The sequence below is a fragment of the Chelonia mydas genome, chromosome 3 (assembly GCF_015237465.2).
Source record: "Chelonia mydas isolate rCheMyd1 chromosome 3, rCheMyd1.pri.v2, whole genome shotgun sequence".
Lineage (NCBI taxonomy): Eukaryota > Metazoa > Chordata > Testudines > Cheloniidae > Chelonia > Chelonia mydas.
Genome location: NC_057851.1, coordinates 75,415,006 through 75,487,094, shown reverse-complemented (window position 1 = coordinate 75,487,094; position 72,089 = coordinate 75,415,006).

Sequence of the window (72,089 nt, the reverse complement as noted above, 5' to 3'; positions counted from 1 at the left end):
TAAACTGGGGGAAAGGGATCAGTGCATTGTAAAGGTCCCTATTGGAAGGCTGCAGTCAGTAAAATTCAAATATGCTGTACAGTGTAATTTACTAGTTCTGAATTTTAAATCTTTAATTAGTATAAGTTATAATTACAGATAAACACAAGTATTGATGTTTTCAGTCTATTTTAAACTGTTAGAGACTTGATAATGGCGTTGCTTTGTTAAAATTTAAAAAGAAAGCTCAATACCTTAATTTTACAAGGAAAATAGCTTTAGATCCCAAATACAACAGACACCCTTAAAATATACTAGTTTGGCTTTGACTAGATAATGTTGCCATGGACTTGTGGAAGTCTCTCAGCACAGGGAATACTTTGGTAACAATTTCGTTAAAATTGTTAGGAATGGACCACAGTTTCAGATTTTCAGATGCTGGCAATTTTCCAGCAACCAATCCAGCATCTCTGCTCGCTTACTGAAAACTTAACTGTAATTATGAACAGTATTTAGAGGTGATCTTGATCCTAATCTGTGGCTCTGACTCAAACTTCAAGCTAGATCATCAACTGATGTAAACTGGCATAGCTTCATTGACTTCAGGGCGATTTGGGAGTACTTAGCACTGCAGAAACAAGCCTTAATTGTAGAACCAAAACTTGAAGGCACAGATGTTAGGTATCACTACAAACTCTACCAAGTTTGGGGGTATCCAGATTGTCTACAAACTTATGTATGAACCCTGGCTTTGGAGTCAGTGTTGTGGTTCAAGCCCACTTCTAGTCTTATTCTATTAACTTTATTATATTACTTTCTGGTTTGATCTAAAATATTTACAGAAATTGTATAGTTTCTTGATTGAAGCATATAGTCTTACAGCCAAGTCTGTAGTCACAGGGGAAGAGGGGGCAGGAAGCATACAAATATAATGGATCAGCTGTGGGTCTGCTGTAGAAAGGCCAAGTGATGAAGAGGCCTCACAAAGCAGCTCTGTACCCCTGTCCACTATGGAGCTAAATGCTGACAGCTCTCCCCACAGCAAGATGAACAAGAGGTTTGGTGGAAGAGTATAGGAAGGGGCTGGCTTCTGAGTCTAGCACTGTGTTGTTCCCCTTCTCAGTGGTTCAGGGGTGGCTGCTGCTGTAGCTAATAGGCTGTAGTAGCTGCTGTGAAACACTTGTGCAGGCACTCTACTGTGTGAAGAGGCCATTCCCCATTCATTCGTGCTTTGCAAAGGGGACCAAGATGTAGTGCGTAAGAACAAACAATATTTATAGAACAACTGGACTAGACTTTTGCTTTCTCTTCTGACTTACCTTTTTGTGCAAAAACTCATAGTAATTCATATTGATTACAGTAAACCGCCCAGGTCCACAGAAAACCTTGTGGAAAATAAAAAACAATTACTGATACACAACATCTAGTTACATAACTGCAACTGCTCATTGGGTCTTACTGAAGTACACTTGGCATGTGTCTGTCAGTTCGAGTTAATATTTAGCTTCAGCATGTTCTTCCTGAATAGATTAAATGAACAAAAGTTACCATAAGTCATAGCACTCTGACAAGTTGGGCCCATTCTTACATGGGGCAACTGGCTATAAGTGAGAATTTAAAAGAATGAATTACCGGCGCATCCACAGAATCCCTGAGGCGATTCCTGGTAATAAGAGTCAACATTTTGTCATTCTAATCTCTTCTTTCCCTCCTTCCATAGTAATATCTTTTGTAAACCAGTAATTCTTGGGCTGATGATATAATATGGAAATGTCAGGTGTCAGCCTCAAATTTCCTGCGTTGGAGTGGGGCACAGAAGTCACATTACATCATTCTAATGGTGGTGGCAGACTTCTTTTCCATTTTCCCTTCATGTGTCTTCTGTGTGCTCTTTATGTTATACTCCGTGCAGCATGGAAAACTCTGTGCTGTGGCTTTTAAAGAATGGTGGCTGTGGGTTCAAAGGACTCAGAAGGTGTGGGTAGAAAGCCTTAACCATGTTCATTTTGACTATACAGTTTCAGCAGGTTAAGACTCTAACTGGAAATTGAAGCTAGACAAATCAAAACTGAAAGTAAAGTGCATGTTTTTAACAGTGAAGATAACTAACCATTGAGCTTACCAAGCGGTGTGGTCGATTCTCCATCACATGAGATCTGTCGATCAAGACTGGATGTCTTTCTAACGGTATGCTCTAGTTCAACCACAAGCTCATTTATTCTCAGATATGTATGGCTACAAGGGACCATTAGCTCACCTAGTTTGATTTCCTCTATAACACAGGGCATGGGTTTTCTAGTTATTGGCCTTGATGCAGAAATTACTGACTGAGGAATTCTATGTCTTCTGTTATGTGATAGGTGAGACTAGGTGATAATAATAGTCCCTTCTGTATTTAATCTATTAAACAATAACAAAACACTATCCAAAGACATTGGAACTTTGTGTCTTATGTGCTGGTCCCTCCTAGTTATCCTGTTCCCAGTGCAAAGAACTGAAATTCTCTGCAACAGGGAGGGAAACTGTCAGAACTGTAGCAACATCAGCATTAAGAAAATCTACCACAGACAGACCTGAACTACTAGTATGTCTTATTATACAGACGCTCCCTGGGTTACGCAAGATCCGATTTACGCAAATTCGCACTTATGGAAAAACTTCTGTAAGCTAGAAATAGGAGGATTTTTTTGTTTGTTTGTTTTTGCAAAATGTTCGGGTATACATTTCCAACTTATGCAAAATTTGAGTTACCAAGGCTTTCCAGAATGGAATGATTGCGTAAGTCGGGGAGTATCTGTATATATACTGTGTGTCAGAAGTAGTGAACAACTAGCTGTTTAATAGTGTTGCTTCTGGGACTAAAGAAAGGTTAACAGGTTATTTGAGCACTAGGAACCTATCATGTGTGACCTCAACTCCATTGGAAGCTGCACTTACCGAACTTGGTCCTAATTTTAGGCCATACCTCCTTGTTTGTTAGTTCCTTGCTTACACTTTTCTTTAGCTGCTATTTCCTCTCTTTTTCAAGTATATAATAAAAAAATACAAAAACTCTGCTGCTGAAAACTTGTTTCAGTGCACACACAGCCAGAAAAGGGCTGACAATAAATGTATTTTAATAAAAATTGTGGTCTGTCACAGTTATATTGCTAAATATTTAGAGAACAATTGATTTTTAACTCATGTATTTTAATATTCCTGAGAAAATATCTTCTAGCCCCCAGCAAATAGTGGTCTATCTCCCTTTATTAGATAAGAAAATTAGATTTAACTCTAGTGGCAGATGTATTTTCAGTCATTTATTAATAGAAAGATAAGCCAGTTATACTCTCTGCAAAGCTCTTTGCCTACCTCATGCTTCTCAGTGTAAATTCAAACTGCATCAGTGGTGCGAAAAATGTTGGGTCATAATTTAGAAACATTGATTAACCTATGTCCTTGACAATATTCAGTATATATGATCAATGTAGCTTTTACATTGTTAAAATTCAGATCCAACTTTAAAAAAAAACAAAACATGCTCCTCCACCCCTGCCCCCCACATGTACTATTTAAATAAAGTCAACATCCATGGAAAACTATTCCCCCCTCTCTCACACTTGTTTTTCATATCCCAAATATGTGAGTATGGTCACATCTATTGACACTGACTCGCAATGGTAGCCACCCAGTAATGTTATCAAACTGATGCAACTTAATTTTGAGAATTTTTTGGAACATACAAGTAATTTGTTTAGTCAGGTGTCCTGCCTCCATGGTAACTTAGAAAAGTTGGCAGAGCAGTGGGGGGACTTGTGGTCTACCTCCTCTGTGTGTAAATAGAAGACTTCAATCTTTAGTGTTTGTTTCAGCAATTTTACAAGTGTTAAAGGCTAGCTTCTATGACTTGGACTGCTTGCCCAAGTAAGGGAAATTAGAGCCCTCCAATTTATGCCCCCTTATCCAGCTACCAATTTATGCCTCCTTTTCCAGCTACCCAGATATAAGTCTGAGCCCAGAGAGGGATCAATCCAACACCCATTACAATCAATGGAAAGAATCTCAGTGAGTTGAGTGGGCATTGGATCTGACCCAGTGTAAGCAGACACTGTGCCTGCAGAGCCTACCCCTCCTCCTGGAGCCAGTAGATTAAAAGCAGGGAAGGTCTTAGCCTTTTCTCTAGTTCTCCACACTTGCTGACCAGTGCAGCTGAGCCTTCACTGGTGGTTCCTGAAACTTTCTGGTGGTATTGACCGCCCACTGACAACAACAACCCCCCTCCTTCCTCAGGGGAGGAATGTGACTCAGAAGTATGTATCTGATGGATGATGCCTCCTGGGGATATTCCTAGGGTGGAGCAATTTTATCATCTGTTGCTTAGTTCTGGCTAATGTCACCGTGTAACCCTACATCCATTTTGGAGAAAATATTGCTATCAAGATTGTACTTTTTAAATAAACTGGCATGAAATATGATATGTATTCTTCTTTCATTCTCAAAAGCACCAAAGGTTTGTGTTAACACTTGCTCTCTCAAAAATACTCTAGAGAACTAGAGAGCAATGACCTGTCAGAGACCAGCACATACCTGCAGGTATTTCAGATCCTGCAGACCTTTGTTGTAAAATGTATGCTTATTTTAATGATGGTGGAGTACGTAGAAACTCAGGTGGATGTGGGGAGAGAATATTACCATAAAATTACAGACTGGAGAAATAGCTTTATGTTAATCATATAGCCACTATTTCAGAGTAAGGTTCCTAAAATTCCTTCTCATTTCACATTCTTCCTTCCTATCCCCATTGTTAAGCAATCTACATATCTTATATCATGTTTCCAATCATTACGAGCATGTGGTAAACTTCCGACTGCGGCATAGTTCAGGGTAGATGGGTTGACACATCTGGTTGCTAGGAAAATAATAACAGCATTAAACAGGCATAATTATACAAGTAATTCAGAAAGCATAATTGGTATAAACCCCCTTAGAGGTTCTTACTTTAAAGACTTTCGCAAACAAAGTTGCTTATATTATCCATAATAAAAGGTTATTGCAAAGATGGGCATTGGTGTAAGTCCCAGACTGACTGTATTTTCATGAAGTTCTATGTGGCTATCACCTTTGTCCACTCAAATTCATCACATGTCTGTGCTCTTTAAGCTCTTCCCATTGCTTTGGACCAACCACAGCCAGAATGTTGATGTAACTTTATGGAATGGCACTCTCTGGTTCACGCATTTGTCTGAAAAACAAAGCTGGGGGTGTTGGAGTGCACTGTCTTCATGCTATTTCTAAGAACTCCCTTCCCGTCCCTCCCAGTGATTGGGGGAGGGAGGAATCTTCAATACTGTTGTCCTGACCTTTTCTCCCTGGCCAAAAATTTTCATAAAGAGCTGTAAATCACAAGGTCTGTCTTTTATAATCTGTATAGACCCCTTAAGATTCCTTGAGGCTAAACATCGGTGGGCCAGGTCAGAACCAGCACCCCCTTCTGGAAAGCATCAAGTGTGCATGTTGTGGCTTTCCTTTTTCCCATGGACTTTAAAGCAGGATGAATAAGGTGTTATGTTTGTGCTTTAAACCCTTAAGGGATAAATGATCTTAGGTTTAACTGATTAGACAGCTTAGTGTAAAGGAATATTTTACTATTTGCACTACTGGGGAATTTCTTTTTACCTGTCTTTGTAGAATGACAATGAAATGAATGTTTCCTGTTCATATTTTGCTTTTTTCATCTGTAAATGACAAGTGTTTTTCCCCAGAACATTGTATTTTCCCTCCAAAACTCTGCTGCTCTGACAATCTATGTATAAATCCTTTTTCCTTATAGTATATCATTGAATCATGGGAGTGTACAGCTGCTGGGTTACAAGTAAGGGGATGGGGGCGTGGAGTTATGGTCCAGTGACTGGAAAACAGCTGTAGGAACAAGGAAGTCGTGACTGCTAATCTTGGCCTTGATACTAACAAGAGGGCCCCAATAGAATTTACGGGTACAATTTTCAAAGGGCTGAAGGCTATGGCTCCCTCTCTGCAGGTGCAGTTTTGCAAGCTCAGAAGTCCAGAGGAAGAAACCTTTGGAGCAGTCAAATTGGGAGAGAAGATTTGAGTTGAACTTCTTATACCTTGTTGTTAATTTGAGTTAATAAAACCAAATCTCAGAAATGGAGTGAGTTTTGACTCTACATTGTGCACAGAGAGTGTTTGAGAGCAGGTTTAGAAAGGCAACTGTTCACTCGGTGTGTCAATTAATTTGTGTGTGTGCAGGGGGAAGTTCTGACCAGTTATAGTTTCTCATAGGTGGTGATATCTACAGCAGCAGAGCTGCCATTTTGATTCCCCTAATAACAGGAAGAAATCCAAGTGGCATTTGTAGAGTTTTCAATGGATCATTCATTGTAAAGAACACTGGTTTCTTTGACAGCAGGGAATTATCCAGATGGTGGTTTTAGAAGAGTAAAAAAAGAAAAAGTAATCTTTTAAATTTGGCATCATAGAGAACATTAATTGAACATGAGTTTTTGTTCTAAATCATAAGTATAAAGATTTTTTTTAGATCAAAAGTAATAGAATGGCCTGCAGGCTCAATGCCCTCTCTATTATTAAAACCAAAAGACTAACTCTGTTCAGCAGAGCCGGTCATGTGTGAAAGGATAGTTTGGAACACAGAGGGCTGTTATAAACCAAATTGCTTTTGACACTGACAATATTATTAAAGATCCCTCTAGTATTGCCAGTTAATGTTATAATCATTCCAGTTCCACACATTTAATTTTTTTAAAAGGATATTCTCTGCTTTGCTTTATTTGTTTTACTACCCAGCCTTCAAAATAATGGTCTGCATAGATCTGCAATAATGACCAAATAAGGTTTATATTTAAGTCCGTGTTTGCTGAAATGTGATGAGTTCTCTAATGCCCCTGAACTGAAAACCAGACTCATTTGAATAAAAGCACTTGGGGTGCTAACTCATAATTTTTTACAAAATTTCTGCCCTGATTATTGTGAAACCATTGCAGGCATGTTTAATATATCTATTTTTACTGGTTAATTACCACTCCATTTGGAAGTGGACTCAGTCTATCTTATAAAAAGATTCTGTAAGTCTAGTTGAATAATTTAAGGAGTATTCCTGTTTGTTCAGTTTCACTCAAAGTACTGGATGTGTGCACTCTTATGCATTGTACTTTGTCTGGGTATAAATTATTGATCCCATTACAACTGAGTTGCAGACTTAATCATTCTGCTATGGTGGCTCTTAGGAAGGTAACAATATTTTTACATGCATGAATAACATACAAGATCTATATTTACTGATTTATTTTTTATCTGGTATATTGCTAATTGTCATCAAAGATATTCTATAGTGTAAATGCTCTGAAATGATGCTATAGAGGTGTAAAATAAGTATTTTGACTTAATGATGTTGCATCCGAATGGACTTTGCCTTCTGGACTTAATTTAGTGGTATTGGATGGCTCAAGGGATTAGTAGGTTATATGACAACCATTAAGTCACTAGCTCAAAGGTAGCCCAAGTCAGATTGTTACCAAATTATCAACCATCAGTTTTTTGGCTGTCTACAAAAAAAAAATGTTCTCTCTATTTGTTATTTATATGGTCCCTATTCCTGCAGTACCTGAGCAACTTGAAATCTTTAATGTACTGTAGTTATCCTCGCAACACTCACTTTGTGTGAGGGAAGTACTGTTATCCATATTTTGCAGATGAGGAAGTGAGGCACAGAGAGGTTAAGTGACTCACCCAAAGTCCTACAGGAAATGTGTGGCAGACCAAGAATCTGAATTCAGTTCTTCCGTGTCCTAGGTGTAGTGCCCTAACCACTGCACAATCCATCCTCCTTGTCTCTGTCTCTGAATGGAGAGAAATGTCTGCATGACGTTACTACCATTTGAAGTGGCACTAATAAACCCTCCTTTTGGGAAGGCAAGAACATAATCAAAAAGTTATACTTTGTGCTCCATTGGGCCCAAAAGAAAACCTGTTACACCTCACTGGAAAGCTAGGAATCAGCTATTTCACTGCAAGCTGTGGATGCCCAGTATTTCTAAAAATCAAGTCTGCTAGGTTCTGTATACACTGCAGATGGGGGTTTGACTCGCAACTCATACAGATATAGCTAGATTACAGCTAATACAGGTAACTCACTCAAAATAGCAATAAGGACCTGGTGCTGTGGACTAGCAATACAAGCATGTACCCACTGGGACAGGCAGACTTGTACAGACTGCACTGAAGCCCACACCAATGTCCTTACAGCTGTTCTTAACCAGCTAGCTAGCCTACAGCTCGTGTGGGTATGTCTATCCAAATTACCCCTCAGGCTGCAATGTAGATGTAGGCCTATTTAGATGCCTATATATGGTTTTAAGAACCTAACTTTGGACACATTTTTTTTGAAAATTTTGGCCTTAACTCATAAAAGATACCAATCTATTCTCTTAAAAAGAAATAAGCCTTTAACACTGGGAAAAATATCAAGTACAGAAGCTTTTCGAAGTACAATATGACCTGTCTCAATTTAAATATTATTAATGTGTCAGTGGTGAAATTATTCACTGCTGAAAATGTCAGTGCATCATTTCACTAAGCAGAAGTAAATACTCTTTGTAAGACTTGCCTGTTATATTGGGTATTATTCATTCCCAGTAACAAGGGAAGAAGGTGTAACTGTAGCATCCTTGTGGCCAAGATGTAGTCTGCTGTGCAGGGGTTGGACTCTAGCAAAGAAATGCCACACACAGCAACATAGCAGGGAAACTCCCTTCCATCCCAGAGGCATCTGTTCCAACCCCCCCCCCACCTCTGCTGAGTAAACTCACAAACACTCACACCCCAGAATAGTTCAACACATATACAAAAGGGAAATATTTATTTACAGAGGAATGAATAGAAAAAAAACAGGGAAAGAAGATAGGGGGAGAGATAAAACAGGGTTATATCCAACACGAGGCCCAGTACTACTACAGAACGAAAGGATAGATGCTGAGCACTGAGTCTAGATTCAGGGTTCGGGCCTGCTGGGCAATTCCAATCTGGTAGCAAGTCTTGGGTACGCCTTGTCATCTTTGGTAAACTTTCCCCAACAAACCCCTCTGGCGCTCTCTTTTTCCACTCTCCATAAATGCACTAAGATCAACAACGTCCCACCTTAACTAACTACAACCCCTTTCTTTATTCCCAAAAGCACACGCCCCAGTACTCTTGGCCCCATCTGGATCTAGGCGAGGTGATACTGGGTCTGACTCTGGTTTGTTCTTCTCAGGTGATTGCTTCCTGGCCTGGTGCTCCTCCTGGCCCCCATCCTAGGCTTTCCCCAGTCAGGTGTTCAGTCTCCCTCTGGCTTCAGGCTGGTTTTTGGCTGCTGCACTACATGAGGGCCTGCTCATGGTAGGCCCTTGTCTGGAGTTACAGCCATCCACATGCTTCTGTCGTTCTCCCTCTTTCTCAACCCCCTTGAACAACCAGTGTTATTTCTGGGGTTACATCAGAATTGCATTGTATTATCCAGTTCAAAGTGACTGTTAGTGTGGCAATTAAAAAAAAAAAAAAAACGAACAAAAACAGGGACAGAGGAATTCCATAATGGATCAAACCATTTGTCTCCCTAGCCCAGTATCCTGTCTCTGATGGTGGCCAGGATGAAATGCTTCAGAAAAAAGATGTAAGGCACCCCTTAGTGGTGGAATGACATACCTAGAGGGAAAATCCTGAAGAATGAGAGTTTATATCCCATAGTTGTATCCTGTGTAACATAACTGGAAGTTGTAAAGATCTATATAAATGTCTAATCTTCATTATAATTCAATATGTATGGAATTCTAATACCCAGAGACCCCAATCTGGATCATGAACACACACAAAAACCCAGATCCTGTCCTTAAATATGTAATCTAATATTTGTTGGCATTCTACTAAATTCTTGCCATTGATTTATATCTTGAAGCTGTGCGTTCCACGTCTATTCATGCTGTATAGGGTTTTTTAAATCTGTTACTCAGTTTTAAAATTTTCACTTTAATTGAATGTCTTTTTGTATTTTTGTTATGAGAGAGGGTAAATGGGAGTGACTGAATTTCCCCAGTACTACTGAGAATTTTGTATACCATATAGCAACAGCACTAGGTGACTCAAGTGAATATGGTAGGAAATATTCCAAGTGATTGGGTATATAGGATAAAGGGTGTTGAAATGTTTCCCCTGGGAGGCTTTAACTCATATTCCCTTTTCTGATGATGCATTTTTGGTTCTGCTTATATGTTTATGAATGGCTGAGTACAAATATATGTAACCAGTCTTGGAAAGAATATGTAATCAGTCTTGGAAAGAAAGAGTTCCCTGTCTTTCCTGCAGAAAGTAAGGAAACCAATATTAACACCACTCTTTCTTTGCACATTCTCAACTAATGATTATTACATCAATGAGGCCAGGATTTCACCCAGTGAGAGTGAAGTTAATGGCAAAACTCCTATCGACTTCAATGGGGCCAAGGTATCATCGACCCGTTTGAGGGTAGAGTAAGCAAGAATCAAACCAATGAAAGAGCTAAACTACAGACTTGAGCTTTAATTTCAAAACCTTATAATTCAGCTCATGTATAGTTAGGATGATAAGCCCAACACAAAGGCCAACAACATAATAAAGGTAAACATTGCTTTTGTTCCAAAAGTAATTCAGAAAAATCAGTGTTGGGCAGATCTTGTGTTAAAGCACATCCTGATAGCTCTTAGCTTTTCATTCATACTAATGTTCCATAAAGTAATTTTTGTGCAATACTGCCTCCCTGGTATAATTCATTTTGAAAAACCTGACATTACCTGGGACTGGTCTGGCTGATTTTAATGCTGTTTCATGTTAGGCTACTTAATGATGCCCACACTGATGGATAGCTTTCGACTCTTATTTAGATAATGTGGTTCTTTTATCTAACTGCAAATCCAACTTTAAATGACGATGGTGACTATTTTCAGGATGCAGCTCAAGTCAGACCAAGACAATACATATTTAGTTCTTGTTATCATAGTTTCAGGGTTAACTGTACCTTTGAACCCCACAGCTGGTCTTCCTTAAGGGTACCCACTTAAGGTTTGTGGCTTCTGAGCAGTTACCTCTCTTGGGCAGAGCCCACATCTCTCTCCCTCCAGAATGGGGGATGAGTTGCGCAGTCGGTCTGAACCTCACTGTTTTCCCCAGCAGGTCTGACTATTTAACCTTTCCCCAGGGGCTACAGCAGCATATACAAGTTACCAACCAACCTTCACAAAGCAAAATACATTTGTTCTTAGGGCAAGAACGTTACAGAGACTGTATAAAAACAAAAGTTCATACAGGTATGTATCCATCTTTGAAACCCCTCAACTGGATGTGTTCCGCTTACAAGTTCATTTCAGATTGTACTTCAAGAACCAGAAAAGTGCCTCCCCCCCACCCTTTGGAACATTTCAGCTGTTTGGGCCTTTGATCAGTGGCCCCCTCCTTAGGGGGAAGCTTCAAAAAGCTGTGTGTGTTTGTGTGTGCTTTTTGAATAGCTAGTGTTATGGGGTGGCTAATGCAAAATTCTCTAGTGATTCTAGATTCTTCAGGAAATCCATCTCCAATGAGCTAAGAAAACACAAACATGCCCACTCACCCCACCTTTATGAATATGGAGGTCTATGAGCATAGCTCATACTGTCTGACCCATCTCTGTATAATGGCTTTTTGAGATTGTTCTGTTTAGGCTTAAAACTACAATGTGGTCCCCAAATGTGCTGCATGTAGTTGCAAAATGTCACACCTAGTATGTAGCAGGAAAAGGCATTCTATGGTTGTAGCATCTATATATAGGCAGGTATAGATTTTAGTATCAAGTACCTTGGGCGGGGGCAGAGTTGGATTTATGCTTGTGGCAGAGCTCCAGCCTTGTCCCCGTGGGTCCCGCACTTCTAGCCAGTTTATGCTAGCCTCAGAGGCTCATTGTGACCCTCCACGTAGCCCTTCTCTCTCTAGGGCCAGAGTTACAGTCTACTGATCCCTTTTCATCATAAGCCAGCAAGGAGGTTGGTTAGAGAACTCCCACAGTCTCTGTTGTCCCTATGGGCTTATTCCCAAACAGTTGAGCCTCCTGTCCTGACAGGGGCTTGTCTTCCCTTCCCAGGAGGTGTTTCTGTAGTGGCAGGTTGGGGGGAACCTGGGCTCACCCTCTACCCCAGGTGCTGGCCCAGGGACTCTAATGGTAGCAGCTGTTGGCAGCCAACCTTTCACTGCCAGAGTTGCTACATTTCCCTGGGCCCTCTCACTTCTACGTTTGCTACATTTCCCACAGCTCTCCCGCTTCTCTCTTCTTCACCCTTACCTTAGGGCACCCTTACCAATCGTTTGAGGGTGTCTTCATTAACCAGCCCTTCAGCTACACTTCCTCTCCTCTGGCTCCCCAGCTCCCCTCAGCCTGACTGGAGTGAGCCCTTTTATAGAATCAGAAGGGCCTTAATTAGAGTCAGGTGGTCACATTACCTTAATGGCCTCACCTGACTCTTTTCAGGTTAATTAGCCTGGAGCAGCCCCTGCTCTGGTCAGGCAGGGAACAGAAAACTGCTAATCCAGTGGCCAGTAGATCAGCCTTCTACTACTTTGTTGTACTGATGCCTTCGAGGAGCAGTGGGCGCTCTCAGGGGTTGTCTGCTCGGTGTCCCCATCCGGTTCCCTTCGTTTGACTCTTTGACCGCATTCCCGTCCCTGTTGTTCATTAGTTGTCCCCCGTAATTTTTTGGCCTCCAGGTCCTGTGGATCTCCCCCTTAGGCTGGGGGGGGATCCTTTAGCGGTGGGCGAGCTTTGCCCGCCCACTTCCTGGATCCCAATAGGACTACTTTGTTGTACTGATGCCTTCGAGGAGCAGTGGGCGCTCTCAGGGGTTGTCTGCTCGGTGTCCCCATCCGGTTCCCTTCGTTTGACTCTTTGACCGCATTCCTGTCCCTGTTGTTCATTAGTTGTCACCCGTAATTATTTGGTTTTCCAGGTCCTGTGGACCCCCCTCTTAGGCTGGGGGAGGGGGGGATCCTTTAGCAGTGGGCGGGCTTTGTCCACCCACTTCCTGGATCCCAATCCGACTACTTTGTTGTACCCAACTGGCCGGAAATGTGTGGAAATTTTTTTCTTAACTCAATGCCCATGAAATAGCTCATCCTTCACAGAACAATAACTCTTTTTAAACATACATCTCTTGAAGATGTGTGAAAACTTTTCATCTTGCTTCTCCTTCTATCTCTTGGTAGTCTTACTGCTGCCCATCAAACACATTTTTTTCCATTCACATACCGAGGGCCAGACTTAGCCCCTGGGTACAAGGAGAGCAAATGGCATCCCGCTGTGGCAGCAAGGACACCTGTAACTCTGAGCAGATGGTAGCCTGGTCACTATCGTCTCCCTGAACATGAGAGCAGCCATAGCGGGTCAGACCAAAGGTTGATCTAGCCCAATATCCTGTCTTCTGACAGTGGCCAATGCCAGGTGCTTCAGAGGGAATGAATGAAACAAGTGATCCATTTCCTGTTGCCCATTCCCCACTTCCAGCAACCAGAGACAAGGAACACCAGCCCCCACATCTTCTCTAATAGCCATTGATGGACCTATCCTCCATGAATTTGTCTAGTTCATTTTTGAATCCTGTTATAGTCTTGACCTTCACAACATCCTCTGGGAAAGAGTTCCACAGATTGACTGTGTTTTGCAAAGAAATACTTCCTTATGTTTTAACCTGCTGCCTATTAATTTCATTTGGATATCCCTAGTGCTTGTGTTTATGAGAAGGAGTAAATAACACTTCCTTATTTACTTTCTCCACACTAGTCATGATTTTATAGACCTCAATCATATTTCCCCCTTAGTTACCTCTTTTCCAAGCTAAAAAGTCCCAGTCTTATTAATCTCTCCTTATATGGAAGCTGTTCCATTCCCCTCATCATTTTTGTTGCCCTTTTCTGAACCTTTTCCAATTCCAATATATCTTTTTTGAGATGGGGCAACCAGATCTGCATGCAGTATTTAAGATTTGGATGTACCATGGATTTCTATAGAGGCAATATATTTTCTGTCTTATTATCTATCCCTTTCCTAATCATTCCCAACATTATGTTAGTTTTTTTTGACTGACACTGCACATTGAGTGGATGTTTTCAGAGAACTATCCACAATGGTTCCAAGATCTTTTTTGAGTGGTAATAGCTAATTTAGACCCCATTGTTTTATATGTATAGTTGGGATTATGTTTTTCAAAGTGCATTACTTTGCATTTATCAACATTGAATTTCATCTGCCATTTTGTTGCCCAGTCACCCAGTTTTGTGAGATCCCTGTGTAACTCTTCACAGTTAAGTCCAACGCTGGCTCTCTTGAGTAGTCTGGGGCTATACCTCAGAAATGTACCTCATTTTCTTTCCACGGGTCGGGGGGGGGGGATGTCCTTCATTAGAGTGGACTGCAGCACCTTGCTATCCTCTAATGCAGCAGTTAGATAGTTTCATTATTGGGATAACAACTTGTGACTCATGTGGAAGCAAATGTTCTCTAAAGCTAAATTGAAACAGAGTCTACATGAGTGAGCAATAGTCCACATGCACACAGCTACTTAGCCATGTACAGCCTCTTCAAAGAAAAAAAACAGAAGCCAGTAATAAACCAGACAGACCAGTGATGGAAACGAGTATGGCTATCTTCCAGGGATAGTGGTCCACATGGTTCAGGAATGAGGGGACTTGATCTGTTCTTTGTACTGACTTATTTGTCCCAAATAAAAGAAGCAAGTTCTTAAAAATGGAAAGACTGAAATGTAACTAATCCAGAATGCACAAGAAAACTGCCTGTTTGGTACTTTGGCTGTTGTCTAGAAGACTCCCCAACCAAAAGTTCTGAGATGCCTTTTTTCATTAACTGTGGGAGCTTTCTATTAACTGAATTGTTTCATTATTAAAGTAGTTTAATGTAAAGGGAAAAGTGGGGTTCTAAGTCCTGATACTGTCCCATGGAAGTCAAGGGGAGTTTTGCCTTTCACCTCAGTGAGAGTGGGATGAGACCTTAGTGATGATGACGACAACAACTATTCCCGAAACAGCTTGAAACAACTATTGATCTACAACAAAACAAACAAATAGCATCACTTGCCAATGTTGTTAGTGTTCATCCCATCTTTGCGTGCTTAGGTATTTTGTTCTGAAGTTTTTTTTTTTTTTTGAAAACCCAATAAAATGCTCATCTAGCTGTCATCTTGTGACTCAAGTCATTTTATTTCCATTGTCATGTTATAACTACCAATTCTTCCGATGAAGTGAGCTGTAGCTCACGAAAGCTTATGCTCAAATAAATTTGTTCATCTCTAAGGTGCCACAAGTACTCCTTTTCTTTTTGCGGATACAGATTAACACGGCTGCTACTCTAAAATTCTTCCAGTGTCCTCTGTAAATTTGCACTCTTGGGATGCACTGATTGGTACACCTTGGACAGGAATCTTCTGGTGGTAGTGCCCATTAGAACATTTACTATCAGCATTTGAGAATGTTCTGAGAGTGAGGCTATAAAACAGGTTGTGATACAACCTGCCACTTCAGTTCCTTCCAACCACAGCAAAAGATGGATGGAGGTGAACCTCTTCAGATCCCTTTGTAATATGCAGAGATCATCCTGAAGAACTCAGTTTTCAAGTAAGGAACCTTCATTTGCTTTTTGGACTGTTGCCTCGTGGCTTGGTCTGGCTGTGAGTGATGTCTTGCCCACTAACACTGCTTCTGCTTGTGGTTTGACAAGACACTAATTCAGGAACACTGACAAAGTATGCCTTACTGGTACCCAGGCAATATGTAGCCATAGCATCAGCACCTGACTCTGACTTGGACTCTTGAGGGATCGTTTCAAGGAACACTTTTGTGCTGGGAGAAGTAATGATCTTCATCTGAATTGTAGTTGCTTCCATAATATGTTTAACCTAGTGGATCAGTCCATCTAGTCTACTAACCAACTTCCTACACTGGCCCATAGCAACTTCATTTAAGGAAGGATTAAAACCAAAGTTCTAGGCAACAGTATGTTTTTACACCCAGGCAACCTCCAATGGCATTAATGTCCATAAGGATAAACCAAACCAACAAAGCTGAATTTAGTCCACATCACAATACTCCGCAATTGCTGCTTTGCTTTTTTCTGCAGTGCTGGTACCCCATTTCTGAAAAGATTTTGTGGAATTGGAGGGTGTTCAGGGTGACAAATGATTAAGGACAAGGGTGACAAATGATTAAGGACATGGAAATTCTCATTTGAAGGGAGATTGAAAAGACTGGGATTGTTTACCTTAGAAATGAATAAAATGACCCTGATAAAAGTACACAAAATAATGAATGGTACTGAGAAAGTAGACTGGGAGGTTTTGTTCTCCCTGACTCATCACAGGAAATCAAGTAAGCAGTCAAATGAATTAAAAAGTGGTAGATTAAAAAATGATGCTAGAAATACTTTTCACACAATGCATAATTAACCTGTGGAGCTCAGTGTTACTGGCTATTTTTGTGGCCAAGAATTTAGCAAGTTACAAATATATGGATAACAAAAATGTCCAGAATTATAGTAATTAGTACTAACATTTTTGAGGTGATATTGAACCTCCTGCTTCAGATTATAAACCAATCTCTAAAGGATTTAATAGGAGACTTTATGTGCCCCATATTCTCCAATCTGTCAAATGAATGGTTTATTGCACCTGAAGCACCTGATGCTGCCCATTATCAGCCACTGGACTAGGACAGTGGGTCTGATCTGGTATTGAAGTTTCTGTGTCCTATGTCTTCAGCTTTATTGTCACAATCATAGCCCATGGACTTTAGTCTCACCCACTTTCTCTAATAGCCCCTAAAAACAAAAAGGAGAAATAAAACACTTAAAGCTTGAGGACAGGTAGTTATTTTTCATCAATTTTGCACTTCTTAAATAAAATTCTTCTACCTAGGTTTTTCTTGTTCCCCTTCCTAATTGTATGGCTGTGTGTGCATACATGATTCTTATCAAAAAGCTGTTTTTGTTTAACAAAGTCACTAACTTCAATTTTTCGGTTGGTCGGTTTATTTTAGTTTCTCTTCTACCATGTCTACACAACCCCTAGAGGCTTCCCCTTGCAGTCAGTGCAAATGTTTTGTACCATGAACGAACTTGTGCAACAAGTGCTATTGACAGCTTTGTAGAAGTGAAACACACAGAGTTTTGTTTTCTGCCATCTTCCTAACTATCAGTGCAGTGAACAGCACCAACATCAAGTCCCCAGACTGGCCCCTAAGAAGTATTTACTAATCCCCAGTCACTCAGCATCAAAGAAAAGTAACAGCTGTAATTCTAAATAGCCTTGACACCCTCCTTTGGTGACTGAATTGTTGAAATAAGCAGGCAGACTGCCAAACATCTCTCCGGGTAGTTCCCTTTCAGCTATATCATTTTAATTTACATGGAAATTATCAATACTTTAAAATGGTACTTGTCCATCAAGCTTGTTTATTTCTCATCTCCCTGATGTACTGCAATACAAATACAAATCAGTGATTGGCTGAACTAACATAATTGACATCTGCAAATTCTATCATATTGCATGTCTCAACTTCCTTATCCTGCTGTAACTGACCCAGGTCCAGCTGTTAGTGACAGCTCCCATGTCAGTCATCAGTAAATTGAATTGAATCTCACTCCATTATTTTAGTTATGCTCTACAGAATAAACTAGAGGGTGTTAGAGGATGACCTGTAATGTGTGTAATTATATTACACAAATGCATATTTATTTTGTATATTTACAGGCTTATAAAAGCAGGTAGTTAAAGGTATATAATGCCTATAGTGATATATTACACACACTACCTTAACAGTGTTCTTTTTAAGGGTGCGAAGTCAAGAACTTAAAATTTAGGAAATCTCAGAGTTGTGGTAGTATTGCCCTTGTCCTTCCATGCCTAATGCATGTCACCTTCTCTCTTTATGTCTACTCTTAATTGAAATGCTGAGTGCTCTCAATTTCCATTGCTTTCAGTGGAAGGTTGAAAGTGCCCAGCACCATGGTGTACCGGTTCATGTTCTGACTCAGGATATAGAATGTGATCCTGCAAGGTGCTGATCACTCTGGCCTAGATCCATCAGAGCACTGATGAAGTGAGCTGTAGCTCACAAAAGCTTATGCTCAAATAAATTGGTTGGTCTCTAAGGTGCCACAAGTACTCCTTTTCTTTTTGATATATTTACTTAACTTCCATTCTAGCCAATGTAAGTTATGTCATGCTTAATTTTAAGCATGTGCTTCAGGTCTGGATTTGGAAAACAACCGAAACAGTTGCTGGAATGCTTTCATAAATGCTTTCCTAAAGGGGACTGGAGTGCTCACCTTTCAGAATAGAATCCTTAGGAAAGGAATATAGGAACAGCCATAATATATCGGACCAGTATTGGCAAGTGCTTCACAAGATGGTGCAGAATCTGCAAAATGGGCAGTCATGAAATGTTTCAGAGTAACAGCCGTGTTAGTCTGTATTCGCAAAAAGAAAAGGAGTACTTGTGGCACCTTAGAGACTAACCAATTTATTTGAGCATGAGCTTTCGTGAGCTACAGCTCACTTCATCGGATGAAGTGAGCTGTAGCTCACGAAAGCTCATGCTCAAATAAATTGGTTAGTCTCTAAGGTGCCACAAGTACTCCTTTTCAGTTATGAAATGTTGAACTTAATTATATTCCAAATCACATCTGTAGTGACTCAGCTGTAGCTCTTTTTGAACAATCTCTAAACATTAGGACTCAGATGAGTAGCTTCTGTTGTTGCTATAGGAGTAGATGTTCAAAGCAGCTTTTGTTTGTATAAAGTAGCAATATAATTCTCAATTAAATCCCAGAGGATGGTTTTAAAAACCTGTAGCAAGCTGATTCTATGCTTTTCTATAGGCCATCTCCATAAGGGATACTGCCAGAGAAGGGAAGCGTGAGTGGAGAGGGGTTGGTAATAGTGAAACAACATAGTTAACTCGGGGAGTGCTCCCTTATTTGTTATGTGTGTGGGAGATATTTCTCCTCCATTTTTGGAGTTGTTGGTCCTCCATTTATCCTTCTCCACAGCTGGTCAATTAAGAGGCAACCCACCTGACTCATGGAGTAGGGAAGATACGGAATATGCTCAGTGCCTTCCGGACTCCTTTCAACATACAGCAGAGGGAGAGAGTAGTCAAGCACTACATTTCTGCATAGGACACAAGGCTGGCTGGCTGCATAGGCATATGCAACCTCCCTTGAAAAAGCCTTTCCATCAGGATATCAGCGGGCTTCCCAGGGTGGGGAGGACCACCTGGGCCATGTAGCTCCATGAAGGTCATATACCTTAGCTCACATGTTACTCAAACCATTCATAGTTTGTGTGGACAACTGGTGTCAGCTTCAAGATGTCATAGCTTTTTTTCTTTTTGTTCGTCTTTCCCCATTTCAATGTGCGTCACTTAACTATCCATCCATTCACTCTCCTGCAACACAGCATGGAAAATATGAAATGGATTAATACAATGCAATGTTGTAGGGGAGGAGATAAAAATAGCTGTTGAAAACTTGGGGAGAAAGTGTTGTTGAATGTTCTATTTCAAAAACAAAAATGCCTTCTAGCAAGCTGAAGGAATGATACACTGCTCTATCGATGATAGCAACCAAATCTCTTAAAATGACTTAAAAAATTATTCAAGAGAGTGGCATAACTACATGCCACACCTGCAGTTTTGCATCATCTGTTATAGAGGCAGCTTGTAGCGGGTTGACAGAGTACAGGAACATAGCTAATAAATATGTGTAGCAGTATTTGATTTATTCAAATTAAACCAACCAGGAGAATGTTTGGACCTCTGGCAGCAGGCATGCTTCATACAGTTAAATTTTAAACAGATGCACCAAAGGGGATAAGCTGGAAGACTGTAACATTGACAGATAGATTTAATACAGCTCACCTGAGCTGTGGATGCCACTGAAGCTCGAATGGATAGTCAGAATGGATAATGCAAAGCGAATCTGATGTAAAGGTAAAATGTATCCCTGTGAAATTTAGCCAATGGAGCTATGACAGTTTGCCCCAGCTGAGAAGGATTGTAAAAGTAGTGTTGTATGGTGAAAACATGTCACAGGAATAGTAGGGGAAAAAATTAAATCATTTTGATACTCCCTTTTTTCTTTTCTCCTCCATTTTCTGTTTTTCTACTGTAAAATAATTTTAAAAAGAGGAAGGAAGGAGAACAAAAAGTCCCCCACTTCCGCCTCCCCCCCCAAAAAAAATCACATTTGGATTTAGCCAAAGAAAGCAATTTTTTTAAAAAGGCCAGTTTTTAATGGAAAATATAACCTTTCTGTCTAGCTCTTGTGGAACATCATATTCTTCAACTGGTAAAAGGGGGATGTGCTCATTTAAGGAGCAGGATATCTTCATAGTTTTAGAATATTTTAATGATTACTTGGCTTGACATTCATAATAATCACACAAATTTCATCATCATACTTTTGAATATAGTATATTTTTAAGCATGGCATGGATTGATCATCATATGATAGGGACAAACCAACATGGCTGCTTTAAAGGATATTTATGCCTCTCTAACCTATTAGACCATTTCTGGCATATCAACAAAATAACAGCTAAAAGGAGAGCCCTACGCCCTAAGGAATAGTTAACCTGAGGGTGGGCAGGCTGTACATAAGCATCTTGCAGTTTCTGGACTTTCTTTTAGGGGAGAAGCTGTACTATAGGCTCTATGCTGGTGAAGACTTCTCATAAGATTGAAAATAATTGCATATCTGGATATCTTGATCATGCTCCTTCCCTGGCTAGCACAGCCCAGTTTTGACTGGACTGGGACTGACTATTTTTTTTCCAGGTTATAGCCCTACTCCTTTTCTACACTGGCAGAATCTAGCCCTGTGAGGCTACTGTAGCCCCTGTGAAACTTCCGCTGAGCAGATGGGGAAGCGGAGAAGATTGCAGCCAGCTTTAAAATATCAGCTAACATACTTCACCAAAATAGCTACTACTAGGTGAGCACGCTCTGTTCATAAAGTGAGACGCTGTCGAATTTCTCTCTCCCAGAGTACTGGGTGCAGATATGTTCATAGATGTTGCTCTAAAAAGACATGAAATGCTTTCACCATGTGTATGACTAAATTAAAAGAGACATCCATATTAAAATTTCTTAATAGGATACAAGGAAACAAGAGGTTTTTCATACACTGATACCACATGTCATATAATCACAATACACTACAAGGAAATCTATAAACTTGTCAAAGAAGCAATGAAACACACATTGCAATACTACACAATCAATAAAGTAGTTTAACAAACGGTGTTGCATCAGGCAAAAGGTATCTGTATGCTCCTTTGGTCATACAAAGGTTTGGCTAAAACTGCATTATCTATCTACTTTTTACTAAACAATATATAACAGCATAAAATTATGCCAAAGCTCAACTTCCGTAGTTAAAGGGAAAAAGTTATCTCTCATGGGAGGTCATGAAAGAGAATTTAGCTAAATTCATACTTGTATATTATAATTACAGATAAAATAATACATTTAAAATTCTGCAGAATTTACTAATTCACCTTATTTTCAGACGGCATTCAGAATCACGTTACCGGAGGTGAGAATGCAGTAAAAATATATATTATTAAAGTGGACAACTATCAAAAAAGTACCCATATCCATAGGTGCTCACTCTGGGGCTGAAACATGGACCAAAAAAAAAGTCGGTACTCAGCACCCACAGGACTGGATTAATCTTTTGTGGGCTCTGGCACCTGGACCATCACCCCATGCGCAAACTCTGCCCCAAGGCAGCACCCGCCTCTCTGTTCCAAGGCCCTGCCCCAGCTCAGCCTCTTCCTGACCCCAAGGCTCCGCCCACTGCTTGCATGGTGGGAGGCAGCAGAGAGGAGCACCCATCTGCAAAAACAGAAGTGAGCGCCTGTGCCCATATCTCCCTTCTGATTCCACCTGGTAACTACCCATCTTTGTTGTGTTCCAGTCTAGAATGGGAGCTCCTATTCACTGCCACAGTACAAATATTGATGAAGAATAATACTCAATATCAGCCTGATATTGTGAACCTGATACTGTAGTCCCTAATTTTTGTTTTAATTTTTTTTTAGTAATTGCCTTCAGAACTGTCAGTCATATCTGTACCTACTGCTGGCATATGCCATAAAGGAAATCAACCGAGCAGCAATATATATTAATTTAGCGTGATATGAAGAAGTAAGATCTAAGGAGTCCGATAAACAAAAGTCTTCACAAATATTTCTTGAAAGAAGTTTACCATTTCTTTTGGAAAAGTGGGAGCAATATTAGAATTTTAAATAGAAAATGAATCCCAGTGAAAATGAATCAAATTTAAATTGACACCCAGAGATCAAGCTATGTTCAACACCCTTCTTTTTTTTTCTTGTGAGAGAGACACTAGTACAGTTCAATTAAGTAAATATTAAAAACATGTATTCTGTGTTAGTGTATTAGCACAAATAACTCTGTGTTAGGGGTTCACACTTGAAAATAGGGTGACCAGACAGCAAATATGAAAAATTGGGACAGGGGGTCTGGGGTAATAGGAGCCTATATAAGAAAAAGACCCCAAAATCAGGACTGTCCCTATAAAATTGGGACATCTGCTCACACTACTTGAAAATGAGCTTTGAACTCTGCCTCAAAAGTGTGGGGAAAGCCTTGCCAAGTTATGCAAAATAATTGAGTAAATCTTACAGCATTTCCTGGGTGAAGAATGGGGCAATGTGTTAAGTTTGTACAGAGCCACTCACTTATCTGTTCACATAGAGATTAGACCATTATTCCACAGTGGACAGGGAACACGAGTAACAATAAGCGAGGGGGGAACTAAATAGAAAATCACGTTGTATCATTAGGGCCACAGTTTGAAAGCATATGTGTGCCAAATAGGCATGAATGTGAGCAATCAGGTAAACATCCAGGCAAAAATATGAACTGGTAGGTCCAACTATCCATGTGGTGTAGGATATTCAAAGGGGCCTAAGGAGTTGGTCAATGGGAATGACCTAGTGAAAGGTACTGTGAGTTGGGTGACTAACTCCTGTAGGCCACTTTAAAAACTTCAGTGTGAGTACCAGCAATTGCCTATGCAAGCTTATTTGCTGATCTCTACTTAGGTATCTATTTTTGTGTTTTAAATGCAACCCTTAAATTCCTAACTCCTAACTTTTGTTTTAATGTAGTTCAGTGACAGGAGCTTTCTGAGGCAGGGAAGGCTGGTTGAGTATTGGCAGCAGGGACATGGAAAAGGGACAGTAATGAAGGATGCAAGCTGGGCAGTGAGGAAGAAACGGTTGAACGGGGAGCTGGAGAGAAGTACAGGGAGAAGAAGAAGCAGTTAGAGAGACAGCCAGTAGTGGTAATATCAGAAGAACAGAGCTGGCCAGAAAATGGAAATCAATTACTGCAAATAAATAAATAAAATAAATCACATTTTTGAAACTTTTGTCAAAAAATGTGTTGTTTTTTTCAGAAAGGGGTTCCAGACAAAAATCCATTTAAGGAGAACCAAAGTGGAATTTTTCAGCTTGTTTGCTGGCCACCAGGAAGGTGCTTGTCAATTTCACTGTCTCCCTGCGGGAATCTGTCATTTTGACTTTTCCCAATGGAAAATTGATTTTTTTTCCAGCAAAATTTAAATTTTTCCACAGAAAACTTCAGTTTTGTGAAAAGGGCATTTTCTGACTTATTATTATTATTTATTTATTATTTGTTTATTATTACAACAGTCTGTAACCCACTAACCCCTTTTTTGTCCTATGACTGCAGAGGTGTTGAGAGGCCACTCTACCTTGAATGGTCCTTTAGAATATATGCTAATGACTTATGCTAAACAATCTGTTCCATCTTGCATTTTTCTGGGAGATTTTTTCCCCTGACCCGAAGAAGAGCTGTGTGTGGCTTGAGAGCTCATCTTTCTCAGCAACAGATGTTGGTCCAATAAAAGATATTATGTCACCCATCTTGTCTCTCTAATATACTGGGATCAACACGGCTGCAACTACACTCCATACAGAAAATTATTCTGACTGAAAATTCTTGATCAGCTGTATTGGAGAGGTTGGAGTTTGCAGATAGTTTCAGATACTACTGAGCCCAAGGTGTTGGTTGGAAAGGAGAAAAGATCAGAATGCAGGTGAGCTAGGAAACAATACTAAGTAGATTGCTCTCAAGAATATGTAGCAACTTAGGGTATGTCTACACTACCTGCCGGATTGGCGGGCAGCGATTGATCCAGCGGGGATTGATTTATTGCGTCTAGTCTAGATTCGATAATTGACCCCTGAGCGCTTGCCAGTCGACTCCTGTACTCCTGCTCCACGAGAGGCACAGGTGGGCCCCCCCCAGTGTAGACCAGGGCTTAGGCTATGTCTACACTACACAACTTTTAGCAACACAGCTGTGTTGCTACAGCCATGCGGCTAAAGGTTGTGCAGTGTAGCCGCTATTTGTCAGCTCCCCTGCCAACAAAAAATGTCCACCCCCAACAAGCGGGGTTAGCTTTATTGGCAGGAGAGTGCTCCTGCAGGCAAAGCGCAGTCCACACCGGTGCTTGTCCTTGGCAAAACTTTTGTCTTTTTGCAGGGGAGGCGGGGCTCACACTTCTGAAAGACAAAGGTTTTGTCATTCATTTTCCAGTGTAGACATAGCCTTATACTCTAGGGAAAGAGCTGGAGCAATGAGGGAAAAACTGTGTATCAGCAATCCAGAAAAATGGGTGGAAAAAAGAATCAGCATTTATGGAGACAACCAGGGTCCTCTTTTGCATGAGCCTTTATGAAATGCCTTATTAAAAGCTGGTGAACTAATAACTATTGTTCTCCCAGCATTTTTAAATTTTATTTGTACTTTTGCACTAGTTTGTGATGTATTTTGGACAAGGCCAACCCTTTATAGATTCATATTGATAATTTTCTAGTTTTCCCAATACCTAGCATATATTTTAAACAAAACAACAACAACAAAAACCTCAGCTCTTTAGTGGCATTAGCCTACAAGTGGCAACAGATGTAATCTCTTGTTATAAAGCAGAAGGCTTTTCTCCCCCCGCCACTCAGCAGGAGCTCTCTCTAAATTCTTTCTTCCTAAACTAATCTTTTGTTGCAATTTATGCTCACTTGAAACTAATGTGATACCTTGTGAGTGCATCACAATGGGATTCTAACAGATGGGCATGAATGTAAGCTTGCCAAACAAACTCCATGAGTTTCACATTCAACTATGAAGTGACCAGTTCTTATCCCAAAATATTCACATTGCTGCATACAGCTGAATTTTGGTAATTAAGATTAGAGAAATGGTTAGGCCACACTATTTCAATTTTGAAATAAGTTAGTTTAAAAAAAAAGTTTTTTAAAAACAAATAGCTCCGATCTCCATGCAAAATGTGCAATTTCAGATTAGCATGTTGGGTATGACAGGTAACAAGAGGAGGGGAAGAAATATAATGAACTCTCCATACCCGAGCAGCTTTATTCAGGAAACACACACATATTTAGCTACGTGGATGGATAGGAAAGTCCAAATCTTAGTGATGTTATGCAGAAAGAATTGGCAAGATTTAAACATGAATGTGAGCAACTAGAGAAAGATCCAAGTCAAAGTCCATGTTACCAACCTGAGTGACAGGCAGCATAGGAGGGCAGTTGTGGCCACAATGATAGAAAAAGGAGGTATCAAGGAAGGCTTGTTGGGGGAACATTATGGGTATGTCTACTCTGCAATTAGACATCTGTGGTTGGCCTGTGCCAGCTGACTTGTGCTCAGGGGCTTGGGCTAAGGAGCTGTTTAATTCCTGTGTAGACTTCCAGGTTCAGGCCTGAGCCCAAGTTCTAGGAGTCTGTGAGGTGAGATGGTCTCCAGAGCTCCAACTGCAGCCTGAGCCCAGAAGTCTACACTGCAATGAAGCAGCCCCATCGCCCGAGCCCCATGAGCTTGAGTCAGCTGGCACAGGCCAGGTGCTGGTTTTTCTTTGCAGGGTAGATATAGCTTAGGAGCTCTGTTTTAGCCATATTAAACTCTGAAACTCCTTCCTCTTTCTCTCTCCAAAAGAGTAAAAATTCAGCCTGGGAACTCCAGTTGCCATTCAATTCCCTGTAATCTCAAGGAACCTCTGGAACTTCATGGGAGATAGCTGCCAAATGTGCGGCTGGGATCTGTTCCTCTGGCCTCTGTGGATCATTGTCTGTCTGTGGATTTTACAAGGAAATCTTAGAGTACAATACTATGATATGACTTTGGCTTGAGGGCACACTGCTTGGGTCCACAAAAGATTAAAAAAAAACCCATACACACATTAAAAGGGAGAGATCTCAAAGTCAAAATGGTAGTTAGGAGCCTAAATTCTTCTTAACTTTCAAAGGGAAGTAGGCATATAACTGCCATTTGTGCCTTTACCAGGTAAAATGAGCTACCTACCAAACCATGACCAATGCTATCTCCCTCAAACCCCTCGCCCACTCTCATACTTGAGCTAGAATGACTGGCCCAGCAACTATTTGTAGTTTGCATAAAGATATTTTTCAGCTATGTGTCTGGGCTTTGAAAGAGAAAATATTTGAATGGGAATCAGGTTTATTTTTTAAACCTGGAAATATTTTGGTCTTTTTTTATAGTATATTTTTAGGAGGCCAGATTTGACCGGACAATAGATAGATCTAAGTTCTGATTTTTTGGTCAGAGGATCTGATATTTTTTGTCTGTTTCCTGGCTTCCATTGCCTCCTCTGAAGCTTTTGGTGAGTGCCAGAGTGAATGTGGACTGTAGTGGGAATTGTCAACCGGTTCCCCATGCCAGTTAGTCAGCATCCTCCCTGTCCTGCACTCCCTCTTCTTCTAGTGGAGAGGCAGAAAGGGATGACGGAAGGGCAGGGAGCATCAAACAGCCAACAAGGGAAGGACAAAACTAGGAAGAAACATCCACCAAGCATCAGGAGCTACTGCAGGTGATAAACACAGAGTCTGATGCAGCCTGTGTGAGAGGTACTTGAGAGGTGAGAGAGGGAGAATAGAGCTGGTCACAAAACAGAAACATTTTTCCTGAAAATTTTCAGCAACTATTTTTCTGAACTTTGATGGGGACAGAGTGGTGCTAGTTTTGGCCCATCTCTAGTTTCCACACAGCAGTATTGCAAAGATGGAAAAGTGGGTCATGAACTTGAAAGTCTTTTACAATTTTCATTTATGAAAGATTAGAGGCTAAACTAAATTAACGTGATTAAATGTGAAAAAACCTATGTTTTTAAAACTGCAGTGTTCTTCTAACCACAGCTTTTAGAAAACTGGTGTAACATTTTCCAGGCTATTGCATATTTACTGTGCCATGAGTCAGGTGTTGCCATGTCCTCAATCCTATCAGTAACTAAACCTGACAGAATAAACAGACATGAGACACATTGGTTCAGGAAACTTAACAAGATCTTGACATTCTTTAACAAAACAAAAATAATCATTTTAGACATATATGGTACATTTTTAAAAAAAGGCATGTGTGTTTCTTTCAGAAAAGCTGTTCCAGCCCTGAAAATATACTGCAAATACATGTAAATGCATGGTTTTTACTGTATCTTCTGTTAAGATAGTGGCCACAAATGCCAGTCTACCTCAGTAAAAATGCTATCACTAACCTGTGGTATTAGAGGTGGAAATGAACTGCTCTAAGACAAAGATCATATTCAAAATATTATAAAGGAAAAAATGGCATTGATTAATATTTACGTCAACTATTGTTACATTCAAGGTTAAAGTCTCAGACATTAAATCCTTCATGGATATTTTGTTCATGGCTGCTAGAAAAATTGTTCTGTAGCTCTGGAAGGATTCCTTCCAACCAAGGACTTGCATTTTTGTAACTTCATTGACTTCAGTGGGAGCTGTGGGGCTCAGCACATTTGATAAGAAGATCAGTATGTCAGGGTCTAGGAATGACTACAGGAGCCTAAGTTTAACATTTTTCTTACCTAAAATTAATTGTAATATGTGTTAAATTCTGCGAAAGGCACAAAGAACATACCCTTGAGCAGCCTGGCTCAAAATACATCCACGGTCTTGGAAATAGCTGTGCATGGGTTGACTGCTATGCCTGTATAGAGCTCCAGTCCATGCACTGAGAAAAAGGATGGTCCAAGCCCGAGTGCCCTAACCTAAGCCTTAAAAGATCTGGCTTCAAGTCCCTGATGTGTCATAGAGGGTATCTTCTTGCAGCCTGTGGCAGTGAGCTAATAGAGCCTGAGTCTCAACTTCCAAGGGCTGTCTACAGTTATTTTTAGAGCACTAGCTGAAGTCTGTTGTACCGGGCTGGGAGGTTTGAGGCCGTGGGCTGTGTAGACATACCCAGACTCCCTGTGTGACCTGGGGCAAGGACTTGTCGACACAAACACTTAGTTTGCTGCAAGGTGGGTTTATGTCTACAATAGAAATGCTGCAGCAGGACAGCCATCTCTATAGTTAACCCACATCTCCAAGAGCCAGTAGCTAGGTCGATGGAAGAATTCTTCTGTTCACCTAGCAGTGTTTATGCCTTGACTTAATTACATCATACAGGGTGTGAAATTTTTCACAGCCTTGAGTGATGTAAAGAAGTAATGTAAAGATGTAAAGAAGCTGACCTAATTCTATAGTGCAGACCGGTGGTTTTCAAACATTTTTTTCTGGGGACCCAGTTGAAGAAAATTGTTGATGCCCACAACCCAATGGAGCTTGGGATGATGGGTTTGGGGTGTGGCAGGGGCTCTGGGCTGGGGTAGAGGGTTGGAGTGTGGGGGTGAGGTCTGCGGGGTTGGGCCAGGAATGAGGGGTTCAGGGTGTGGGAGGGGGCTCTGGGCTGGGGGTTGTGGTGCAGGAGGGGGTCAGAGCTCTGGGCTGGGGGTGCAGGCTATAGGGTGGAGCCAGGGATGAGGGGGTTGAGGTGCAGGAGGGGCTCTGGGTTTGGGGGAGAGCTCAGGGCTGGGGCAGGGGGTTGGGGTGTTGGAGGGGGTCAGGGCTCTGGGCTGGGGATGAGGCTTTGTGGTGGGGCTGGGTATGAGGGGCTTGCAGTGCAGAAGGGACGCTGGTTGGGGGGGTTCAGGGCTGGGGTGCAGGGTTGGGGCACAGACTTACCTCCGGTGGCTCCCGGTCAGTGGCTCAGCAGGGGTGCAGAGGCAGACTTCCTGCCTGTCCTGGCACTGAGGACAGCGCTCCACCCTGGAAGTGGCCAGCAGCAGGTCTGGCTCCTAGGTGGAGGTCCGCAACCGGCTCCGTGCAGCTCTTGCCCGCAGGCACCGCCTCCCCTCAGCTCCCATTGGCCGATTTCCAGCCAATGGGAATGCGGAGCCGGTGCTTGGGGCGGGGGCAGCGTGCAGAGCTCCTTCGCCCCCCTGCCGAGAAGCGGACCCACTGCTGGCCACTTCTGAGGCTCAGCGTGGTGTCAGAACGGGTAGGCACTAGCCTGCCTTAGCTGGGCAGCCACACTGAGGGGACTTTTAATGTCCCGGTTGGCAGTGCTGACCAAAGCAGCCCAGTGCCTTACATGCCGTGACCCCCTAACTTTGAAAAACGCTGGTGTAGACTAGTTCTAGGTTGTAAATCAAAGCACACTAGAGAACTTTTAGTGTGCGGCAGCAGGGCCCACACAGAAACTTAACATGAGGCAGTCTTGCCAGGCACTAAATGTTCCTGGAGACTAGCCCCTAGGTTCTCAGTTCCTCATCTGTAAAATGGGGATAATAGTACTTCACAACCTCACAGGGTGTTGTGACGATAACCACATTAAAGCTTGTGAACTGCTCAGATGCTAGGATAATGGTGGCCATGTAATACCTTAGATATATAGTTATTTGCAGGATTAGAGACTGCTCTAACTTTGGAATTAGCATTGGACTGGAGAATATTTTTTCCAGTCACCTTTTTAAGTTGCCTACATTAGTTGTTCTTCAGCTGCTTTTGATAATTAACAAATTAACTGCATTTTGGGGGACAAAAAGATTATACTAGTGACAGTTGTGCCTGTCTCTGTGATGATTTGCAAGGAACAATGTGGCCTCTCTCATCATAAGAACGGATGACAAAAATATTTGCAAATAATTTATTTGAGGCCTGCATATAAATTGAATATCTTAATTCACTGAATAAAATTTGATCAACAATAATAAATTATTTAATCAGCAAAAATACATTTGTTATTATTCACAAATAACTGCAAGGTTAATTATTTGTCCCATGATTAACTTCTGTTGCAAACCCTTTTGTTTTCTTGTTTGTTAGGATATCACAATCCAAATGGAGGTAGCATATGATAGACCACACCCAATCTAGCCTGATCACACTTCCTTGTCAAGGTGTTAATGTGAAGGGCGTAAATCACATGGGAAACTGACTTAAATGGGGCTGCATAGATCCAAATGGGGGTGGGAACTGGCTCAAGATGTCAGACAAAATTAGGGAAAGTCTCCTAAAGCCAAAGAAACAACAAATCAAAAAGGATCCTCAGCAGGATCAAGAAAAGTTGCAATATGACAACTTAAAGTCTTTAAATCTGGAATAAACTACCTAGCTCTTATAGTACTTTTGTTATCCATTGATCTCAAAGTGGTTTCTAATGAAGGCCAGTATCATTATTCCCCTTTTAAAGACGGACAAACTGAAGCATAGAGAGAAAGGAAAGTGGCTTGGCCGGAGTCAGCCAGCAGGTCAGTGGAAGAGCCAGCAGGAGAACACAGGTCCCCAGTGCTCTAGCTGCTATATTTTCTGATACTAGATCCAGATCTAACATAGCATAGCTCCACTGTGTTCAATGGAGCTACCCTGATATAAAGAAGCAGCAGATCTTTTTCAGTGTCTTTACGCATGAGGCAGGAAAAAATAATGTTTCAAGTTGCTTCATCCACTCACAGCTTTGTACGGACTTATTCCCCAAATGAAACGTTTTCAAGAAAATGGGGGTATGTGAAAAATCCCCCATTTCCCCATACCTGGATGACACAAGAACCCTTAAAACTAATCATCCAAAATTAATGCTGTGGAAATATAGCTCCATTATTTTTTTAACAAGACTGACGTTTGAGTATCCTGTGAGATATTTCTGATAACTTAAGTTCCCTGATTCTCTATCTCATTTCCTAACACGATGAAACGTGAAATGGATTCCATGAACTACCCAGGGGATGTTCCAATTTTTACAGAATAGCAGGCTCACCCAGTCTCACTGCATCAGCTCCCCAGACTGCACTGCATAGTTAACAATCCATGAAATGCAACTCCCAAGAAAGTTACAGCTGCCTGACTTTGCAGTGGCTAGCATAAAACAGCACAAATAAATCTGGAAGAAGACTGTTTCACGGCCCTCAATAATTCAAAGACATTTACTGCATGCTTTGTACATGCCCATTTATGATGATATAGACTTTAATGTACAGTCTGAATCAGTGATGCATGATGGAAAAGATATCAAAACCGATAGGTTTTATCCTTCATGCCCATACTTGTAAAAATAAATTGTACATACATGCGAGACATCCAAAGATGGAGCGTCTGATAGGTTTTTAAACACACAGTGCATCTTTGTTTCTGTCATGACCTTGTGTAAACCTAAATCAATGTGAATAATCAGGTGACTGATTTTTATAAAGGACAAAAAAAAACCCTAAACAATAGTGTTACACACACAAATGTGGGGGCAAGTATTTTCAAAACCTTTTACAATGTGGAGATGGTAAAATTATAAGTGTTAATAATTTAACTATGAAAGGAAAAGTTACTTGAAATAAAATCAAATGTAAATGAATTTTGCTTTATGTCATCAGAAAATGAACGCCCCAAAGCTCTAATTAAAACCCAGTACAGTCAGTCAATGTTTTGGGGTTTTTTAAGGTGCACTGTATAGCAGTACTCTGCCTATCCATTCATGTCATACCCAATTCAGAACATCCCTTTCATCCCAGGGTTAGCTCTTTTTTGACCTGAAATCACTTCTGAATTGTGGTTTGAGCAGACCAATGCCCTCTGGGATGTAGATCAGTTCATTCTGCCTGTGACCCAAACTGATGAACCCAGACTTTCAAGGGACAAATAATGTGGCAAATTGACTCATTTCATACTTTCCTCGTCCCCTCTTAGTTTCAAACCTCCAATTACGCCATCCATGTTACATTTCTTGTTGTTCTAAAACATTTTCTTCCAACAATGGAGTCTTCAGGTGAAAAGCAGTTTGTCACATTGTGAACCACTGACAAAAAATAAAATGGCACCCAGGTAAAAATACTGCCTTGCAAAAACTGTGGCATTATTACAGATTAATAATGAGAATGGGATATGGCTCTTTTAGTATGTTTGAGGGCCTTAAAATAATATATTATTAAAGCACCAAACTAAATTTGCATCAAAAAACATATGACATTTTGTTAGTAAATTACATTGTTTTTACAACATTATCCTATAATACTGGCATGAGAAAAAGACAGCACTAATAAAATACTTTGGATTTAGATTGATTTCTGGCATCTCAGGGAGTCTCTGCCACTGTAATTTTGACAGGCCTACAGGGCAAGTGAAGAAATATTACACACTCCCTAGTGGATTAAGGGCAACTCCCAAATCCAGAGATTTTGAGTGGACCTCAAAGCACAGTATATCTATTGTAGATTGTCCTGCAGCTATTAAAACTAAAGTTGGGAAAACAGTGAGGAAAATTATTTGGTAGCATGTCCACAAAATAGGAATAACAATTTAATCTAGCTATATTCAATCTCTGTTGTTCACTGTTCTGCTGATATTTGTATGATTAGTGTTTGGGGAGGAGCTTTTATCAGTAGGAATAAAGCATTTCTTATGTAAATGGATATCTGTGCTCCAGAAGTGTTTACCCAGCCACCGCATTGACACTGATTTAGAGGGCTTGAGATTGTGGGTGTTACAGACAGGAAAAGAACAGAACAGGGTGAGATCTGGTAATTTCCATGAAAACTAAGATTCTCTTCCTGCAATAGGATCTGTGTGAGCAGAGCTTTGTGCCCATTAGGATCCCCCTTGATTTTAACTTGAGTCTGTGTGGTTATAAGAATGCACCTGCATTGCAGGATTCAGGATATTAATACATGAAACTGAATGATCACTCCACACAAGCCGGCAGTGAGGAGGCATGGGCTGAGCAGGGTGCTCAAACAGCAGAAACATTTTTCTGTTTGCTGAGAATCCCCAAACAGACAAATCGACCAAATCAAATGAATCAATTGCTCTGTCACAGTTTTGTAATGCTGCAGTGCAAATGATAGGGTTCTGAGGATTTGATGAAAAGAGCAATCTGATGTAATAATATGGGAACAAACAAGTACTATCTGAATTGATAGGAGAGGGTCTTTTTTCCAGAATTGTTTACTATCCCATTTCTAATGCTGCCCCGGCTTATATTTCCTGGTTTACTAATTGCTCCTCATGCAACCATCCTTCATTCTTCTTCAAATCCACCTCTTTGTCCAGTCCATCCCATAATGGCTCTTTTCCCATGCTAGCTTTCTAATTTGTTCATGTAAATAAAAATGAAAGAAAAAAAACCCTTAGTTTCCTTCATTCAAATCCTTGGCTCCTTTTGAGAAATACTGATTTAGGTTAGCTAGAATGAGGGATTGTCTACACGTGGACATTCAAGAAAATTAATCCAAATAAACTACGAGTGTGAATTTGAAGCAGATTAGTTAAACCTCATTAACCATCCCTGTGTGGATGCTGCTATTCAGAATTAAAGTGACCTTAGTTCAGTTTAATGTAGTACATGGAACTAAACTGAATGAAAGTCACACAGGTTTAATGTAGTTTAACTAATCCACTTTATATTCACAACTTTAGTTAATATTTTAGATTAGTTTTTTTAATTGTTCCACTGTTGCTAAGCCTTGAGCCTTTCAGATTTCTCTTCCACTAGTCTTTGCTTGGAAAGTACCTAGTCTATTCTAAATAAAGCTATCATATTTAGTGGACCACTACCAGAGTGTGATGATACACTTTGCTGATGGGTTGCACAGAAATTTTCTGACAGTACAGGACTGGTGAGGAATCTTTGATTCCTTTCCAGGAGAGGAGTGTGCTCTACTGGGCATTCCCCCCAAGCTTCATACTTTCTTCCTTATCCCCACCATTCTTACTCGCAGTCCTGGTTCCTTGCTCATCCACTCCCAGTCCTCCCTCCCCATCAGCTGTTTATCTCCAATCTAATTGGGCAACCAATGCCAATTTGCTCCCCTTCCTGGCCCCTCATGGAATCACTCATTCTCTCTTTCCAACACCACCTATATTCCCCCATCCCCACTGGTTCCCAGTCCCAGCTTCCTTCCCTGGGTTTCTGGTCCAATTTCACATCTCCCTGTCTCTGTGTTCAGGTCCTTGGTGAAAGGTCCCCTCCTTGGCTCTGCCACAACCGAGAGCTGCAATTGTAGGGCAAAGTTCTGCTCATCCCCAGGCTGCAGCATGCCCAGTGTGGATGGAGACTCCAGAATGTTTAGCTGTGAAGCTCGAGCAAGGCTCTACTGAGAATGTGCAAACCATAATTTTTCATATGCTTATAACTTGATTATATTTGGGTGGGTTTTCACAGGAGTGGCAAAAGGCACACCTTTGACAGAAAGGCCATCACCCTTTGCCAAATTTTGAAGCAAAATATGAAGTCCAAAGTATAAAGGTGCTGGAGCTTCTGAAAGACAAGATCACCAGATTTGTTTTTTTTTTAAACACCAAGAAAACCGTGTAGTTTTCTCTAGCCATGTTCTCAGAAATGGTCAACCCATTTTGGTTGACATTTTCCAAAACAATTCAGCCTGAAGCAGACATCCAGCATGGAAAATTTTAGCTCCAAGTTAGTTTGGCATAGTTACAAGCAACTGAAAATAGGGTCTTATTATGGGAAGAGTGGGTGGTGCTACCAGCTCTGTCTATAATTTATACTATAACCTACCCCCTCTACTTCGGGGTATCACTGTGGTTGTGATAGTACACCAGTCCCCTCTGGATGTCTGTTAAGATGCTCTCTGTACCACAAGAGGCAACGTCTGAAAGCACTCCAAGCACTAGGCTCTGCAGCCTATAATGCTCGGTACAACCTCATCAGCACTCTCAGATTCTGAGTAAGTAACACAAGATAATTCTAATAGGAATGCCCCGTAAACAGGATGCCACAGTTACTTTTAGCACATACAATTCAAACCATCAGTTCCAAACTTCAGCCCCAACTCTGCCTGGCCTTCTCTCCAGTGTCAGGCAGCTCCAAAGCCTCAAGTCTCTTCTTTCCTACCCAAAATCTGCACTCCAAAATCTGAATAAGACAACAGGACATGGTAATTTTACATGATAACCCAGCCACTTCCCTTTCTCTGCTGACAGGCATTCCAGAAGCAAACAGATATTTGTTGGATAGCTGCATGTGTTCTGGTAGGTGTCCCTCTCCCCATTAGTCTTTACTGGAAATGTTTTTGTTTTGTCAGCCTAAGAGGCAAAAGGAGACACAAGGTTAGATTCTTCCTAGGGAGCCTCCATGGACTTTGCCAGAATTTAAATCTATGATGAATGCCCTAGGAATTTCCCTTTTCGCACCTGAAAGAGCCTAATATTTGAATCTCATAATTCATTTACAATGAACTTAGCACTTGAAAATGAGAAAAGGAGGCAAATCATTACTGCTGTGAAGTTAAAGAAAACATGACTGGGAAGAATGACAATGCCAGGAGCAGCATACTGACCCCGCTCTCAGCAGTAGGTCCACAGCTAAAAGCAAAATCAGCAGTGAAGCCAAACAAGAGACTACCTGTTAAAAAGGGCAGGAGAAAATGCTGACATCCATATGTTATTACTGAAAAAAGTAATTCCAGAGCTTAATAAATATGTCCTGCAGGCATTTCCTGAAGCTTATCCTGTGAAAAATCACAGCAGTGCCAGCACACAGAGAAGAAATGAGTGTACTACATATGGTCAGTAACAGAACAATTCAAAGTGAATATTTAGGAGGGCACAGTGAGTCACATGTGCCAACTTGCTCAGGGACTATACAATGATTTTCCTGAAGTGATTCCAGAAGTTTGCAGGTTTCAGAGTAACAGCCGTCTTAGTCTGTATTCGCAAAAAGAAAAGGAGTACCTGTGGAACCTTAGAGACTAACCAATTTATTTGAGCATAAGCTTTTGTGAGCTACAGCTCACTTCATCGGATGCATACTGTGGAAAGTGTAGAAGATCTTTTTATACACACAAAGCATGAAAAAATACCTCCCCCCACCCCACTCTCCTGCTGGTAATAGCTTATCTAAAGTGATCACTCTCCTTACAATGTGTATGATAATCAAGTTGGACCATTTCCAGCATAAATCCAGGTTTTCTCTCACCCCCCACCCCCCCACCCCACACACAAACCCACTCTCCTGTTGGTAATAGCTTATCTAAAGTGACCACTCTCCTTACAATGTGTATGATAATCAAGGTGGGCCATTTCCAGCACAAATCCAGGGTTTACAAGAACGTCTGGGGGGGGGGGGGGGGGGGTAGAAAAAACAGGGGGAAATAGGTTACCTTGCATAATGACTTAGCCACTCCCAGTCTCTATTCAAGCCTAAGTTAATTGTATCCAATTTGCAAATGAATTCCAATTCAGCAGTCTCTCACTGGAGTCTGGATTTGAAGTTTTTTTGTTGTAATATCGCAACTTTCATGTCTGTAATCGCGTGACCAGAGAGATTGAAGTGTTCTCCGACTGGTTTATGAATGTTATAATTCTTGACATCTGAAGTTTTCAGGTATCGTGGTTGCGGCACATTGGCTTGTTAGCAAAAGTTTGTTTGCAGCAGACTCAAGCGGTGCTCAGTGTCAGCGTGCTAGAAAACCTGTTTTAAGGATCCTGTTGCAGCTTCAAGAGCACATACTGTTAGTGACCTGAGATGGACTAAAAGGAAAGCGTGGTCAGTGTTGAAAGGTGTAATCAAGTGGATATAAAACTCTAGTCTAGGTTTTTTGAGCTTGTCATAGGTGAGAAGTGTCGAATTAGTTAACAAAAAGAAAAGGAGTACTTGTGGCACCTTAGAGACTAACCAATTTTATTTGAGCATGAGCTTTCGTGAGCTACAGCTCACTTCATCCGATGAAGCTGCCTGTGACCTTGGTCATGAATTGGCACTTTCTTCTGCTCCTATGTGAAGGATCCTCTGTGGTATGGTCAACAACATAACAAATATATTTGTATTTATTAAAAACAAACATTACATGTGTTATTTTCTGATCAGTCAGGCATATTTGAATAGCTGTAGCCCTGGAATATTTTCATGGACTTTTTATAACTAATTTGGAGAGAGATTACTGAGCTTGGTGTGGAGAACTCTCTCTTTAATTGTCAACTTTGAGTAAAAATGAAAGAGATTTCTCCATAATGAACTTTTGGAAGTATTGTAGTAGCCATGGGGCTCTGGAGAAATCCATTGTTGTTATGACAATAGATTTTTGAAAGTAGTCACCCCAGTTTCTGCTACTTTCTGAATGGATGTGCTTTTGCATGTCAAACAGAAGATGTCCTTGACTGGTTGCTCCAGCAATAGCTGCTTCTTGGCTTACATTTTTATTTTAGTCTTAGAAGAAAAAATAATTGTGAATTTTCCTTTCTATTTTAATATTTCCTTGTGTTCAGTTGTTTGGGATGAAGCTGTTGATTTGTTTTACTTTTGTTTAATTTTTAAAAACCTTTTTGAATATGACTTTGGGATGCTTTTCAGCATGGGAAATTGTGAAAAATCCTGTTAGAGTTGTTTTAATTGGGTTAGCATATTGGTTTCAATTACCAGCAGTTCCAAACCTGTTCCCTCCCTTCTTTCAAATGAATTATTAACTAATACTGCTTCCTGGGAGCTAATTACTTTCAGTCTCTAAAGAAATTATGAGTCTGCAAGCCTCTCCATCTTCTCTGATCTCTTCCTGATACTTGTACCATTCCAAAGGAGCAGTAAAATGATGATCTGGTACTTAAATGACCCATATGTTGTCAGGTATAATTAAAAGATATATATATTTTTAATACATTGGACGGAACAAGGTTAATATTATTAAATTTGTTGTCTCTGAATTTTCCATGCCAGTGTCTCATCTGGGAAAGTGAGTCATGTCTGTGGTACTCCAGGAGGATGCATTACACAGTTTAATGGATAACTAAGCATGATGGGTTAGCTAACCTTAGAAATTAGTGTGTGTGTGTTGGGGGGGGGGGAGAGTACTTTCTTAAAAACCATGGTCACAGAGACACTGGTTGTGTCAGTAACCAAGCCCAAGTATGACAATCTTCTCCAGTTGTATATGTAAAATCCATGTCATTTTTCATATTTATTGTTCAGTTCAAAAGAGAAAAATGTAACAATCAGTCCAGCATATAATTAGGAGCAAAGGAGAAAAAAAAGTCAGTAAGCAAATAGGTTTCACTTCACAGTTCTAGGGTTTACACTAAGAAGGAAGTAAAATCTGTATATGAAAATTTTTAAAAATTCCTTGACATTGCCCTTTTTAAAAAAGTTAGTTTTAAGGGGACAGCTTTATTCAATTTTATTTTTTTTATTTCTATTATCTTGATACACAGTGCCCTATTATATGAAGGATTCAAGTTGCAGGTTGAATTATACTGCACTGCTAATGCTACTAAAAAATGATTTTTTTCAGCAAAATAAGCAGATATACTCAAAGACACACAAGGGGCAGATAAGTTGAATACTAAGGTGTTGTTTTTATGCAGTCATTTTTCTGCCTGAAAGTACATTTTAAAACAGAATAAAAAGACATTTATCCATTAATACTCCAATTAAGCTTGGAGAAACTGAAAGACCCAAGAGGGAACAAAACTTGAAAAGGGAGAAGATAAGAATTTCAATTAAACTAAAAAAGATTTTCTGAGGTGAGAATTGTTATCTGGCCTGCAGCTTTTGTGGCACAGCCATTTCCATTTTTAAGAATGAAACAACAGAGTTCCTGGTGTTTAAAGAAATATGTATTTGATCCATTATTGTTTGTAATGACTTCTGGAAAGATCTGGTACTCTTAAAAGTGAAGATCTTAATAAATAATAACACTTGATATAGACTAGTATAGTGTAGTCAGCTGCTGCTCTGCCTTTTCCACACAGCTTTAATATTATAATCCTAAATTCCAACCTTCCTGCTTTTCAGGTCTGGGCATCTCTTAAACAATCATTCTATCATTAAACTGTGTGTTAGTCAACTCCAAGTTATGTCAGTTGGGAATTACACTATAATATTATCACCATTATATCTCCCAGCCAGTTGGCTTCTATTGAGTAAAATAATGAACAGATGACTGTGCTACTATGATGAACAACAAGCCAAGCCGGAATATATCTAATGGGTAGAGAACAGTGAAATTTTCCATTGAAAATGTCTTTTAACGGAAAGTTAGATTTTCAGCAAAATGGAATTTTATGCAAACAGTCTTTGCTTTCCACAAAACATTTCAATTTTTTGTCAAAAAAAAAAAAGCTCTAATACTGAAATGTTTCAGTTAAGATGTGGTTTGGTTTCCTCCTATCCTTATTCTCCTCTGTGGACTGAGCCCCCTAGCCAGATGACATCTCCAGTGATGCACAATTTCCAGGTGCTCCCATGATGCAAGCACCTCCCATCAGTAGACGGGAAGACTGTGGTGCATCCTGGGAGAGACAGTCTGACCAGGAAGCCCAGCCTACAGAGCATGAGGCACCTACCTACAGTCCCCATGAGGCACCACAGCAGCATTTCCAAATAAAAATATTTTGATTTTCAGACAAAGTATTTCAGTTTTCAATTTTGGGCTGAAAATTCAAATTTTTCAGTGGATAATTGACAAAAACTGTTGTGGGCTCTCTTATTTTCATTTAAATTTTCATGGGAGGGGAAAAAGACATTCTCTGATCAGTTCAGCTCATGATGGAGAATGTAGCTAGGGGACAGATATCAATATATCAGTCTCCAAACCAATACCTCTGTAGGTAAAATATGGTCCAATTTATTTCTACGGGGGGCAGACCATAGCTCTAGTACTGCTCTAATAATCTAAGATAGATAGATATTAGAGATGGACATGGACCAAAATCTTGGATCTCTAGCCCTGTACACTTGGAATCCGTATGTTGGCACAGATGTTCTCCAGTATCTTCATAATGAGCCAAACCAAAACCCTTGATTAAAGTATCCTCACACTTTGAGGATTTGACATCTACATCCCAATGTTATGGTTTAAGGCCACCTCTAAACCAATATATATTGATAGTGTTGTGATGTAGACAACTGTTTAAAAACATATTTAAAAACATCACAAAAATTACTTCTAACTGAACATTAAGTAACTCAAATTAAAATGAGTTCATATGAAATTAAATTAATCTTATTCAAGTTAATACCAAAAACCCAACAAGTCCTTATCAGCTTAACTTCGGAAGGTGACAATCATTGTTTAGCTATCAGCTCCAAATTAGCAGGGAATTATCTATTTCAGGGCCATCTGATGTATCTGTTTGTATTACAAATGGTTGAGAGACAGAGGGTCTGATCACTCCCACGTTGAAATTAATATGTGAACTACGGCCTGAGGCCAGCTCTGGCACCCTGTCCAAATTCCAGGTATATAGGTGCCTGCTTTCTCTTCCTTCCAGCAGAATGTTGCATGAGATGTTCCACTAGAATCCAGGACAACACAGCTTGGTACATTTAACAAACAGAGAAAAATGTAGGTGAAGATAACAGTTCTTCAGGCTTTAAACATATAATTCCCAATCTATAAAATATTTGCATTTGTGATCTTTTAGACAGCAAAGTTGTTTAACCTAGGACTGCTTCAGATGTTTGAAAAGTTATTCTAGAGGTACCATTCTCAGACAAATTCTGTGGGTTCCAACCACTTGCAAAACCACATACAGACACACACACCTTTATGGAAACAGGTCTGAACAGGAGTGTCCTGCTAATAGGGTTTTTTGTTTGTTTGTTTGTTTGTTTGTTGCTGGTATGTGATACTGAAAACATTAGCTAGTGATTACTTTGATGGACTTTTTATCAGGGTAAAGGTTTCCTGCTTGTAGGTGTCAAATCTTTGATGTTACATGTTATTGAGCTCCTCTTGCTGGCCAGCCAGGATGGAGGACTAAGCACAGGATTCTTTCTAAAATATGGTTGCATCACATGGCCAGAAGCAATGTTTTCCTCTTTTCTTTAAGGTTATAAAGATGATTGCCTGGCTCATTCCTACTGCTATCAGAATGGAGTACTCCACTTCTGATGTCATTGGTATCACATAGTGATTATGTGCAGTATGCAAATGAAGATCCTCCCCCATCTGGAAGTATTGGCCTGGAAAATCTCTGTAGTGTCAGCATTTTGAAAATATTTAGCCAGTTGGTCATTCAGCTCGTCCACACACAATTTTTTTTTGCGGTATTTAGAGATTTTTGATCATTTCTTCTCAATCATGGGTAAGTTCACAAACATTATTACAACCATTCTGCAAACGTTCTAACTCAATAACCCAAAATAAATTGAAAAAAAAATTAAGCTAGGAAAAAGTTGGGACTAAAATAATGAAAAATCCACTTAATCCCCATGATCCAAGCATGCATACAAAGCAAACTTCCCTGTTTTAAGATTAAGGAACTTTCCTTTCTGTTGAACTTCTCTAATTTTTTTGGAGATGCTGTGGCTAGTAGTTAAACTTTGAATAACACTTTTGGTAAAAAAAAAATTGTGGGTAAAAGGTTAAACTTTAGCTCTGTCAAAGAAAAAAATATTTTACTCTTAAAATCAAAAGGTGAGGTTCAGTTTTTATATAGAAGTAGCAAACTGCCAGGGAGCCAAAGGTGACTGGGAGGAGGTGGGATTAAGTGTCAAAGTAGTTTAAAGGATGGAACCTAAGGCTAGTTCCTCAGACAAGGGAAATCTCCCCCAACAGATGAATTCCAGGAAAATTCTATATTGTACATACTACTCAGGTAGGGGTTTATGTTCTTATCCTGTGATTGAAAGTACCAAACCCAATCCATTTTCTTCTGGGAAATAGACCAGAAGAGTTGAGTTGCCCTGGGTTTACAGCTTTGAAGCTGCTCTAAGTTACACTGGCTGCAGCAGACCACCACCACTATGCTGGCTGAGCAAACAGTGGAGTGTCATGTGCTCCGCTTCACCAGTAGCATATGTACCTTCACGTACCCTCTCCCTTCCAGTTCTAACATATCCCTTATGCAGGGATTGAGGTGAAACAAACTGCATCAGAGACAATCCTCAACTACCAGTTTGGCCAGCTTTCCAGATCACAGAATCATAGAACCTTAGGGTTGGAAGAGACCTCAGGAGGTCATCTACTCCAATCCCCTGCTCATAGCAGGACCAACACCAACTAAATCATCCCAGCCAAGGCTTTGTCAAGCAGGGCCTTAAAAACCTCCCCAGGTAACCCATTCCAATGCTTCACCACCCTCCGAGTGAAAGAGTGTTTCCTAATATCCAGCCTCCCCCACTGCAACTTGAGACCACTGCTCCTTGTTCTGTCATCTGCCACCACTGAGAACAGCCAAGCTCCATCCTCTTTGGAACCCCCCTTCAGGTAGTTGAAGGCTGCTATCAAATCCCCCCTCACTCTTCTCTTCTGCAGACTAAACAAGCACAGTTCCCTCAGCCTCTCCTTGTAAGTCATGTGCCCCAGCCCCCTAATCATTTTTGTTGCTGGACTCTTTCCAGTTTGTCCACATCCTTTCTGTAGTGGGGGCCCCAAAACTGGACGCAATACTCCAGATGTGGTCTCACCAGTACCGAATAGAGGGGAATAATCACTTCCCTACATCTGCTGGCAGTGCTCCTACTAACGCAGCCCAATATGCTGTTAGCCTTCTTGGCAATAAGGGCACACTGCTGACTCATATCCAGCTTCTCATCCACTGTAATCCCCAAGTCCTTTTCTTCAGAACTGCTGCTTAGCCAGTCGGACCCCAGCCTGTAGCGGTGCATGGGATTCTTCTGTCCTAAGTGCAGAACTCTGCACTTGTCCTTGTTGAACCTCATCAGATTTCTTTTGGTCCACTCCTCCAATTTGTCTAGGTCACTCTGGACCCTATCCCTACCCCCGAGCTTAGTGTCATCCGTGAACTTGCTGAGGGTGCAATCTATCCCATCGTCCAGATCATTAATAAAGATGTTGAACAAAACCAGCCCCAGGACCGACACCTGGGGCACTCCGCTTGATACCGGCTGCCAACTAGACATCGAGTGGTTGATCACTACCCCATTGAGTTCAATAATCTAGTCAGCTTTCTATCCACCTTCTAGTCCATTAATCCAATCCAATGTTTTAACTTGCTGGCAAGAATACTGTGGGAGACCGTGTCAAAAGCTTTGCTAAAGTCAAGATATATCATGTCCACTGCTTTCCCATATCCACAGAGCCAGTTATCTCATCATAGAAGGCAATCAGGTTGGTCAGGCATGACTTGCCCTTGGTGAATCCATGTTGACTGTTCCTAATCACCTTCCTCTCCTCCAAGTGCTTCAAAATGGTTTCCTTGAGGACCTGCTCCATGATTTTTCCAGGGACTGAGGTGAGGCTGACCGGTCTGTAGTTCCCAGGGTTCTCCTTCTTCGCTTTTTAAAAGATGGGCACTATATTTGCCTTTTTCCACTCATCCAGGATTTCCCCTGATCACCATGAGTTTTCAAAGATAATGGTCAATGGCTCTGCAATCACATCCGCCAATTCCCTTAGCACCTTTGGATGCATTAGATCTGGACCCATGGACTTATGCATGTCCAGCTTTTCTAAATAGACCTTAACCTCTTCTTTCACCACTGATGGCTGCTCACCTCCTCCCCGTACTGTGTTGCCCAGGACAGCAGTGTGGGAGCTGACCTTACCTGTGAAGACCTAGGCAAAAAAAGCATTGACTACTTCAGCTTTTTCCACATCGTCTGTCACTGTGTTGCTTCCCCCATTCATTAAGGGTCCCACACTTTCCCTGAGCTCTTTCTTGTTGCCAACATACCTGTAGAAACCTTTCTTGTTATCCTAAACCTTTCTTGTTATCCTTGTTATCCCTTGCTATCTGCAATTCCAGTTGTGTTTTGGCCTTCCTGATTACACCCCTGCATGCTCGAGCAATTTTTTTTTACTTCTCCCTAGTCATCTGACCAAGTTTCCACTTCTTGTAAGCTTACTTTTTTGTGTTTAAACTCACTGAATATTTCACTGTTAAGCCAAGCTGGTTGCCTGCCATATTTGCTATTCTTTCTGCACATCAGGATGGTTTGCTCCTGTGCCCTCAATAAGGCTTTTTTTTTTAAATACAACCAACTTTCCTGGACTCCTTTCCCCTTCATATTAGCCTCCCAGGAAATCCTTCCCATCAGTTCCCTAAAGGAGTCAAAGTCTGCTTTTCTGAAGTCCAGGGTCTGTATTTTGCTACTCTCCTTTCTTTCTTTTGTGAGGATCCTGAACTCAACTATCTCATGGTCACTGCTGCCCAGGTTGCCACCCACTTCCACTACCAATTCTTCCCTGTTTGTAAGCAGCAGGTCAAGAGGAGAATGGCCCCTGATTGGTTCCTCCGGTAGTTGCACCAGGAAGTTGTCACCAACACTCTCCAAAAACTTCCTGGATTGTCTTTGCACTGCTATATTGCTCTCCCAGCAGATGTCAGGCTGATTGAAGTCCCTCGTTAGAACCAGGGCCTGTGTTCTGGAAACTTCAGTTAATTGTCTGAAGACAGCCTCGTCTACCTCATCCTCCTGGTCCAGTGGTCTATAGAACACGCCACCATGACATCACCCTTGTTGCTCTCACTTGTAAACTTAACCCAAAGACTCTCAACAGGCTTTTCTCCATTTTCATACTGCAGCTCTTGTAGCCTATAGGACTAACCTGCTGGCTTGTGTGTATATATCTTTTCTTATAGTTTAAGTATTTGGTTTATTGTGATAGGTTTGTAGATTTATATTAAAGTAAGTTTGGCTGTAATGCAAGAGACCTACAGGCCATATCTTGTATGTTAAGCTAAGGCAAAGTTAGCATATCTATATTAAGACCTTCTACTCAGAAAGTAAAGTTGACCTATATCTTGTTACTTAAATAGGTAAGTACCCACACCTATGACCTTTTATCTAGACAAATAGACAATGGAGAATGGCATAGGGGGGGTTTCAATGTTGTACCCACAAACTTAACAGGTACACCACAAGGAAACTTATGTGCATATATACCTGTGATCAATGTGCACAAACATACTAGCCTATGGTGTAAGCGTAACCTAACATTTTGTGGGTGAGGAATGAAATTTTGGCATAGGAGGAAGGATTTCCATCACTTTGCCCTATAAAAGAGGTGACCCACCTCGATAGAGCACTCCATTCTCACTTACTTCCTCCACTCTCTCTCTTACTCTTTTTATTCTATCTATTATGACTACTACTATTGGTATTGGTAGGCTACACTTGTTCTTCTTAAACTTTAAGTTTCAAGGGAACTAGGCTAAGCTTGATCTCCCTAAGTTTTATTCTTAGTTTGTTTATTAGGTTTTGATTTTAAGTTTAAGTTAGTCAAGTAAACCCTAAGTTAGTTTTGATAGCTCTTAGCATTAGTTTTTTCTAAGCACTGCATCCCTCACTCAAGAATGGAGAAACCTGAACTAGAAGACTGGTCCTGTGTCTCTTACCACCTGGTTATCAAGGAAGGGTGTGAGTATATTAACCAAAGCTTTGTTGCATATAATACTATATTATCATATGTATCTTTTGAATAGTAGTAATGCAATTGTAACTTTGTAACTCTGGATATGTTACCATTTACTTACTATTATTGATTTTAATAAAAAGTCTTGCAGGCTATATCTGCCTCAGTGTGAGTTTCCTGTCATACCCCCGAGGTATGTAAATTCTGTGGAGCCTGATTCAGGACAAGAACCTTTATTTTCTGATCAAACAGACTGGTGAGTCCATACCCATACTATCAATATTTAATTATTATTAATGTGATTGATTAATTAATTAAAATAAAATTGATAAATTAAATTAATATTATCAGAACACCCTAAATCAGGCTACACTCTGAGTAATCATACTGCTCACATACAGGGCAACTCCTCCACCTTTCCTCCCCTGCCTGTCCTTCCTGAACAGTTTTTACCCATTCATGACAGTGCTCCAGTCATGTGAGCTACCCCACCAAGTCTCTGTTATTCCAACCATATCATAGTTCTTTGACTGTGCCAGGACTTTCAGTTCTTTCTGTTTGTTTCCCAGGCTTCTTGCGTTCTTGCCTAAGTGGTGCAAAGCAGCTAAACCAAAAGCTGAAGAATGAGCCCCAAAAGTGTGGACGTTGGAACTTGTGAACAACAGTTGAGAGGGTAGTGTGTAACTTACTGTTATATAGCTAATTTAATCAATGAATAGTTCTAATGTGCCACAAAAACTCCCATCCCCCCACCATCCCCCCCAAAATGTTTCATCCCTGTTGTCCAAAATCGACCAGTAATTTCTTAAATATCTATTAATATGTCTGGAATGACTTTGAAATAAATGTCAGAGGTAGCTCTAAAACATCTGTTCCTTTCTCCAGAGTTGTATACATTTAGGGCTTTTGATATTAGGTTTTAACTGATAGATATCATTAAAACACTCCTGATTTTTTCAATGAAGTTGGTGTTTATCCAATAAACACTGAAAAACACCAGCAATGGTTTATTGGATAAACACTAGAAATTATTACCTGTATCTAAGGGCTAGACTACACAGAGCAGTAATGCAGACAATGGGGGTGTGATATATAAAGGGCACAAAAATGTTGTACGTTAATTGGTCCCATGTAGACACTGCTGGGTGTGCACTAAAGGTTCTAGTGCACTTTAACTTTTGAAATAGTGTGCATTAATGTTTGAAAGAGTATTACATTAAAATACACAAGGAACGTTACAAAGATACTACTCATTACAGTATATACACGTGTAATGAAAAATGTACATTACTCACTACATTATATACAAAGAGAACACCAAAACCCACCTCTCCTTCCCCCTGATTTTTGTGCAGCTGCATAAAACTCAAATTGCTAAAAATAGCCCCCCAAATGAAATTAATAAACCCTGAAAAACAAGTCCTACGTATTTTCTAAATATTGAAACAGGCAGGCAAAGTTCATGGAGATTTTTTCAAAAAACATTAGTATGGCAGAAATATGGGCGTAATGAACAAATGGTTGCATGTGCTTTTTGATTAAAGACACTAAATTGTTTTCTTAGTGAAATGACCGAAATCCCCATAACCGTTAACTAATCCAACCATTAAAATGTGTCATTTATAAAACTTGTCTGGGAAACACTGCAAATTATTTACACAGAGCATTTTGTTTCTAGAGTTTCCCACATCCGTTGGTTCTGCCATCTCTGGACTGCTGACATCAGTCCCCGGCATGGATGGAAGCAATCCCCCGTTGGTTGGAGGAGGCTGACTAGTTTTTAGATTCATGAGGTCAGCTCCTAAATGTTGTACTCAGGGACAAATTGGGTCCTGTGACCTTATCAATAATTGTTTTGGACCCCACGGGGGTTTCCACCTGCCTCCAGGTTGTCACCACACCCTCCTCACTCTGCTTCATGGAGGATGTACCAAGATTTACCATACCAGGTGCAACGGGAGAGCACACCTGGTACCAGACTCAGTACTGAGCAGAAGGAAATTGCTCTTGTGAATCTCCCTTCACAGGAATCAGTAGAGGCTCCACCACAGCCACCTTTGGCTTCCTTCTCTTCATCATCTAATGAGGCAGTGTGTAGAGTGGTTAGCCAGGGCTCGTCTCTCTCCGGGACGGCTGGGAACCACACTGCCTCACTACCTTGGGGAATAGCTCTTGCAGGGAAATTAGTCTGGCCGTGGGAGTCTTCCTCTATGGCCTTAGTGACGGTACAAATAAACACAGTGAGCCCAGGCCCTGGGTCAGGGCGGGGCACTGGTGAGTCAAGCGTTCAGGCAGGGACTGAGCAACAACAGTAAATAGGAACAATAGGCCCAGGCCCTAGGTTCCAAATGGCCTGGGGAGGGGGAGACTGCCACCCGCGAGTTGGGTGGCAGGGGGGACACAGGCCCTCCTGCTCCACTGCATCCCAGCCCGGGACCCTAGCAGCGGCAGAAGACGCGCTGCTAAGTCAGTGGGGATCCTGGCCACAACACACCAACATGGGTTCTGGCAGTGCTGCAGCCAGACTAGGGTCGGCTGTCCCTGGGCTACTTCCAGACTCCCCTTCTTGAGGTACCTAGGTCAGGATGGTATCCTCAGATGGGGTCGAGCACCATGGGTTCCTTGGGGTAACTGGCCAGGGGCAGCCTCGGCAACTCCTCCGGGTAGCTGGTGTGGGGCAGGCTCGGCAACTCCTCTGCGTAGCTGGCGCAGGTCAGGTCAGGCCAGTCCTCAGGTCTTCTGCAGGCCACTGGGCTTTCCTACTCACGAGCTAGGCCAGAGGTGTCTGGCCTCCCCAGCAGCTGCTTCTCCAGTGAGCCCTGAGGTTGGGCCTTTATAATTCCAGGGCAGCGCCTGACCCTCTGGGGGGCGGGCTCAGAGCTCCCGACTCCACCCACTCTGGTGTCCGGATGGGCACGTCTCTCTCCTGGGCAGCGGGGAACCACACCGCCTCACTACACAGTGGTATTGAAAGTTTCCTCATCAGGACCTGTTAAAGAAGAGTGGCTTCTGCCATGGATATTCAGGTGGAAGAGGTTGAAAAAGGTCTCAGAGGCTGGTCGACATCTTAGCTTCTGTGGGACCATCTAGAGTGTGCTCCCAATTAACAGCATGCGTGTGCACCTGCCAATGAGAAAACACCAAGGTCAGCAGGCATCTACCCCAAAAGAAAAGGATAAAAAGAATCTGGATTAGTTTTCGTGGAAAGCTGGATCTCTCTGGCAGAAAACTTTATTCAACAGCTGTTGTGCCGTTCAGGATTGCAATCAGCAGGCTTTCCTGGGATTCTCTGACTGTATCCTCTGGGACAATATATTAAAATTAAAAAACAAATTGATAGAAAATGTGAGGCAGGAATTTCTTGCCATGATGAATGAGGATAATTTAGGTTTCAGAGTAGCAGCCGTGTTAGTCTGTATCCACAAAAAGAAAAGGAGGACTTGTGGCACCTTAGAGACTAACACATTTATTTGAGCATAAGCTTTCGTGAGCTACAGCTCACTTCATCGGATGCATCACGAAAGCTTATGCTCAAATAAATGTGTTAGTCTCTAAGATGCCACAAGTACTCTTTTTCTTTTTGAGGATAATTTAGTATCCAAAAAGTCCCTTCAGATGGGCTTGGACACTGCTGATTCTGCAACTAGAGACATGGCACCGACCATTACAATGTGCAGATGCTTACGGCTCTAGTCATCAAGTATTCCTCAGGATGTCCAACAGACCTTACAGGATCTTCCATTTTATGGATCATTGTTCTTCTCTGAGCAGAGAGATGACAAACTGAATAGCCTAAAGGACTCCAGGGGAACACTCAAATCTTTGGGCATTTTTATACCTGCACCAAAGAGGAAGCAGCTCTATCCTCAGAAGCCTCTCTGTTATTCTACTTTCATGCCTTATCACCAAGATCTAGCCAAGAAAAAGGGCAGAAGTTATAGGAGAAGATCACCCACTCCTTCTTCTGCAAGGCAGCTCCTAGTTCATCCAGACAGCCTGGGAGTTAAAACATCTTGATGTGTTTGTTGAGGACAGCCTACCAGTTTTCGCAGTGCCAGCCTCTCCTTCTACCCTGTTTGCCAACTGGCTGTCCCACATTACTACAGACCAGTGCGTCTTAAGCATGATGGAATTGGGATAAACACTTAAATTACTTTATATTCCCCCTTCCCACCTGTCCCTTTACAGAGATCACTCTCACAAGGTCAAGTGAAATCTTCAGGAAGTGCAATCTTTTTTTCACTTGGGAGCCATATAGGAAGTTCCCCAGCTATACATAGGGAATGGATTTTATTCCCACTATTTCCTGATCCCAAAAGCAATGGGAAGTCTCAGACCCATACTAGACCTTTGACAGCTCAACAAAGGTCTGAAGAAATGAAAGTTTTTTATGATCACACTGGCTTCTATTATCCCCACCCTGCACCTGGAGACTGGTACACTGCCCTTGTCTTAAAAGATGTTTGTTTCCATGTGTCAATACATCAAAGCCACAGGAAATTCCTCAGATTTTTTGTAAATCAATCCCAGTACCAGTTTACAGTCTCAGCTGTCTGGAGCTCCATTAGCATTCACAAAGTGAATGGCAGTAGTGGCAGCATTCCCGAGAAAGCCAGGAGTTCAAGTGTTTCCTTACCTGGATGACTGGTTAGTGAGAGGCAGTCTAAGGCTAAGGCACTGTCCAGAGTATCTGTCTTCCAAACCACCTTTGATGTGCTAGGGTTGTTCATCAACATGGAGAAGCAATCCTGTCATCTGTACAAAATATAAAGTTTATGGGAATGGTCTTGGACTCTGCAGAAGGCAAAGCCTTTTCTCACAGATAAGATTTCAGATGATGCTGACCATTGCATTAGACCTGAAGGCCCATCCTACCATGACAGTGTGGACTTAGGGGGCATATGGCCTCATGCACTTGTATGGTTCAGCTTACCTGGTGTGGTTAGATGTTGGTAGATGTTTGGCTGCATGTATGTGTTCCCTCTGTGTGTCGTCCCAGCCCTGAGCAGACAACTGGCACGGCAGACCTCAAGCAAACTGCCCAATGACCACAAGATCTGTTAAGGGATGAAAGCACTCAACCAGGTTTATTGTTGACAAAGCATGGTACTAGTATTCCACAGACTCTACCGGACCAATAATACGTGTATGCCTGTAAAAATGGACCAGCTCAGTGAATGGCGGGACTTTCCATTCCTCCCTAGGCCAGACAAAGATACTCCCTTTGAGATACATTTTGTATTTTGATACAAACAAGTTAGTACTGCCCCTCTGACATAGTTACTGTAGTTACTGCCCCCTGTCATGGCTATTTATTACTTATCACCTTGTACATGTTGGTTTAATTAAAACATTTTTATAATGTACTGTCATCCTGACCTTATTTTTTAGGAGGGGTCAGTGTGTTCCTGTTGTTCTTGGCGAATGTTTTTGTACTATCCTTGATATCGGGATGTTCTGGTACCACTTGATACTGGGATGTGTTTGCATGTAACAGGGTGCTAAGCAAAAAACTGCTTAGCCAAAGCTTTGTCACTCCAGCTCCAATTAAGGGAGGTGAATTAGAGCTGGGTAGACCACCTGGCTCTGATTGGGGAAGCTTGAACAGCTGCTGCCTCATCAGGCTGGGGCTGGATAAGAGCCCCAGGGGAAGAAAGCCAGGGAGGGGGTAGAGCTGGAAAGAGGAAAGGCAGTGAGGGGAAGCAGAGAGAGATAACTTGCCCCCTCTCTCCTGCTGGTGGACTGCAAGAAGGGGACTATTTATATGGTGGAAAGGTGGTGGGAGCACAGCCTGTAAATAAAAACCCCAGGTGGGCACTGCACTTAAAGGTCTCTGTGTGACTTTCTCAGCCCAGTGGGGGCAGGAGCCAGGAGGGCCCTGCAGGACACTGCTACATTGTATAAGTACTCTGTGATGCACTTTTTAGAAATGTGTATTTTTGCAATATTAGCACTGTTCTTGCCAGATTTTGTGAGGAGGTTCTGCTTTATACCAGGCTTCCAATAAAAGGGCTTATGTGTCAGGCTCTTGTCCTACTACACCAGGCTCAGTCTCCTAAAGATGGAAGCATGGCTGGTATTGGTGTATTCTTTGATTTGTCATCCCCTAGAAATGGGGTGTGGGTGCCTATTCTAATTTTGATATCTCTAAACTTGTGGACAGACCTGTCAGATGTGGGGGGGGGGAGGTGTACTATTTGCTCCTCCTCAACCAGCTTTGACACTAGTTATGGACACTTCTGTCTTAGATTGGGGGGCTCACCAGGGGTTGCTGAAGACATAAAATTTATGGTTGACTCAGGATTTAACTGGGCATATAAATGTCACAGAATTTAGGGACATTGTCAACATTCCTTTCCCATGTCAAGGCAAGAATTCCTCTCATACTCTCAGACAATACAGTGGTCATGTTCTATGTTAGCAGGAAGGGAAGGGCGCAGTCGACTCTGCGATGTCAAGAGGCAATGTGGCTGTGGGACTTTTGTATCACCAACTCAATCCATCTCAAGGCCATTATCACTTCTGGGTATTCAAACCAATCTGGCAGCCCCTTTAAGCAGATCTTTAACTAGTCACCATGAGTGGTCTCTCTGCCCAGATAGCCAGATTCATTTTCCATAAGACCTGTATTGAACCAATGGCTACCTGTTCACTTCCATCTATCTATGATGGTAGCCACCTTGTTTGCAATCGTCTCTGCCAGGAGAGTGGTTGAATTACAAGCACTAGTATCTGGACCTGAAGTGGAACGGAGATGTGAAACACATCTCAAAGAACAAGAATTACAGTACAGGTTACTAAGAGTTTCTTTCTATAAATCTGAAGATGCTGTCAAACGTTTAAGAGCTAGGAACCAATGAGGATGATGAAGCATAATTTAAGCATCAGAGACTCTAGTATGAGATGATAATTTTGGAATGAACTAATAAGGGTCACATATTCCCTTGAATGGGACAGACAAGACCTGAAATATAGTTTTTAGCAGGATCAGCAACTTTACAGAGGAGTGAGAGGGCAGAAAGAAAGAAGGCATAACAAGAACAGGAAAAGATAAAGGGAATATAGAGGATTGATGAAATGAACAAAAGTCTTTAAACAGAACAGATTTAGGAAATGGGGAAAGAAACAATAAAACTTGGAAATTTTTTAACAGATGTTGCAAACTGCAAGGATTTCAAAGATTAGATTAAAGAGAATGTTGAACTGTTGGTTACGCAAGACAGAGCAGTAGCTGATTTTATTATATATGTGGAGATTCCCAACTCCATTTTAAAAGAGCTGTGTCAAGCCCTTTGATTGGGAAAGGGTACGTGTTCTTGGATACCTGTGTAAAGGATGGCTTGAGTGCAAAATTAAGGCTGGCTTCTCAAGCATTCCACTTACCCCAGGAGGTTTTAAGAGGAGATAGGGACAAAATAGAGGTTAAGAAACTAAAAACACCAGGCAAGAAATGTTATCCCTGCCACATCTCAGGGCATATTAAATAGAAGGTGCATATCTAAATCCATGTTAAATTGTCATTTATTTTGTTTCTGCGCAATACTTTTTGCCATTCAATTTGCCGCATGTGTATATAATATATTTTTACTTCTCACAGAATTGGTCAATCTCCCCTCAATGTTTGTGCTGTTAGTCATCATTTTCCCATACAATTTTAGTATCATGGTATTAACCTGCACAGAGGTATAAAATTACTGTTTTGGTGACTGTATACTTTTTATGTAGCTATTTCCAAACCATGAGGTTTCTGTTGACATGTAGGTCTCTGAGGATCATTATTTCTTTTTCTCTTTGTTTCTATACTAACATTTTTCTCCTCTTAAATCTGAAGATATGGATTTTGTTTGCATATTTAAAAATAATTAAAAGCTGTATGAGTTTTAATGTGTAGTTACACAATTAACTGTGTAGTATTATTTCAGTATATCCGTCTCCTGATTTGACATTTTAGCATTAACGTTTATATAAACTACACACACACACCTGTGTGCACATGTGCATAAACACAAACCCACACATCATTTTGTTTGTTTACCCCCCCCCCCCCCAAGAATATAATTGTAGCACCCCCTCTCCACAGTTATCTTTGTTAATGCCAATCTGCTTACAGGTGTTGATGAACAGGTTTGGGTTCTTCTGGATCCTGCCACCCACTCAGCAGGGTGTATCTTCTTTATTTTTTCCTATGACTTTATTTGGTGGTGCCTCCACCTCCCTCGCTCCTTCCTGGCAGGGTCACCAGGGCAGCTTGGGAGGAAAATTCTAACCACAGGGTAATCCCCACTTACTTGCCACATAGGTGGAGACTTCCAAGAAATAATACAAACACATACAATATATTCAACGCAATAATTATATTAAACAGGAGACAAATATAACAGGGTAAAACACTGGTTTCAGAGTAACAGCCGTGTTAGTCTGTATTCGCAAAAAGAAAAGGAGTACTTGTGGCACCTTAGAGACTAGTCTCTAAGGTGCCACAAGTACTCCTTTTCTTTTTAGGGTAAAGAGGAAAAAGAAAAGGAGTACTTGTGGCACCTTAGAGACTAACAAATTTATTTGAGCATAAGCTTTTGTGAGCTACAGCTCACTTCATCGGATGCATGCTGATAATACCTGTGACTTTCCCCAGTCACGTGACCTGATGTAGCAAATGTAAGATTAATGTCCTGTTCGTATGCATACTTTGTTGGGGCCCTTGACGACCTATGACCACAAAATTCTTCTCTGCCGTGGTTTAGCAGTGTGGCTGACTGGGTTCAGTACAGCCCAAAGGACTGACAAGTAGGAGGAGGTGGTTAAGTCCCTCCATGGGTTTAATATGCAGCAGGTTATAAAATCCCCAAACCCTTACTCCCTGGCTTGAGTAAGTTCCCTGACTAACTAAAAGATGGTGTACTAACAAAGTCCATGAACGATCCTCAGGTTCAGAGATTACTCTGGACTCCTCAGTCACTGCAGAGAGGCTGATCTCTGCTGGCAGTGATCCTCTTCAGGCAGGAGTCAGGCTGCTTCTGGTCCCAGGATTTCCCCTTGCCACAAAGGAGTGCAGGGCTCAAGGTGCAAATTACACAACTATACTAAAATCCAAACTATAATCTCCTAGCCCAGCATCCAGACACACTCGCAGCAGCCCTTGACTAGTAGCCAGAGCAGAGCTGACCATGTGGTGACTGGTTTCACCTAGGGAGCTGGAGGGCAAACTCAGCCTGGCTGTGGAAGTTTCCCAGCAAAACTCTAGAAACTGGGAATCATCAGTGGAGGAAAAGCCCAGCTAAGGGATCTTGCTGTCGGGTCCCTAGAGGCCAGTTCTCAGGGGGAACCCTGCATGCAGACCTGGGACTCACCAGCTCCCCACACAGCCAGTCCTGCCCTTGCCCTGGCTGGTGCCAGACTGACTCAAAAATGGCTTCTCCCCTTTCCTGAACTCCCTGGGAAGGGTATCTCACTGTTGGTTGCCAGGCAGACTCTGAGTCTGCCTTGGCTCCCCCTCCATACTGAGCAGCCAGTAGACAGAGCCCCAGGAATCTATGTAATCTCCTTGGGGATTACATAATCTATATGATGGTATGCATTTATAAAGTGCTTTGTCATGATCAGATCCCTGAACAACCAAACTCGGAAATAATTGTGGACAATACATTCATCATTTTATTTGTAAGTTAAATTTGACACTTAAAAAAATTTCAGCAAATTAGTAATATTTTCTCCAACCATGCCAAAACACAACACAGCAGCGGGCCTAACCATTGCCATGAATCTGTGGTTTTCTTTCCTAATTTTCTTTTCTTAAACATTAATTTCATTAATATTTTAATAACTGATCATCACAAACTTAATTCTCCCCCTCCAGGATACAAGTAATTTCCACTGAAGTCAATTATTCAGGGAAGTTACAATTTAAATTGTATGGTTTTGTTTTGAGAAAAATAGTGTGCTCATAAATTTTTGCAGAAAAATCTGTTTTTACTCATGAAAATTGGTAATTTTACACTTATACTCCGGGATAAATATAGCATATCAACCATTGTCTCAAAACAAAAACAACTCTTTATAACAAGGACAATGTTGAACTAAAAAAAATAACAAACCCTACACCTTGTCCACCCCTGTACCTCTGACACAGGGTCAAAAATATTACTGTCATTGGTATTAGTTTTGCATATTCATATACTCTCATATTCAAAAGATGACTCTGGATCTTTATGCAAGTCAGTTCATTACTGAGGCATCAACATTCTGCTCCTAGAAATGCCATGAGCCTATTAATGAGGATGCAGACACTTCTCAAAAGTTGCCAGTATTTTCATTTATGCCATGTCCCTTTCACCTCCATGTAGTCTTCATGTAAATCGTTCTTGCTTAAGTATGCTATGCATGTGCAAGTGTTAAAAAAGAGTATAAAGGTGATAGAGGACAGTTAGTTTCTTTGTAACTAAGGGATTTTCAATGCAGACCTTCAGTTGTTATGGCAACCTTCAATTAATGAAAGTGTCATCAAAGCTATATCTCTCCAGTACTTTATACAGTGCTCGCCATTAAACTTGATTAAATGTTCCCCTCTGCAGCCAATGACTTGGCTACAATTGGAAGCCATATTAGTAATATTCAATTTAAAATGTTCTTGTTGTCTGATAATGAGAACCTCTTGTAAAACTTCACTCCAAATTAATGATTTTTTAAAAAGGGCTGTCTGTTGCCAAGTGGTTAATAATTTAGTAATAATCTACACTAATTAAGAAGTTGGTCTATAATGTGAACAATTAGGATGATTTTACATACGGAACTGGGACCAAGATTATCACTGTGTTGCATAGAAGAATAAGACATCCTAGTTTGTTCAAGTAATTATTTATGATCAATCATATTAAAGAGATTAGCTGAACTGTCAAGCATAGACTTCTACAGGGCATCTAATCTTTTTTTCTATTGGCCCTCCCTTCCTCCCATACACATGCACAAACAAAATGTAGAACTTTATCACAGCCATTAATTATCATGAAAAAGATGGAAAATCTAAGATTACTGCATCACTTGATGTGGAAATGACATACAGGACACAAATCTATAATGGCATGTGTCTCTGGTTTTGAGGTTGAGACCTTGCACAAATATAATGACTTTTATAAGTCTCCAAAATAGCTCATTAATGTCCAGTGACCTCATGTTAACTACTCACTGAGATGGCAAGAATGAATGTGTCTGAGTTTAATAGCCTATGTGCTAACAACTTTTCAGCTTTAATACTTCCCTCTTAAAATCTCCTTGGAGCTCAACCTGCAGTAATGTGAAAACTAAATGTGGCATTATTAGAAAAGAAAATATGCTGTGACTCATTTGTCAGTAATATGAACTTTGGGAAGGAAGCTAAAAAGCTATGATATATTTATAGAATAATGAGCTTGTTCAGTTATAAGTCAGTATAAAGAGGTGGGGCAGAGGACAAGGAGTTTCCCAAGTTAGTTACATTCATCCTTCTTCACTCTCTTTGGTACAAGTGAGAAATTTTAAGAGTCTCCTCAAAAGTGGTGAAAACATTAGGCCAGACCTCAGCTGGCCTATTTGAAATCAACACCGCTATGTCAATTTACACTAGCTGAGATCTGGCCCACTGGTTTCCCTTTAAAACAAACAGGAGATTTAGAAAATATATATATTTTTTCAGGGGGAAATGTCCTATCGCCTACATACTCACAAAAGTAGAATTATCAAGGAATCAAGTATGATATTTCCATATCCTACAGGGCTAGATTTGAAACCTTTAGTTCTGTCTCATGAGAAATTAACAAAAATAATAAATTAAGCAGCATTAAATTCAGTTAAAATAAATGCGCCACACTGGGTTTTAATAAAAGTAGAATTCTTTATTTTACTAATATGTCCAATCTGTTATATCATGCATGTGTTCAAAGCCTTCAAGTTGCTGGCATACCCCAGATCTCTTGTGCTTGGATGGTTGAGGCTTCAAGTACAACCGAAGACACTCAAGAGCCACTTTTAACTTACATTTTTCATTTCATTAGGTTTTGTTTTAAATGTTATAAATATTAATCTACTAAGAAAAAAATCTCTATATAAGTAACTTTAAGAACCTGAATTAAACTCAGAAAAGCAAGCGTTACAATGTTGGGACACTGTCCTTAAATCACCCTATTCTGTCCAATAATTATGGGCATCTAGTATGTGTTTTAAAAAATATCCTGCACTCCTGGTATGCCTAGAACTTTCACTAAAGTCAATGAGAGTTTCTGGTGCAAAAGGAATTCATAATCAGGCCATGTTTGTATATTACTACCAAAACACTGAGTCAGTCAAAATGTGGTTTACTCACAAGTTACTTAATGGGATTCCATTTTTCTCTCAATAAATTCCCTATCAAATTTGCCTATTATATAGATTTTTTTTCTGAACCACTATCTCACAAATTCAAACTGGGATTTGCACTCTCTCTTTCTTTGCTCATGCATTGTAATTGGAAATACAGATTCTGATACCAGATCTTAGGCCACATTTCTGTTGACAACATGTGAGCCAGACTAGAATCCATCTCATTTGCCCATAGCTGTGTTGGCTCTGAAATTCTAAAAGGAGCAAAAGGTGGTAGACTTAATTTTGTCCCTAAAGTAAGCAGCAATAGCTCTGAATCTACCTAGGAAATAACACTATTATATAAGACTTTTGAACCTGGATTTTCTTTTCAGCAGACTTATCCACTACTGTCAACAAGATGTCACAGTGCCTTCAGAAAAGTCAGTTCTTGAAATGATTGATGAAATTGAACTTGGGTAAGACCAAAGTAATGCTGGCCAAAAAGGAGAAGTGTTTCAAGGAACTAATCAAGAGTCTGACCTGTCCTCACATCAAGAGCACGTGCTTGCTCTCTGTTTGTCAATGTAGTAGAAAGCCTAGGGGTTCAGCTGGAGTCTCTGCTGTGACTGTAGATGCCCAAGTAGCAATGATGGTGAGAAACACATTTTTTTCCACCTTTGCTTGCAAGGAGACTGCACGGATCTCTCTCAGCTGAAGACCTGAACACAGTGATCCATGCCTTTATCACCTCCAGACTGGATTACTGCAATTCACTGTTTGGGCTGAAAGTAGAAATAACATCGGGACTCCAACTTGTGCAGGACCTACTTGTTTCAGACCTGGCATCAGAGACAGTTTCTGTATACACAGCCATAGCTGTACTTGTGTGGTTATCTAACTATCCGTTTTATGTAACCCATCAAAGTATTTATTCTTTTATTATTTGTATTATTGTAGTTCCTAGGAGCCCCAGTCATGGATCAGGACCTCACTGTGCTAGGCACTGTACAGATATAGAACAAAACCACAGTTCCAGCTGTAAGAATCTTACAATCTAAGTATAAGACAAGAGACAACAGATGGATATAGAGAGATGAGGGAATACAAGGAGGCACTGTTGGTCAGCATGATAGACTGTGGTCTCAGCCAGCAACAGCTTCACTGCTGTTTAACATTTTTGTATGCATCACCACAAAGGAGAGTTTTCAGGAGGGCTTTGAAGGTAGACTAAGTTAGCTTCTCCCAGGCATGTAGAGCAGCTTGGTAGAAAGCATGAAGGTTCCTCTTTGAAAAATTTAACAAGTGAGCAATGGAGGCTGGCATTATGGGCCGATCTGAGGTGGGAGTTGACCTTTCAGTATTGAATGGGAGATGATAGGTAGGGTGGGGATAGACCATGACGGGCTTTTAAAATGAAGACAAGTAACTTATGTTTAATATGATGTAGCCAGTGAAGGGATGCAAAGATAGGAGTGATATAATCAAAGAGATGGGCTAAGAAAATCTCAATAGCAGCATTTTGAATACAAATGAGCAGGGCAAGATTGTATTTGTCAAGGTGAGGGAGAAGGATGTTGTAATTATTGAGATGAGAAATTATATGAGTTTGGACAAGAGTTTTAGCTGTGTGGATGGATAGAAAAGGCAGTATCTCAGAGATGTTATGCAGAAAGAATCTAAGATTTTGTCATAACCTGGATGTGAAGATCATGATATCTCAGTGCCTGGAACAATACAGCCAACAAAACCTACAGTACAATTCATGAGTGATAGATAAAGAATTCTCAGCCAAGGATGTTTGTTTTTGGCACATGCTACCAGAAGAGAAAAGGTGAAACAAAAGCCTGGACATATTCACAGCATAGTACAAAATCTTCTTGCCATAACCAACAGGCAAAAACCAGAAATTCTCACGGTATCCTCTGTGGATCTATTATTCAAATCTACATGAATCTATTTAGTGCCTAGCAACTATGATGATGGGCTATCTATAAATACCATAGATTATATAGTGTCATTTTTCTTTCTCTCCTTCTACAGCATAGTCAAATTCCATATCGTCATCACCAGAATCTCCATTACTCTATCCCTCATCTCACATCTCCTAGTATACCCTGCTCTGTATGCCAGTTCTGTTTGCTGTCATGCTCCCTATGTTGTCTTCTCCCACTCTTGATTCTGTACCTTCTTTCAGCTTCCCTCCTCCTGAAAACCTAGTAATTATACTCTCTGCCTTCAAGTCCCTCCTCAAACTCAATTTCCCCGCTGATCTTCTCTTGTGGATTCTCATTGCCATTCCTGCTACTTGAAGTTAATATGACAATCAAATTATCATAACCTTAAGTACCCATAGAAAAGGTTCCTCTGCCCTAGTTTCTTTTATCCCAGTTTTCCCTCTGTTTCAATTTGATGTTACTCGTGTTATTTGTGTAAATTTAACGACAAACTGCACAGGGCAAATTTGTTGAATATTACTTTTGTGATATGTTCCACTTTTCTCCAGGACTATATCAATAAATTCAAATAACTGTATTTTAAAGAGTGTAGGGCTGTGCAAATTGCATCCCCCTGCATCTGCACTGTTGAGTCAAGTCCCATATATTTAACATATCATGCCTCTATGTATACTGATCTTTAAAGTTAAACAGTATAAAAAACACATTTTTAAAATTTTCCAAAATTATGTATTTAGCCTTTCTAACTATCTACACTGATGTAATCTGTATTGTGCTATCAGATTAAGAAGTGGTAACAAGAGAACTCATATATATCAGCAGTATCTAGCATTGGAAGTAGGGTGGGAAGTCAAGACTAGGCATTAGCTCAATGATAAATGATAATGTTGGACTATTGGCATATCCCCCCCCCCCAATCACTACTCTGGGGAGGTGGGGGGAAGGACTGTACAAGAGCCCCCTTAGCTTTTTTTCCCAAATGGTGGGAGATTCTGATCATGACGTTATTTACACTGGGTGGCTTATACACATTCCCCAGTTTCTAATTTCTTGCAAAGGGGACCCTGCCCTTTGCAGGCATTCTTAAGTATCTTCTGGTGTGGGAATCAAAAAGGAAGTTAAATGTCCCAGTGGACCTGAGAATGTCTTCCAGGAGCCAATTTAAAAGGAAAAAGGTCAACAGTATCTTCTTACTTCAGGGTTGCCTGCATAGTGGTTTCAGGGACTACTTCTGGCTGCGCTGCTGAATTGGACTCGCTCTTTAAGACTTACCCTGATCGTTCATTGCACTCTCCATAGGGTTGGGGTGGAGATCTTCTAGCTGGTAGCTCCCCCTGCAGTTTCAGGAGTCACTCCAGCAGTTTCCTGACCTGACTGCAGTTTCCTCCTTTTTAAGGGTCTCCTCCCTACCATACATGATTGACAGGGGTGGGGCTAGCCCTCCCCACAGGGCCCCTCTTCCTCATCAGTGTGGGGCCTATGCACCCCATCCCAAGGACTTCTTCCCCTTAGAAAAGGCCTTGAGCCCTCCAAAATTCCCATTCCCAGGACCTGTGGGAGCAAGCACCATCCTTGCAGGGGACCTGTGCCTACATACCAGCTCCACAGGCACTGGGGAACATCCTGGCAAAGACAGCATGGTATGTCTTTCATACTGAATGGGGGAAGTCCAGGTGCAGAGGATCCTCTCTGTATCTGAATCTTGGAATGTGGGGGCAGGGTATAAGGAGCCAGGCCATTGTGTTTAATACATTTAAAGACAACAAAAGTGCATACACAAAGAAGATACAAGAAAAACAAGCTGTTAATGGCAAGACAATATAGGGCAAACATCTAAATAAAATTCTGATTATAAATAGCTGATTTTGTTAGCCACTGTTTTCCACTGGAGGGGATTAATAGGTTGCTTAAATATGACACAGTAGTAATTTTAAATGGTGCTATTTTTAATCTAAAATTCTTGTGTCTAATTGAGAGGATTTTTCTCTAGCTCTAATTTGTAAAGATAATTATAATGGAAGATATAAAAGCTTTAAAGGATTTGTGTTACATGTGCTATCTTTTGGGCTTCACTAGTCAGTGGGAACATAAAGATTTACTGGCAGCCAGAACCTATCTGAGCTCTAATCTATGTTGGGGGGGAAAGAGGGGTGGGGAGAGAAGTAGGAAAGAGAAAGTGAAAGAAAAATTAATGATGACTTCTTTGGACTCCCCTAACAAATACAAAAGAAGCCTTTAGTAATTCCAAAACTGAATTGCTCCTTAGAACTGTTCCTGGTATTATTCTTTCTGCCTTTTAAATGAGGAAGCTAGCAACATGCCAGGTAGTATTCAGCCATCCAAATGTACTAATACTGTGGCAGATCTTCAGTACTGTAATGTCCTAAATGATGACAATATGATATAATATGCACCTAAATAGCTGATCAATACTTATGATGGATATCAGCACAGGGAAACACTCACCAGTCCTGTGAAAATAGTATAAACACAGACACATTGTTTATTCTTTGTTCTGTAAATATTAATTAGGGTACTCTATAAATGTTCTTTATCCTCAGGGGGATGAATTGAGAAAACTCATCTTATGTAGTCTGGCAGTATCAACTATTACTTACGTCAGACTGATCGTGGCAAAATTTATTACAGTAATTTAGGCCCTGATCCAGTGCCCACTGAAGTCATTTAATTGCCCTTGCTGTCTATGCATGGTTTCATGTTACATACACTGTAAGAAGTAGCAGTAACTTGAACCCAGCAATTGCACAGTTACAATTCAAATGCTGCCAGTGAAACACTGAATGGCTCGGGATAAGTCACTTCAGATCTCTACCTCTGGTTCCCCATCTGCAAAACAAATAATAACATTTACCTGCATCACACAGACATTGCCAACATTAATTCATTATTATACAGCACTTGACTAACATTGATAAGTGCTTAGTAACATTTTAACAAGAAGTGACAAGTGTTACTTAACATTCTGGATTTCCATTTACAGTGAGAAATAATCAGGACCTAGGTGTTTTTTTTTTAAATGTAAAGGCAGATAATCATAAATAGAAAATATTTGCAGCTACGCCTTTTTTTTTTTTTTTTGGAAGTAACATATAAAGAATCCTAAATGTGCGAAGTAGAACCACATGACAGTAAAATTGATCCTTTGCAAACAGTTCTGGTTTGGTATTTTTTTAATGTACATTCCAAACCATGCTAACTGAAGCTTTGGTAATAAGCTTTGGAAACATTTGCAGATGGTAAGTAATACAGAGCTGATAATATCAGATTCTAATATATTAAACCAATGACATTTTTAGTGCACGTTCCGGCGGCACAAAAAACTACCATTATATAATAAACACCTCTGGTTTTATTGTAAAGCTGGGACTATTTCACCATTGTGACACGCTAAATAGAACGTTGATTTCTATTATGCCAAATAAATGAAGTGAAGCAACAAAGAAGTATTTTAAATGAAGTGTATTATAGGGATAAAGCATACAGAAGATTAAATGAGAAGGCAAATAAGAATTCTGTCAATCTGGTTTTTTTGTGTGAAATCAGTCGATTCAGAAGGAAGGCAGAAATCAGACAGCCATTTTGAGTGTATGAAATACAAAGATCTTTCCTGTGCTCTGGTATGTAATAGACCCCCAAGAAAAGACCAAAATTGAGACATTGTACTGATGCAGCATCTGGGCTAACCCCATTAATCTTGACATGTTATAGCACCCCACACAATACAACTGAGGGTGCAATTGCATCTGTGTTCCATAATTGTAATTCTTCTTACAGTAAGTAATTCCTGTAGGTCCTTTGACAGGACTTCTGCAAACGGATGGCCTGTTGGATTGTGCCCCTTTCATTGATCACTTCCAGTGTAATGATGGAATTGACTAATTTTGTTTCCTGTTTTGTTCACTTTTGTTAACTCGCTCTCTCCTTCATTCTCTTTTGGAGTATATTAGTTACTATGGAAACAGTGATGCCAGTTACATGACTGGAGTTTAATGATGACGACTAATACTGTCTGAAGTCAGTTTATATGACAGCTCGAAGTGTAAAACAACAATATTTCACTAATGTTAATTTGATAGTTTTATGACCACAAATGTGGTTTAACATAAAGGATGGTCCCTACATCCTTCTAGTGTAAATCCGTACAGTGACACTCTAATTCAGGGCTGGCTCTCTCTCTCTTTTGTTCTGACCAGAAATTCCATCCAAGACCTGAGAAACCTTCCCAATGAGAATTTAGTAAAAACTTATATTTTCACAAAATTCAGTTTTGATAAAACAGCCTTTTATTGAATTCCTGCCCAGCTTTAATGATATCGTGTGTGCTCATGTCATCTCAGTAGTTCTAGTATTTTTCAGAAGGAGATGGGGCTTCTCCCCGGTGTCTTGCCATCCTAAGAGTGATGGATGTGAGCACTTACAAATCTTTACCTTGTATAGTTTGATTCCTTCTACCCTCTACCTGGAAACTGGCTTGTGACTGCCTAGGTTTATGTTTTCTGTGCCTTTCTGTATTTGTCAGGTTAAAAATCTCATGTTTTAGTTCAATTGTCATATTTTCATACTTCCAGGCTGCTCTGGTTAAGAAGCCAGCTATGCTTATGTCTGTCTCTTTCTTGTAGCGTACATCTAAGCTGTAGCCTTGCAGTTTCAGTATCATGTGTGGAAGGCATTTTGGAGTAGCTAGCAATAGCTTTTAAAAAATGCTCTCTAGTGATTTATGGTAACTTTCTATATGAATGTCTTCCTATTCTTGAATTTACTGGTCAAACTTTTCACATGTGAATACTATTACCAGATATTTCTCTTCAATGTGGGGGTATCTTTGCTCCACTGATGATAGTATCATTGACAAGAAAGCTAACAGCTCTCCCTTTGGTAGGAGTGTTGCCCCAAGCCCTGTGCTCACTGGTGTAACGTTGTACGGTTGCCTTTTCATTTACTTTATAGTATTTCAAGATACAATAGTTGGTCCCCAGTTTCTTGATACAAGTTATGGCAGCATCATGTGAAGCACCATGTCCATACTCCGTCTTTGTGTTGTTGCATCAGGGGGTCATACACATCTGTGAGGGTTGGAAGAAATTGTGTCAAATCTTTTACTAATCTTAACAGTCTCTGAATTGATATAACATTTTAGGGTGCAGCCATCTGCTGAATTGCTTTTATCTTTTGGGGGTCAGGTCATAGCTCTTGAGAGGTCCCCAAGTGTCCCTTGTATGGTACTGCAGTCAATCACAATTTCATCTTATTTTTAGATTTACTTCCCTGGCTCTTTGTAACAGACAGATGTGTTTGTGGTCATGATCTTCAACAAATTCCACTATCGTGTCTGTGTCCCTATACCAGAATGTTCTCACAAGTGATGCCTGTAAATCCTGTTAGTATGTCTTCTGGTGGCGTTGATGTTCTTCCACTGCTACGTGGATCCAATGTGGCACACTCACCCATGTGTACCTACCTGTTGGTGTCCAAAACAGTGAGGTAGCTGCTTTCCTGATCAGTAACCCTTGCCAAATCCATTTGCGATGAGTTTTATAAACCTCTCAGGGTTGCAGCCAGGAAGGGGCTAATGGCCAGAAGAGTAACTTCCCCAGCTGTGACTAAGTGGCTGACTAGCAACAGTTGGGATAAAATGGTGGCACTGAGGCAGAGAGGGGTGGCTGACAATAAGGCTGAGGACTGTCTCAAGGAAGATCCTCAGCAGTAGCCTGGTAAGACATTTCCCAAGGAACAGACACAAAAACTTGCCTCAGGGAGTGGAGGTAAGATTGCTGGGTCATATTGAAAGGGACACTTCTTTCCCTTTTGTTGCTTCTCCAGATTCTTGATTACAATTGTTGAAGAGATACCTTTCACATATAAGATTGCTGTCGGGTTGAAAATGCTTAAGCATTTTCACTTTTGCAAAAGCACTTCTAGGATTTTGAGTGGGTTCTCCTGGCCTGCAGCTGATATATCTATCTTGGTGCTCATGACAGCCTTTTGCCCATTAGCTCTAACAGTGTGGCTTCTCTTATTTTGTTTTCCTTTTTAGCCGGTCCTGTTACAATATCATAGTTTTCCCCATTTTGATCTAAAGAGTGCCCAATTGCTAAGCATGTCCCCTTCTTTGCCTATTTGTTTTGGATAAGGAATCTGGTATGCTACAGTGATTATTATGTTGTATTTGGATTTTGTTTTCTTTCTTTTTTGCAATATTTCTAGTGTTTCATTTGGCATAATTGCAAGAGCTGACTCACTTCTGACACAATGTACTCTATCTTCACATTCACACAGTCAAGACAGTGCAATATTCAGGCTTTAATCCTTCTTCCAGCTCATCAAGTGCTTCATAAAAGCAGAGTTCTCTAAATTCTTATATATAATTATACTATATTTCCCCCGTATGGTTACAGCATGCCAATAACATGGCAGATCTATTGTTCTTCCCCTTCAGCTTCCTCCCACTCTCCAACCTCAGAGCCCCAGGAGTGGGCTTCCAAAGAAGCAAGGGAGAAGGAAGAATGGTGTCTATAATGCCCACCGCCCTATAGACACAGGGTTAAGTTGTTTGGAAGAGGTGCTAAAGGGGGCACTGATGGTGCGAATTCACTTCAAAAACTGTTGTTCATATTTGTCCTCATGGCGGCCATGTTGAAGTTATTATTCAGAAGACAAGTCCCTCTGAGGGCTGCTGAAACTTTAAGGCATCCCTGGAAGCTAGTGTGAGTATTGCTTATGCTTAGCTCAGAAGACAACACTAGTTTGACCAAGAATAGCTTTTCCATTTGGAAATAGGTATTTTAAACACTGAATCAGCCCCACCATCATTTTCTGCTGCTGTGATTGAGCCACTGCCACAGATCCAATTTTGAAAATGTCTCCATGAAGAACAAAACTACCTATTTAAAAATAAATGATTCTACTTATAGCCAATTTTTGATGTAGGCTGTAAGTAGAATAAACCCAGTTTTGTTTTTTTTTTTCTTCCCTCAAGTTGCTCGCTTCTCTCTTCAGGGAAACTTCAAAATAATAAACCACAACCATTTCAAAGGCAAAAAGGTGGCTTGTCTAGGGCTAATGCTGAGACAGAAAGCGTAGGCTTCCTCCGAATGGGGAAGAGGAGTTAGGATGCTATGAACCCTACAGCTTTCACTGTTTTGATTAATGTGTTTAGGGTCTTTTGTATATGAATTTTATACCCACATGAAAGGTGCTACTATTGACAGACTTGGAGATTGTAGTTTTCTATCTATCCATCTTTAAGAAGTTAAATATATTTTAAATAAAAACAGAAAAGAATTTAAAAATGAGTTTTAAAATTATATTGAGGGAGTATACCTAGTGGCTGCTGCCCAGGACAGGAGATCTAGGGTATGCCTCTGTTGCCACTAAAGTGCAGTCCGGAGAACAGAAGAGACCTGACTCCCAGACCTAAATTCTTGCCCCATGACCATGCTCCCACCAATTGCAGTTATTCTTTACAGTAACAATCTGGAGATGTTTCTGACATTTAAAGGACCCTGTCAGCACTCTTCATCTCTATTTATTAACCAGGTGGAGTGTGGGGTTTGCGAAGCCAAATCTGCTCCTAAATTTTATTTTCCATCAGGACAGCATAACATGCTGCCAGGAAATGTCAGTCAGCTGACAGTTCGGAATCCTTTTTAAACACTACCAGGCGTACTTCTCCATTTCTAATTTCATGAAGTGCAAATATTGGCAGTCAGCACTGACTTTCACTTTTGTGTATATGAGTGAGATCACCTAAATGATTTTAACTTACATGCTAGCTATTTGTATCCCTGGAAGTCTATATACTGTTTTCAAAAGTGTGAAATATTCTGTCACTAAAATATTAATTTCTGAAATTGTGAAAAAAGTTCCTAAGGGTCACTTTTTGTTTTGCAAGCTCAACATGTTTTGCTGTGCAGATATAATTTTTAATGAAAAGCTTTAGCAACTATTGTTCTTTCATGTTCTGCAATGGCAAGCTGGGATTCTCACTGTTCAAATAATGACACATAACTGGAAAAATAAAAATAATTAATAATCTGTTTACTACACTGGTAATTATATATGATTAATGGAGAGCTTTTTCTGAACTGATTGAATGTAAGTCAATCCTAATTAATTTCCATCACAGATTCATCACACATGAATAAATCAACAGCTTACATTGTTGGATTTTTCTTTCTTGCAGTTTTCCTGTATGCACGTGGATGGATTTCTGTGCACTTTTAGCTAATGCTGTCAATAGAAGTTAAATAAGTTGAGCTGTGCAGAAACCTGAATTTCCATTTTCATGTCAAATTCTGTGATTTCAAAATTTGTTTTTGTTCTGAATTAGAATAAACCCAAATTTTGAAATTTCCTGTGAAACAATTAAAAATAACAAACAAACCCTGTTTTGGGGGGGCCAATTAAAATGTTTTGTTTCGAGTTGAACTTTATTTTGTTATATGACATTAAAATTTTATAATATCCTTCCCTCCACCTTGATGTGGTGGGAAAGCTTGTGTTTTCCCAAGAGCAATGTGGTAGGAGTTTTAACTCCTGATAGGGCCACTCAAGTCAGACAGGTCAAAGGGAAGAGACCAGATCAAAAGCAGTCCACTGACCCTCCAGGTTGGGAGTTGTGCAATGTGCCGATACCCTATCTTTGTGTTTAAAAAAAACAACCTACAATAAGTTATAGACACGCAACAAGGTGGCCATTCCAGCAAACACCATGATAGAGGTGGCAGACCCTTGTCTATCCCCTAAGTGAAAAGGATTTAGATTTAGATTCAGAATATAATATGTAATATAAATTTTGAAAATGAAAAGTCAAAATATTTAGTTCTGTTAAGTACTGAGTTACTGCAAGGAAACGTATGCTTTTTCTGGATGATCCAAAGTGAGGAAGTACCAAAAAAAATTTTATAAGAAAACCTGTTCTGCAGTTTCCAGTCAGTTTTCCTCTTTTGCAGACCAAATATCTATCTATAGATCCCATCTCCATTCTATAGTACCTGAGACCATATTAAAGGTATGGTAGCTTTTCAATCTGTAGTACGGTACTCTAACATTCCATAATTATTAATATACAGCAAGAATATACAATTGTAAAGTTGGAACAGACTGCTAGATTTCATAAGCTTCCACTGTAATATCATAAGGAATTTTTCCATATCCTTATTAGCTTAGTGTTGTGTTACTTTTGTGTGAATATCTAATTCACTTTCCACAACTAAAAATAAATGGACAGAGTGAATGAAGCACATACTTGTAAACCATTAATTTAGCTGCTAGAAGTCGTTAAACCCAGGTAATAACTAACTTACACTGAAAGTGCAACCAGTGCTCCTGCTATATATGCATAGAGTAAGAACAAACAACAAAGTATCAGGCTTAATTAAATTACATGAACGTAAAGAGGTAAGACTGAATGATTCAGTGGCCAGTCAAATTAATGTATTCACCCTGGTACTGCAAGAGTGCAGTATGTAAGTTTCCCTCCTCTCTCTCTGCCATCCCCCTCACTCACAATAAAACACGAGTTTGGGGTGGTGATCAGAGGCAAGCAATCAGTCTTGGCCTACACATGTGAGGTGCTTGGTGTCATTAGGAGACTAGAGAGACAGAAGGACAACACAGAACCAGATATGAAAGTATTAATAGCACTATAGGAAGATGTATTCATAGGAAATAGGTGCATCCCAGTAACTTACAAGGTACAGTTAAAAGAAGATGCGGGAGGTGTGGTACGTGCTATGTGAAAAGTTCCACAAACCTTAAGGAACAGTCTAGAAGAAGGGCTACAAAATGTGACAGCAAATGGTATCATTCTGCAGTAACAAGCTCCTTGTAGTGAGGAAAAGACTGGGAAGGTATAATCAGACAAAATACCATAATAAAGGAGAAAAGTTGTCTTCCACAGTTGGAAAACAAAGACTCAATGAGACTTTGGCTAGATGGGCCCTGGCTCGTCAAAGCTATGGTGATCCAGAAGGAGTCACTTCACTTATACTCATTGATCACAGATGAAGGCAAAATTCTTATAAAGGAGTCAAACGCATTCGCTCGAGATACCTGACAACTTGGCGTAGACTAGTGAGGTGGTAGAAGCCATACAAACAGAAAACAATTCAATAACTAACCCTGTTATTGACTGAGACTGAACCATCTGTAATAGACATGCCTGCAGCAGATCAAGAAGATTGCTGAAATACCTTGAGAAACTGATCGAGAGATATTGTTGTGTAACAGCAACCTGAAGGATTGCTCAACAAGTTATTGTATTTGTAATAGCTTTTTAGTTTCATTTAATTGTGTTTTAGTTCACTAAAGAAATTTAGAAAGGGATCTAAAATAGGGAAGATGTGCTAGAGATTAAGTCCTCCAGGAATTGCAGAGATGCCATACTTCCAGTGTTCTATGGATGCAATCTCTGGTTATCTAGGACACACTTCCTGCAGGGAAGGGTAAACAACTTTAAATCCCTCCTGGCCAGAGGAAAAACCCTTTCACCTGTAAAGGGTTAAGAAGCTAAGATAACCTCGCTGGCACCTGAACAAAATGACTGATGAGGAGACAAGATACTTTCAAAGCTGGAGGGGGGGGGGAACAAAGGGTTCTCTCTGTCTGTGTGATGCTTTTGCCGGGACCAGAGCAGGAATGCAGGTCAGAACTCCTGTAAAGGGTTAGTAAGCAATCTAGGTAGATATGCGTTAGATTCTGTTTTTTTAAATGGCTGATAAAATATGCTGTGCTGAATGGGATGTATATTCCTGTTTTTGTGTCTTTTTGTAACTTAAGGTTTTGCCTAGAGGGATTCTCTGTTTTGAATCTGACTACTCTGTAAGGTATTTCCCTTCCTGATTTTTACAGAGGTTTTTCTTTTACTTTTTCTTTAATTAAAATTCTCTTTTAAGAACCTGATTGCTTTTTCATTGTTCTTAAGATCCAAGGGTTTGGGTCTGTGTTCACCTATGCCAATTGGTGAGGATTATTATCAAGCCTTCCCCAGGAAAGGGGGTGTAGTGCTTGGAGGGGGATATCTGGGGCAAGGGGGGGACGTTTCCAAGGGGGCACTTCCCCTGTTGTTTTTGTTAGACACTTTGGTGGTGGCAGCATAAGATCCAGGGACAAAAGGTAAAACAGTTTATACCTTGGGGAAGTTTTAACCTAAGCTGGTAAAAATAAGCTCAGGGGGTCTTTCATGCAGGTCCCCACATCTGTACCCTAGAGTTCAGAGTGGGGAAGGAAACTTGACAAGGGCAGTTGGAGCTTGCAGCTCTACACAGTAGCAGAAACTTCTGTTACCTCATCTATGAACAGGAAGTATGTACAGAATAAAGGGTTGATCTGGACACTAGCCTATTAATCAGTAAAATTACTACAGATGCCTCCACTCAGTGGGTGTGGCTGTAAAGCTTCTCCATAATCACTGTTGCCACCAAAAGGTTTGGGATAGTTTCTGTCTCCCCTTGCCCACATTAGGCCTGCTTATTCAGGTTTTATACAGTTTTCCTGAATTTGCCTCACAGTGAAACCATAGATAAGCTTGAAGCTAAAAGCTCAGAATTAACATTTCCAGCAAATATATCTAAACCTCTAGTCATGATTGTTCAAACGATTTTGTTGAATGGTCGGACTGAGGCAGATTAAAGTTTTCTAATATAGCTTGTCATCCACATTCACAGGTCACCAAATAAATTACAACATGCTGAGCCGGCAGAGTTGACATTGCATCACACAAACAAACCACATTGCTAGTGGCAATTTTTCTGCCTTCTAAACTTTATTATGGAGTAAGAAGTCAGATTTCCATCTCAATTTTATTTTAGAATTGATAAAAATAATATAGGAAACAAATTTAAAATATAAGTTGTTCAAAATATATATTCAGGTCTACATTTTGAAAAGTGACTAGTGATTGTGCCTGCATTGATATTTGGGTGCCAAACCTGACAAAAGGAGACTGATTTTTCCAAAGGTATAATCTCAGCGCTCCCTGAAAAAAAAGTCTCTTTAAGGTGTCTCCAACTGGAAATCAAAAATCGAGACACATCAAAATTTAGGCCTTGAAGTCAGTAAGAATATTTGTTACACTTTGAAAA